Source organism: Bubalus bubalis, chromosome 9 (assembly GCF_019923935.1).
Source record: "Bubalus bubalis isolate 160015118507 breed Murrah chromosome 9, NDDB_SH_1, whole genome shotgun sequence".
Lineage (NCBI taxonomy): Eukaryota > Metazoa > Chordata > Mammalia > Artiodactyla > Bovidae > Bubalus > Bubalus bubalis.
Genome location: NC_059165.1, coordinates 48,869,088 through 48,939,676, shown reverse-complemented (window position 1 = coordinate 48,939,676; position 70,589 = coordinate 48,869,088). Strand labels below are relative to the sequence as shown.

Sequence of the window (70,589 nt, the reverse complement as noted above, 5' to 3'; positions counted from 1 at the left end):
TGAAGCTGAACATATAGAGGTGCTAAACTTAATTCCTCCAACAATCTAATAGGTATATATGATTACAACCCTAACTCCTTAGTGTGTGGTGGTAAGCATGTGGTGGGTGAGTGTTAAGACAAACTAGTTGAATGGGGGGCATAGAGTTTGGGGGGCTGGAGTGGAAGGGACTGGATGAGAGGATACCTTCTTAGGTGCTAGAGTGGGAGTTGGAGTTCAGCTGGAGGGAGTTCAATTTACCAAGTGCCTTTATAGCCATGATTTCATTTGGTGTCACCACAATGATCTAATGATGTGGATCATTAGGGAAAATAATGAGTCAAGCTTTAATTCCCTCAAAGTGGCAATCATTGGGTTGAAGGCTTTGGGGGCTTATTAACCCATCATGCTGCCTTGGGTGAGTCTGCAAGGGGGTGGACGCAGACCGAATGGGGGTTCTCCGTGGCTTCTTTTGGTACAGCTCTTCACTGATCATCAGGTTTCTAGCAGCCGCTCCTCCCAGTCTGGAAACATTTGGCCAGGCATCCTCTGCTCTCCAAGCCCTCCCATCCCAGGAGATAAGGCTAAGTGGCAGAAGAGCCAGTTTCCTGGGGTTAATAAATAGGCTGTTTATATCTAGAGGCAGTCACGGGGCAGGCACAGACAGGCTGGAAGGTCATGCTCCGGGTCAATGTGGAGGATTCTGATAAACATTCTCCCAGTGAGCCTTCTGAGATGCAAGAACAGCTCTGGGCTCATTGCCCTTGCAGAGCACCAAGGTCCCCATACCTCACTCCCTCCTCCTTTATCCCCTCTCTCTTCCTCTTTCCTGTCTTCTGTAATAGAGAGAACACACCCCATAACTTGGGGCAGGTAATCCATCCCTCTGAGTCCCAATTTCCTCCCTTATAATATGAGGGTAATGACAGGGCCTTCCATATAAGAGGTACGGGAAGGTCCCCAGCTCTGTGTCTGGCACACACAGTGGGTATTTTTCCCCCTGCACCCCATCCTTTCCCCTAATCCTGGCCCCTGCCCTTTTCCCTTTCTAATATATTTTCCTGATTCAGTCCTGCCCTCACCTCCACCGCAGGCACTTCCACCCCCTCTGACTGTGCTTCTGGGTGGATGGGAGAGGCAGCCAAGCTTAGCCCTGAGGAGGGCTGACCACTGTGGGGCCAGTCTGGCCAGGCCAGCCTTGGCACTTACCACAAGGCCACACCCTAGCTTCTCTACTTTTAGTAAATAGCTCACAGGATTCGGGGGTGGAAGGAGGATGTAGAAAAGGAGAGGCCAAGATATTTTCCTCTTCAGCTTATTATTTATTGCCCTCGGTAGACTCTTCCAGTGGCTTAATGGTCAGAGATCATTGAGTAGGCTGCTGTGTGACTTTGAAGTTCCCATTCACTCTCTGGAGTCAGTGCAGTTTTGGGATAAAAGAGGAGAGTATCAGGCCCTGCAGCCAGATTGTCTGAGCTGGACCCTCATCTCCATCACTTACTGGCTTGAGTTACTAACCTCTCTATCCCTCACTTTCCTCGATTTTAAAATGGAATTTATATTATATGTGTTGTATAGGGTTGTTATGAGGATTAAATAAGTTAGTCTGTTTAAAACACTTAGAGCCTAGCCCATAGAAGGCACTCAGTTAATCTTAGCTCAGCGATTCTGTGTAAATGGGGAAGTAAAACAGGGCTGTGTGCGCGTGGGAAGAGCAGGACACCCTCTCAGGGTGTTCCAAAGTCCTGAAACCCCAAAGTCCGCCTCCGTGTTGACCTGTGGATAAGAACATTTCAGGAGCTTGTACACAAAGTACTTAACTGTCCCAGAGAGACCCTAGGAAACTGGACAAAGAATTTCAAAGCCAGATGGAGCCCTTAGAGATCATGTGGTCCAGCTTCTAATGGTTCAGAAAGGGTAGGGAGGACCAGGGAGACTATAGGGACTGGTCTGAGATCACAGAGCCGTGCTGAGTTGTAGAATTGTGGATGGTGATTTGAGGGGGCAATGGGGTGGTCGGATGCTGAGGGTCAGAACCCCAGCCTCCATGCCCTCAAGGATGCTTGGTTCAGGCATGCACTGCATGGCTGGGATACTTGGGGTCATCACTGGCATCTTTAATAATGATGATAACCATGGGAATGGATCCCACACCCTGCACCAAATGTTTTCTCATGTATTCTCTCATCCACATAAAAATCTCCATTTTACAAATGAGGAAAGATGTCTTTCTCAAATAGCTAGAAAAGGGCAGATCTGGGGTTTGAATACGCATTTCTCTGATGCCCAAATCAGCAAGACTCTTCTATGCTTCCCAGTGCCTAATTGGGAGCTTGAACCCACAGCTCCCAAAGACAAGGATCTTTGATTAGTCTGACAGAACTGGCCAAGCAAATAACAGAAGTGGATGAGCCTGAACTACCAGCCATCTTTTCAGTCCCTGATCCACAAGCCACAAGAGAGCCCAAACCCTGTGTGAGAGAGGTGGATCCTTTCTTTCAGGGGCCCTGCCTTGATGCTGTCTGTTCCCACTAATTTTTTTTACAACTTTGAAAGATTATAATATAGTCTCTGGAAAACATTCAGCAGTACAAAAGCCCTCCCTGAGCCCTCCTACCCTGTCATAGGTCCATCACTGGTGGAATGATTCAGAAATTCTAGACCTCTGGAAAGGTCCCTGGTTGGTCCTTAGGGAACACAGGTAGCTATAGAGGAAAACCCTGCTCAATTAAGGTTCCTGATACCTGGAGAATTTTGAGGGCAGATCACTTCAAACTCACATTTCTTGGACATTTGGGGGAGAAAGAGCTCTTCTCCAGGAAGTTTCTGCTGCATGCCAGGCTTGACATCCTTGAACATGATGGGGAGAAGCAGTAGCTGGTTTTGGAAGAGGTGAGAAAATAGGGCTTAGAATGTGGAGTGAAGCATCAGGACCTGACTTGCCCAGGCTTCATCCAGGGCAGCATTGCAAACAGATGGAAAGTGGGAGGAGAAGCAGGCAGGGGGTAGCCTGAAAAAGAACTTCTACCTTTCAAAAACATAAAGTCTATACAGTAGCTGACATGAATTTGTCAATTTAACATTAAGAAGCACAAGAGCAGGGTAGGTGGCAGTGGGAATGTCTGTTAGTAGAGTCTAAGGACCTAAGACACTTGGAGTCCAAGGAACTAGGCGATCCCCAAGGATCCTTCTGGGCTGATAGTCTCATGAGGTTGAGAGATCAAAGCCTGGGAAGTAGGACAAGACCTGATTCTGACCCAGATGCCCTAAAATCTTTTGGAGTTCAATGTGAAGGCCAGGTTATTTCCCATGGATCACAGAGCCTTAAGGAAAAGGAACTTGGTGTCCAGACCTCAGTTAGGCTTTCAGTTTCTGGGTCAACTCACCCTGATCCTTCTCCCTAGCCCTTTTCTCACGCTCACCTGCACTTCACTTCCTGAAAAGACAAAACTTGTTGAGCTGCACCTCTCTCCTGTGGACGGTGGGGAGGGGAAGCTTTCCCCTAAATAAAGGCAAAGTACAAAGGACACTCCCAAATCTATGTCTCCCCTTTTCTTTTTCTCATTAGTTCATTCATTCACTCATTTGTTCATTCACTTTTAAACAATTATTAATTAAATACCCTCTGTGTGTGCCTGGTACTTTTCTAGGGCTGAAGTTATAGTAGAGAATAAGGCATAGTCTCTGATATCATGCTGTTTACATGCTAGGTGGAAGAAGAATGGGATAGACCATAAGTAGGTAGACAAATAAACCAGTGAGAGCATTTAAAATTGTGAAAAGGAATAAAAGAATAGCAAAACATGATGCAGCGGGGAGCTTTCTTCTGTCTACTGTCCTCAAAATAAAGTCCAAGGCCGGAAAGCCCCTGTTTACCTCTCTAGCCTTTTACCTCTTGTCTCTTTTCATCTTGAGCTCTCTGTTTCAGCCATGAAGAACCTGCGTATCAAAGTTGAAAGGGGCCAAGTAGCCCCTTGATCTGGTAGTTCTTTTAGCTTCAAACACTGTCTCTTTTCACTGCCTCTCTCATGTCTCTCACCCAGCTAACTCCTGCTCCTTCTCGGCTTACGAGCTACTTCCAGCTGGAAGCTGGTCCTACTCCCACAAATCCAGGTGCAGTGCCTCTCTCTGCTGCACTCTCTCCTTCAAGAGCATCCATCGTCCTCTGCAGCCAGTTTGCTGCTTTCTCCACACCAGACTGTGAGCTCCTAGAGGGCAGGAATCATATTTTGCTCTCCCTGAATCATAGAAGCCTCAACAGTTGGCACGGTGCACAGTACATAGCAGATGCTTAAGAAACACCTGGTGAATTAATTAACACTTCGCTGAGTACATTTTATTATTGTTGTTTAGTTGCTAAGTCGTGTGTGACTCTTTTGCGACCCCATGGACTATAGCTAACAGGCTCCTCTGTCCATGGGATTTCCCAGGCAAGAATACTGAAGTGGATTGCCATTTCCTTTGCCAGGGGATCTTTCTGACCCAGAGACTGAACCCAGATCTTCTGTATTGGCAGCAGGATTCTTTACCGCTGAGCCACCAGGGAAAACCTTAGAATGTTTAAAAGCTCAGCAATATGATGAAAAGGCATCCATGAAGTGTGGCTTTGGAGACAAAGAATTAATTGGGGAAAAATATAACAATTCCTCAGTCCTTTCTTGAGTTCATATTCCAGCCTCTTTCAGCTCAAAATACTTTACTAGAGCCTCCTAAAAGGCTGACCAAGCAGGCAGGACAGAAATTATTGACCCTACTTAACAGCCAGGGAAGGTCACGTCCAAGAAGGGTGAATGCACATCGGAAGTTACCCAGCCAGGTGGTGGTAGAGTATATCTGGATAAGGTTGGGGCCCCAGAGACATCATACCCGATCTCTGCATCATGGAGGGAATGTGGATGGAGGTGCTCATAGACAGACTCCGAACTAAGTGTCCTGGCTCATCTAAAACTCAAAATAACTGCTTCAGGGTGGCAATGACGGTTGCCACAAGGAGGAAACAATGAGATTGACTCACAGTCTACCCTCATTCTGTAATGCAACTCCAACTAGGCAGGTTCTCTGGGCCACCATTCCTTTTGTTCTTAGGGACTCCTCCCTGGGGTCCGTTCATGAGACACTGTACACTCATCGACTGACTAGGATGGAAATTCTAGTCAAAATTCTAACTTCCTCATTTCAGAGTTGGGAGAGTCAGGGTTCAGAGAGATATGATTAGTCTCTGGCATAGATAAATGTAGGATCAGGAGTCCAGATTATTGGTCCAAAACTTTCTCAAGTATCCCCTTGACATGACCCTCTGTGTTGGGAAAGGGGTGACGGTGCTGTGGACCTGACCTAGCCATTTGTTAGCTGTGGTCATGGTGGGGAAAGAGAGGCAGGAGGGGTGATGGGCTACCCACCCCATCCAGTTGTCCCACTCGAGAGTTTATTCATTCCCCAGTAGTCCTCATTGGTTTTATGCGTTGTCAGTTAACCAGAGGAAGTTGAATATGGGTTGTCCACTGTTTAGTGACTGTTTATGAAGATCATTATTCCTCCAGGAAATAGTCTCCCAGACAAACAATAACAGAGAGGATGGAGGGCAGGAGGAATGAGGCCAGCAGATAGCACAGGTAGGGCTCCCTGCTACTAAGAATCAGGGAAAAGGCTATATGTATTAGGTTCCACCAACATATATGAACTTCCCAGGGAAGGGAAGTGACATTTTGAAAGTTTTGGACTGTATCCAGCCCAGGTGTGACTCTTTATTTACTATGAGATCCTGGACAAATCATTCAGCCTTTCAGAACCTCAGCCTCTCAAATGAGAGGGTTGAATGAGATGGTTTTTAGGGACGCTTTTCCATAACTCTTCCCACAAATGAAGTGAGTTTTAAAGGAAGTGAGAGTCAGTAACTCCATTTCAGATAAACTCAATAAACCTAGTATTTGTCAGGCCAGGTCCTGTTGAAGTTTAATTGGGAGATCTGAGGAATAGAGTTAACACAGCAGGCCTGAGACTGCTATCCTTAGAAAGATCTGTTTGCACAATTGGCCCTGGGTTGACATTCTGGAACTTTGATGTCAAAGGATTTCCACAATTCCCAGAACTGATAACGGTGGCTCACTTAAGCCTAGACTATTTGGATAAACAATGTGGCTCGTGCTGAACACCTGTTTTTCTTCTGGGAGTCTGGCATTTTGGTACATGCTAGGCGGAGGATGCCTACAAGGCCAGCCCCCAATAAAAACTGAGCCCTGGACTTCCCTGGTGGTCTAGTGGTTGGGTATATGCCTGCTAATGCAGAGAACATGTGTTCAAGCCCTAGTCTAGGAGGATTGCCCGCGATGAGGGGAAACTAAGCCCACACGCCCCAACTATTGAGCCAGCACTCTAGAGCCCACGAGCTGCAACTACTGAAGCTCAGCACCTAGAGCGCATGCTCTGCAACAAGAAAGCCGCCACAGTGAGAAGCCCACGCACCGCAACTTGAGAGTAGCCCCTGCTCACCGCAACTAGAGAAAGCCTGTGCACAGCAGCCAAGACCCAGAGCCACCAAAGATAAATAAAACCGATCACTGAGTCTAATGGGGTTCCTCAGAAGACGCTTTACAGGTATTGTCATAGTCTGCTGCTAGAGAATTAAGTGCATCCTGTGTGATTCAACTGGGAGAGGCCTCTCAGAAGTTTGTGCCTGGTTTCCCTCAGTCTTTTTCCCATGCACCTTTTCCTTTTGCTGATTTATTCTGTAACCTTTTGCTGTAATAAATCAGAGTGTGAGTATGATTATATGCTGAGTTCTGTGAGTCCTGATAGCAACTCATTGAACTGGTAGGTGGTTCTTGGGAACCTCAGACAGGGGATAAGCCTAGATCTCACAGAAACAACCACAATCCTAGCAATCTTTTAGGAATATACAGCTTAAAACTAGCACTATCCAACAGAAATATAGTATCAGTTGCATGTGTAATTCAAATTTTCCTATCAGTCACATTTTACAAAGTAAAAAGAAACAAGTGAAATTAATTTCAATATAATTTCTTTAACCCAAATATAAAAATATTAAATGTTACCTTGTAATGATATAAAAATTTATTGAGATATTTTAATTCTTTTTTTTTCTTACTAAGTCTTCAAAAACCAGTGTGTACTTTATACTCACAGCACATCTCCGTTTGGACTAGCCACATTCCAAGTGCTCACTAGTTACACTCAGCTAATGGCTGACAAGTGGAATAGCACAGAGTTAGAGATTAATGACAAGGACTCCAGAGATCAAGATCTTGTCAGAATCTTAGTTTTGCCACCTACCAACTGGATGGCCTTAAGCAAAGCCATTTAATTAATATATTAGTTTCTTCTTCTCTAAAATGGGGATAATGTTAGCTACCTCATGAAGTTATAGGAATTCCAAAAATATGGGGTCGCAAAGAGCTGGACACGACTGAGCGACTGAACTGAACTTAACTGAGTGCCTAGTATGTATAGGATGTTGAGTGAATGCTGTTACTCTTATTATCCAAAAGGTTGGCCTTTGAGATTAATTTGCTCAACTCCTCATTCCACAGATAAAGAAACTGAGGCCCAGAGTTTGGAAGGCACTGATTTCAAAAGCAAAGGCTCCAGCCACCTCTTTTCCTGTCCCCTGGCTAGCTCTAAAGATTGCATCTGCCAATATTTAGGAATCCAACAGCTTCGGGGCCCTACCTGGATTCTGCCATCCCTTCTTGATTATAAAAAAGGGCCACCATTGGAGTTGGCACAAAGTGGTGGGGCCTGGGCCTCCCTTCTGCTACCCACCCCCATCTGGGTTGGGCTGGCTGACCTCATCACTGAGTCCAGCTATTGCTCAGCACTGATAGGGTTGGCTTCCATTGTTTTCACTTTTCACTGCCCTTCTTGTTTATTAATTCATGTTCTATCTCCTTCTAAGACACAGAGCATCAGCACTTTTTAAAACCTCTTTTTAATCATCTACAGCCCCTCTTCACCCACCAAGCAGGTCAGTAGTGAATGTGCCTAAAAAAGAGAAAGTGAAGAGGGACTTGGTGCTCACTTATCTGAGATGCAGCAGAGCGGCTCCTCAGGCTGGAAACAAAACTGGCTTATGATTCCTCTGCAACATCTGTCTCCACCCTTCCTTTCCTGAAACCCAAATGCAAATCATCTACTCTCCTCTGACAACCTCAGCATAACTCACGTGTCTCAAATCTTCCCAGCAGCTGGAATCAGACTAGTTTTGTGGGCTCAGAGCTAGACTAAAATTCTACTTATTCAATTTGCCAAATACTGTTATTTGGCATTCATTTATTTAATATTTACTGAGCATCTACTGTGTATTAAGCCCTCTGCAAAGTGGTGAGAATGAGACCTTCGTGGACCTTATGATTTAGTGTGAAAAGGTGACAAATAAATAATGGTAAAGTAAATGGTAAACAAAAGGTTAATGTATAAAATGTCAAATGCTCTAGGAGTTATAATAAATCAAAGGGACCTGAACAAAACTCTTTCCTTAAGAAATGACATCTGCACTGAGACCTGAAAATGGTAGGAGAGAACCAGTGAAAGAGAACACAGAGAGTTCTAGGTAGAGGCAACAACATAGCTGGAGGTGAGAGAGAATGGCCTGTTGGAACAACTGGAGAACAGCCCAGTACAGCTGGGTAGAGAGAGCAAGAGGAGTGTGGCAGAGGTGAGGAAGCGGCCAGATTTGGAGGATATTGTCCTAAGGGCTAAGGAATTTGGACTTTAACCTGAAGGCCAGGGGAAACAGCCTGGTGCAGAATAACATCTTTCAAAACAGAATTCCAGGGAACAAATCAACCAAATGTGCTAAAAAGGCTGATGGTGAAAAGTTAGCAAGTATGATATTCATCCTTGTCCTCCAGGTCTTTGTACTGAGGCTCGAACCATCTTTGAAAGTAGTACACAACAGGAAGGCCCAGTCCAATGGCAGGCTATGCTCCCTAACCTCCCACCCACTGTTCATGAAATCAGTACTTCTAAGTCTGGTTCAGCCCAGGTTTTCCTTAGACCCTTGGAGCTGCAGAGCCCACCATGGAGAGATTGTCAAGGACCCTTGTTTAACAGATGGGCCAGAGAAGGAAAGTCATTTGTCTGTGGCCCTACTGCAAGCCTAAGGCTCTGACTCCTTGTTTTCCCCAAAGAAATTGAACACAAGGGCTAGGATTAGGGTAAGGCAATTCAGGCACTCAGCGTGCACCATATAAGCAGGCACTCACTCACGGGTGCCATCTCTGCACTCGCCTCACCCTAGTCCTGGCTCTGTTGGACTCACTTTGAAGGCAGGGATTGTAACTTCCAGAAAACTCTCTGGCATCTTTCATGGTTTTTGTTTAACATTTTTTGTTTTGATGTGGACCATTTTTCAAGTCTTTATTGAACTTGTTACAGTACTGCTTCTGTTGTTTATGTTCTGGTTTGTGGCTGTGAGGCATGTGGGATCTTAGCTCCCTGACCAGGGATCGAACCCATGCCTTCTGCATTAGAAGGTGAAGTCTTAACCACTGGACCACCAGGGAAATCCCCTCTTTCATGGTGTTGACAAGGTGCTAGGCACATATTACGAGGAATTCTAGATGCCTACTGATGCAAATGAATAATGGATTTCTGACAAACTATGTATACAGATGTTTGTATCTTTGGGTAAATATGACCTTCAAGATACAACAGAACAAAGTCCAGAGGGCCCAAGAATGTACTCTAGGCTTGGATTCTGGTCCCCTCTCGGCCACCAATTTGCTGTGGGTGAATTCTTCCCCATCTCTAGGCTTCAGCAAAATGAGACAATTGGATAAATAATATTTGTTGACTACATACTCTGTGTCAGACACTGTTCAAATGCTTTTGTGCTTTAACTCATTTAAAGTTAAAGGCCTTCAAGACTCCCTTCACTTCAATAGGCTGTGGTTTGAGGTAAGGAAGGCTTCACAGAGAATGCGGGATCAAGACAGCCCTTCCAAATTCCCACAGGGATCATACCATCTTAAATCATGATAAAGGCATGGTATCTCAAGGCACTTGTCCATCAGAAGACACAGAATCACCTGCCTCAGAGTCAGCTCTGGAACATGGCTGAAGGTGGAGTCTCAGCCTTTGCCCCTAGAGATTGTAATGCAGTGATTCCGAAAGGGGACATAGGTATCTGTACGAAAAGCTTCTCAGATGACTTTTTTAGTCTGATTTGTGAAGCACTGACTCCAACACATATCTCTGTCTGTGGATAGAATCATGCATGGACCTTGAACTGCCTGACCTGGTCATCAGCATCTCAAAGCAGAGAAACAAATTCATTGATTTTTTTTTTTTTTTCATGTGGGATCTTAGTTCCCTGACCAGGGATTGAACCTGCGCCCCCTGCACTGGACACACAGAGTTTAAACCACTGAAAAAGAAACTGTAGTCACTTAGTCATGTCCAACTCTTTGTGACCCCATGCACTGTGACCTGCCAGGCTCCTCTGCCCATGGAATTTTCCATGTCAGAATACTGGATTGTTGCCATTTCCTTCTCCAGGGGATCTTCCCAACCCAGGATGGAACCTGAGTCTCTCGAATTGCAGGCAGATTCTTTACCATCTGAGCCACCAGGGAAGCCTTAAACCACTGAACTATCAGGGAAACCCCCAAATCCATTGACTGACTAATGCCACAAATACTAAGCACCTGATGTGTCCTAGACCCTGTGCCAGCTGGTGATTATGGTCCCTACTCTCAAGGGACTCCTGGTCTAGGTCCGTCACTTATTTTTAGAAGCAAGTCATCTAGCCTAAGAAGGGCCTTAGACAGCATCAACCAATCCCATCATGCCGTTCTGGGAAACTGAGACCCAGAGAGGGAAAGCAATTTGTTCAAGACTACAGAGGGAGTAAATGTATTTTCTGCTCTCAAACCAGCTGAGGAATCCCAATGTTCTTCTAGGGAACGGGGCTGCATTCAAAAATTCTAGAGCAGTCAACTCGTTGCTTTTTAAGCACTAAGCCTACATAGAGTGAATATTCCTGGTGGTCTCACTCCAGATCTTGCTGACATTTTAAGTCCTTGATATCCCTTCTACCAGATTGGAGACAGGAGGAAACAGGGATCACCAAGGGAAGTTCCATCAGTTCTTCGGTGCTTTTTAAAGCCCCTTCTCTAGCTGGGCTGAGGACACGGTGCTTGCCACTTTCAGCACTTTGGAGCCGAAAGAAGAGGGGGCTGCCTCACTTTCACAAGCACCTGGCTCCCATCTCTCGGCCCAGACTTGCTTATGTCACTGTCACCCAGCGGGGGAAGCGGAGGGGAAGTCATGCCCGCCCCTGAAATGCCAGGCGCCTTGCAATTGGCTACAAAGACTCAGGCCCGGCTGCGGATTGGTCATCGCTGAGGGCTTGAAAGGTGGATGAGAGCCGACGACACCTCAGACGGACCGTGGCCCGGGATCAGACAGCGTCTGCGGCGAGCCGAGACGCGCCCCCAGCCCATCATGGCCCGGCTCTTCCGGGCATCCTGTCTTCTCTCCCTGCTCCTGGCCGGCTTCATTCCCCCGAGCCAGGGACAGGAGAAGTCGAAGGTGAGTGAGCCTCGGGGGTGGGGGGCCAGGGGAAAGAACACAGCCCGCAGGCGTCACCATCTCTCAGTGAGGGCTTCCCTCTAGAAGGGTGATAACCTAGGTGCGAGAGACGCCCTTAACTCCCGTTGCCTCCGTCTTTGGCGCACTCAGACTGTCGTCAGACTCTTCGCAGTTTCATCTGCTGGAGACCTGGGTGCTCCTGGTGGGCGGAATGAATTAGGGAGGAAGGTTTGTCTCTCTCGAGTTCACACTTTCTTCCCCACCGCTACATCCAAACCACCGTCTGTTTCTGAGACCCTTCCTTTCCAGTGGACCCTGAAGGGGGTGGGGGGCCCAGAAAATGGCGTGGAGACTCGGGGTCTGGGTGGCTGCAGAGTTCCCAGGGAGACTGGCAGGCAATGTGTGGTGCCCAAATAGCCCAAGCATAAATGCAGGCAGGATTCTGGGATACTGGTAAAAGAGGCTGACAGAACGAGCTCTGGGTTGGCAGCAAAGAACGCCCAGGATGCTGACTAGACCTCTCATCCTTTGCGTACCTCAGTTTCTCCATCCCTGTGAGATCACAGGGCACAAAGAGGCTGAAGACTTCAGAGGGGATGCTTGGAGAAGCTGCAAAATCCACACACCATTCTCTGGAGGGTTTCCTGTTTGGGGGCAGCCTCAGTACCCACCAGCCACAGCCCTTATTGGCCTGCCAGCTCCATAGGAGAGGCAGAATTCTCTTGAGCCTGAGTCTACCCTCAGTACAGCGTGTGGTCCTTAGCTAGAGTGGGGATGCTGAGGTCAGCAGGGGTGACCTGACATGCTTAGACCTCTCCTCTTCCCCGGGGTGGGGAGTCAGGAGCCAGGTATAGACCCAAAGAGAGAGATTTTGTTTCCAGCCTCCCAATACATACACACACCGACACACACACACACACACCAGCACACACACACACACACACTGGCACACACACACACCGGCACACACCCCTCACCTGTATAAAATCAAGAAGCTTTGTGTGTCTGTGTTTCTCAAATCTTCCATTCTAAGATCTTATGACTCCACAATTCCATTTCCGTAATCCTATCTATTGTTCAGGAAGCCCATTAAAAATGCAAGGTTACTTCTGCTTGTTTCTATCCTGTCCTGTCAGCCTAAATTCTAATCAGTCTGCCTCTCCTGGGAGTCAGCCTAGAGACTGGATGGTTATGGGGCCACTTCCTCCTAGCCTCTGGCTTTGTATCCAGTGTTGTTCATAATCTCCAATTCAGATGGTATTTTCCAGGGCAGGGATGGGTCTGAGTTTCCATATTAGGGTGTGGAACTGAAGTGAGGGCAGGCCATGGGTAGGGCAGCATCATGGAGTCAGTCCTATAACCTCAGTTTGGGGAGAAGCAGAGACGGGGCCCTGTTTCAAGAAGGTGGAGGTAAGAACATGGATCCCATGAATAGCTCATCATAGCCATGTGTTCTCTGTAGAACTCTGGGGAGGAATAGATGGATTCAGAGAAAACAGGATGGGTATGGTCTAGAAAAGCCTTAGAGTGGGGTGTGATCATATCAGATGCCACCAGCTAGGATTTGCTAGCCCATGACAGTCTGGTCCTGCCCCATCTTTCCTCTCAGGTCTTGAGAGGGTTGAAATGTCATAGCCTTCGTTTCTAGGACTCAATCACTGCTTATCTTACCCCCAGCTCCAGGGCCAAGGCAGGGGGCCAGGGGCAAGTAGAGGAAAGGATGTGACAGCCCCAGAGGGATATTTGCCTCCACCCAATTCAAAGGGAGGGGCTGGGGAACAAAGCCTTTTCTCGCTGTCCCCTCTCCAGTCCATCTTAAGGCTGCCCAGGCTCCCTGTCCTTCCCCTACAAAAGGACTTCACAGAAGCTAGAGAGAATAACAGCTGCTGACGTGCATGGGCTCCTAGTAACCGCTGGTTTCTAGGTGACTAAATCAGGCAGATAGAATGAAGGAAGCACTGGCTGACAGTCAGAGCTGAAGAGCCCTCTAGACAGCCCTGAATCTGACCCCATCTCATAATCAAGGAGCCAGAGCCCCAGAGAAGAGACAGGAGTAGTCACATGTAGTCGCATGGGAGGCCTGGCCAGGCCTAGAACTCAGGTCTCCTGCCCCCAGTCCAGCTCTCCTCTCCTACCTTCACACTGTTGGGAGTGGTAAGATGAGTGAGGAGAGAGACACAGGACCAGCAATGCAAGCCAGCCGGGGTCCTGGCAGGGTCTCCTCTCCCACTCTCAAGCCGTCTGAACTCTCCTGTCTTGTGCAATTGTGGGAGGATTGAGGTAACTTCCCCACCCCCCACCCGCATCTCCTCTGACCTCCTGGTTAAGGTGCAGGGCTCTGGGACTCCAGGGACCCACAAGAGGAGGGGCGGGGCCTATAAGGAGGTGGGGCACATGCTCAGTGCTGAAAGCCGGCTGTGGCTCTTTCCCTACCATTGTCACTCTCCGGCCCCTCTCGGTCTGAACCCGCAGCACCAGTGTTGCAGGCCCAGTAGAAAGCAGGAGGTTTTGTCACAGGTCCCTCTTCCTGCAAATACTCTGCTCAGTGCATCAGCTTCCTCATACCGACTGGGGAACATCCCAGTCTTCTTCACAGTAACACAGCAATGTCAGGGCCCTTTACCCTACCACTTGATGAGGGGACGGGGGCTGGGTTTCTTTCCAAGGGGCTTTCAAGATGGTTTTAATCTACTAGCAAATTCCCACAGCCATTTTGGGAGACAGGTGGTTTTTCCTTCGCCCATCAACAGATGGAAACTCAGATTGAAAGTGACTTGCTCAGGGACACACAGCCAGCAAGACTCAAGTCTAATGAGAGGAGATCCCCTTGGCCCGCCCCACCCTGAAAATGGGCTTAAAAGCCGATCCTCCTGCTGTTTTCAGGCTTCCCTTATTTAGACAACTTCTTGGCTCTTTTTTTTTCCTCCCCATTTCACAGTTTGTTTTTGGGATAGGGTGGAGTGGAGAGGCAGGCAGGAGGCCTGGCTAGGGTGTGTTTGTTGTGTCCTGGCTGTTTGTACTTGGAGCTGGAGCTGACCCCAGCTGGGGCCCAAGAGACCCAGGGGCTGGAGGAATGTCAAGCTTAGGTCTCAGGCCTGCCTCTGGCACCCACCAGAAGTCACGGGGCATGGAATATTAGACTCACGTGAAGCAGGGAATTCGTACCAGAGCCAAGAATGCTTGCAGCAGTCAGGGAATGACCATGTGGAAGGAGTCCAGCTCCCCCAGCTCATAGGCCTACGGAGTCTCCAAGACAGAGTGGCTTTCTTACACCCACCCAGGGCTACGCCCTACCAGCCCAGACGGCTCTCTTCACTCGGCTGGGCCCAGGTGCACCTCACCTTAACAGCAAGTCATCCAGGACTGGCCAGAACAGAGTGCGTGAATTTGCTTCTCTTAACTCCAACCACCTGTCCCTGGTCTATAATGCTAGCTTGCATTCAGTTTGTTTATTGTCTTCCCGCCTCTCCTCAGATGTCCAGGCCAGGACTGCCAGCCCACCTGCTAATTGTGGTAGTGATGCCATGATGCTCTCTCAAGACTAAACCCAGATTTTTGTAGTCTGCATCAAAAAATGATAGAGATGAGATGAGGATAGAGTTGGGGGTGGGGTGGGTGTAAATTCCACATCCCACTTGCTGGCAGTAATCCATTCCCTCTTCTCCCACAGAAAGCAATGCTGTCAAGCCATCGTGGTTCAGAACAGCTGGTCCAGTTCAAGGTTCTCACTTTATAAATGAGGAAACTGAGGCCCAGAGAAGAGAAAGGACAAGTCCAAGACCACACAGGGAGTTAGAGGCAGAGCTGGTTCCCCAACTTACAGCCCATCGTTCACTGACTCTACTAGTCTGGAGGCAGACTGTGGAGCAACAGTTGGGCAAAGAGGAAGGCCTCAAGGTTGTTGTCACACTGCTCGATGCAGGGAACATCGGATCTATGCTAGGCACTGGGCTTTATCCTGACCATCCCATTTAATCCTCCCAGCAGGCCTGGCCCCATTTCTGGCCCCTATCCTACTTCCCTATTTTTGAACAACAGCCTCAGCTTTCCAGTTCTCCAGATTGGAAACATCTGAATCACCATTTTCTACACTGTCGTTTCCTCGTTTCTGTTCAGCTCTCCCTTCACGACGGTCTACTTCTGGCTCTCATCACCACTTGCCTGCATTATTCTAACAGCTTCCAGTCTCCACCATCCCATCCAATAACACCGGCATGCCGGTAGTCTCCCTCACAGCCTGCCTGGTGGCTGTCTAAACTGACAAGTGATGCAGAAGTAATGACCATAGTTATTTCTCCAAGTTTCCATAGCACTCACCAGCTTGTTCAATGCTTTTAATATTATTATCTTGTGCAATGAATTAGGAGACTTGAGTTCTAGTCCAGTTTGAATTCTTGGGCAAGTCAAGACCATGTGGGCAAATGTGTTTCGCCACTCCCTGGTATCTTGAAAATGGTGGAGTCCAAGTTCCCTTCAGGCTCTAACCGCTCCCTGGTGCTGGTCTTCTCTTGCAGACGGACTGCCACGCTGGTGTGGGTGGCACCATCTATGAGTACGGGGCCCTCACCATCGATGGGGAGGAGTACATCCCCTTTAAGCAGTACGCTGGCAAATACATCCTCTTCGTCAACGTGGCCAGCTACTGAGGCCTGACGGGCCAGTACGTTGGTAAGAGCCACCCGCTCTTCCCCTGATGTGTTTGGGGATGTTTCTGCCAGTTGGGCACATTCCAATCACAGGAGCTTTTCTGGTGCAAGGAGAATAGGGGTGATGGTCATCATGAGATTTCAAATCCTGTACCTGAATCCTACTGTGTTCCGTGGTTCTGTGAAAATAATTATATAACCTGAGGTCTGATCCCCTATAAACATGTTCTAGAAGATTCTCAGTTATCCTTCATCCCTGGGTATCTCAACTGCCCTAAAAGAAGAAGGATGGAGGAGACTGGGTTTGTGCCTGGAACTTCCTTTCATTGGAGTAAGAAACAGTAGCTTCCTCTTGCTGAGAAATTCTCCCCTGTCCTCAGCCCATTTGCCTCAGTGCTTCTCTTGGCCCCTGGCCTGAGTCCCCAGAGTTTGTGTGTTAGTGACAGAACCAGGTTTCATGATCCCTGGTACCCCCTACTTCTTTCTCCTTAGCTGGGTCAGAGTCAAAAGCCAGGGGACAGGCAAGCCAAAGGTATCTGACAGCACCCACCAGAAAATGCTTTGGGGGTGTGGGAGGGAGGCAAGGACAATCTAACTTAGAATGTTCTGCCTGAGAGTCATGGGCAGATTCCTGGAAGTGCAATGACAGTGAACTGGATGGCCAGTGGGTAGTGAGTGCTCTGTCTAGAAGGCTTCCATGTAGCCCTTGGAATAGAGCACAGTGCGTTTGGGCAAGAGGTGGGCTGACCATGGATGCTGCACAAGAGACCAGGAGGCACTGAGAGGAGTGAGAGCTGGGCCAGGCTTTCCCCTGGGCCCCTGAATACCCAAAGTATAGGAGGGGTGTGAGGGCTCCATCCCACCCCAGGGAAGTCACCTGCCTTCTGCCCAGGGATGGATGGTTCTCACTCCAGGAAACTCAGTCCTGGGAGTCCTGAAGGAGCCCACAGCCTACAGGCCCAGGTGGTGGGTTTAGGCAGTGGGTGTCTGATTACTAATTTGAGGAAGCACATTGCTCTCTTCTCCCCCAGACCTCCAACCCATCTAGGTTGGACTCCATAGGACGGGGCTTGAATGCCAGCAATGCCACACTCAATGGATTATCTTGGGCAAGTCCCTTCCCATCAGGCCTCAGTGATTTCAGCTATACAATGGGGTGGGCAGGTGGATGGTACACGGGAGGTGGGACTCCTCACCAGGGCTATCCCCATCTCTGCTCTCTCCCTGTTCCAGAACTGAATGCACTGCAGGAAGAGCTCGAACCATTTGGTCTGGTCATTCTGGGCTTCCCCTGCAACCAATTTGGAAAACAAGAACCAGGAGAGAACTCGGAGATCCTAGCCACCCTCAAGTGAGTGCTGACTCAGTGTCCTGAGAAAGCTCCTCTAGCACATCCCTCCCACCCTGCGCCCCAGCCCAGGCTCCAGGCATCTTTTATGCTGGCCCCTACTCACGATGGATATTTATCAGCCACCAAGAACTACTCTCTCCTTCCAGGAACTCTGTTTAGTGGAACAAGTGGAAGAGGTACCAGGAGAGAGACAGGGTCAGGGATGGTGGCTGTCAGCCATGTTGGGGTAAGGGAAGGACAGGTTGAGGGCAGGGGTTATTGAGCAGTTACCAAATTGAAGGAAGACTGCTGACCCACATTATACCTGTGCCCATTTAACAGTCACTGGCTCCCACTGCCCATTATAGCATAAAATCCAGATTCCCAACCCCCCTTCCCCAGTTCTGTCCCCTCGTCTTATTTCTGAGCCCATGTCTCTGGGACCCACACAAAAATATTCCTCTTAGGTATGTTCGACCAGGTGGGGGCTTCACCCCCAATTTCCAACTGTTTGAGAAAGGCGATGTGAATGGGGAGAAAGAGCAGAAGTTCTACACTTTCCTGAAGGTGAGTACACAGCCAAGCCACATTCCTGAAGAGCCTCTCTCCCTGGCTGATGCTGGCTCCCGACGGGGCTGCAGCCGCTCCTGGCCCCAGGCCACGTAGACTAGGCCCGTGCCACCCTCCTTTGTTCCTGGGCTCTTGCAGAGTTTCCTGGCATCTGATTATTATTCTAATTAGAGGGCTTTGTAGACCCTAGGGGCTCACCAACTCATTTTACAGATAGGCCCCAGAAAGGACAAGCTTAGGGTCTCACAATCTGCTAGAACCAAAGCTGGTGCTGGGATTCAGTTTTCTAACTCCCAACCTGGTGCTCTTTTCTCAATGCCTGGCTATTCTCCTTCCCCCGAGAAGTCCTGGGAAGGAGGAGGGATAAGAGGGTGGGAAGGGCCCCAGGCAGAGTTGACACTTCTCTCGTCTGTGTTCCAGAACTCCTGTCCTCCTACCTCGGAGCTCCTAGGCTCACCTGACCGCCTTTTCTGGGAACCCATGAAGGTCCATGACATCCGGTGGAACTTTGAGAAGTTCCTGGTGGGGCCAGACGGCATCCCCATCATGCGCTGGTACCACCGCACCACGGTCAACTCTGTCAAGATGGACATCCTGACCTACATGCGGCGGCGGGCGGTCTGGGAGGCCAAGGGGAAGTAACTGAGGCCCACCGCCCCTCCCCCCAAGTCCACCACACGGGCTAGGGAGGACTCTGTTCAGGAAGGAACCCATTTCTCCAACTATGCCACACTCCCATGCTAGACCCTTTACTATTGCACAAGGCCCCAGCCTGAGATGAACGTTTGTGTCCGTACTGCTCTGCACATGGGCGTTTGCACACATGCCTACAGACGTGTATACACACAAGTATAGGGCCACATGTGTCAACCTGCACAAGTGTATATGTAGCAACAGCTGTGTGCTGTGAAGAATGCCAGAGAGGAACCTCCCTTTCCTTCCAGTTCTCTGTTCCAGTGATAACCATCCACTTTCAGCTGAGTCCAAACTGAAAAACCAGCTCTAGATTCAATTGTTCTGCTTTAACCAGGACCTCACCCTACCGGGCTGGCATCTCTCACTGCCTCCAAACACCACCCAGAAGTGCCTGGAAGTTTCTGGGTCTGCCGCACTGCCTGACCCCCTCCTTCTCCACCACACAGCCTCGCTCCTTCCTGAGGGCCCTCCCCTGCCTCCCACCCCACCACCCCCACAGCGTTCCCTGAGAGTCGCCAAGGCAGACGTGAGAGCAGGGGCCACGTTCCCCGTGTCAGGGGGCGGCATCGCCATGAAGGAGGGGCCCGAAGCCCGCGTGGGCGGGCCTCCCTTGAGCCTGTCTGAGGGGCCAGCCTTTAGTGCATTCAGGCTGAGGCCCCCGGCCAGGGATGCCACCCCACTCCCTCGGGGGGTGTGTCCTCTCCCCTCACCCTGACCCGCTGGCATGACTCACCCCTGTCTGCCTAGTAAAGGCCTTTCTGCAGCAGCTGAGCCTACTGTCATGCTTCTTCCATGGGGCTGCCCTAGCACGGGGGCAGGAAAGCTGGAGGTGGGAGGAAGGAACGAATGGAGGGCTTCAGGTCCTTGCTTTTTGGTTTCCACCTAGGCCCACTCTGCTTCCTCACTCAGCATCTGGAGTCTATAAAACCAGCTCACATCTACGGTCACCCCACAGTTCTCTCTAAGGCAGCTAGCACTGAGATGAGCTGTTCCATTTGACAGATGAGGAAACTAAGGCTCACAGAAGGGCCAGGCCTTGCCCAGTGTCTCCTGACAAGTGAGGGGCAGGACTGGAGTGTAAACTCAGGTCGCCTGACCCCCAGCTCCTGGATGCTCCACCCTCATAGAAGCTCTGAGCAGGATCCCAGGGGATACCTGCCAAGAGTAATGGTGGTGCTCTTGTGGGGGTGGCTGGGGGGTGCGTCGGGGAGGAAAAGGGTACAGAGGGAAGGGGGGCCAGGAAAGCAGCACTCTGGTTGACAAGGAGGAGCACATTAGCCAGGGCATAAAAGAAATCCGGTCACAAAATGCTCATCTCTAGCTTGGATTTATGTCCAAGATTCGTGCAAACAGCTGTTCAGGGATCAAGAGCCACCCCAGTCCAGGCCTCCACACCACAAGGCTCCAGCTGAGGGCATGGTGGCTCCAGGCTGAGGCCCCTCGGCTGACAGGCATCTCTCGACTGGAGATTGGCATCTGCCAGCAGTGTCCGCAGAGGACGGCAGGTCCAGGCCGACGGCACCTCTCTCCACTTGAGGGCACAGTAGTAGGCTTTTCCCAGTCACTCCAAAGGAGAGGCCCAGATGGACGCCTTCTGGATGGAGCCTCTCCAGTTTGCAGACCGTCCAGGTTGGGGCCAGGGCTCAAGCTGGCCATCCATCTCAGCCTCCCGAGTGGCTGCAGCTCTGGCCACACAGAGCCTGTGGCCTCTAGCTTTCCAGTAATCTGAAGTCAGCTGGCTCTGTGAGACGAGGTGGAGCCAAGGGACTGGTTTCACTGAGGTCCTTCACGGTCATTTTTGGTGGACTCTAAATAAACAAATTTAGGACTTAAAGATGAGGTGGTACAGTAGGTTTCAAAGCCCTATGGAAACAAATACTGTAAGAGTGGGGGAAAACCAGGGTTGTTGGGTGTTAATGAGTGCCAGGCCATAGTTGAAGCACCTCAGGTACATTTGTCATTCAATCCTTGCCCAGACCTAGGAAGCAGGCAGATTATTACCCCTTTATGGGGGAGAGAAATGGGGCACAGGGGAGTTTTAAAACACTTGCTCAAGGTCCCAGGTCTAGGAAGTGTTGGCACCCAGTCAGTCTGGTTCCAGATCCCAGAAATGGAGTAGTTCTGGAAGAAGGGACAGTCCTGCCCATTTGGCCACCCTCTGCCCTCATCAAAACAGACTCCTATGGCTCCACAGAACCCCTAGGGCTCCACGGGGAAACATGAGAAAGTGACTGACCAGCTCAACGCACGGGGAAACATGAGAAAGTGACTGACCAGCTCAACGCCTCCTCCTCCCAACCACAAGATCCTTCAAACCACACCCCCTCCGAGTTGCCCTGCAGCCTCTGCCCACACTATTGCAGGGGGGCCCTCGACCACCAGGCATGGCAGGCTCCATTTCTGCACAGCTGCGACCTTTAGAAAACTCCCCTTTGTGCTGAGATGGACTTGGCCTCCCCATGGCTCCCACTAGTTGCGACTCTATTCCCAGAAGCCCCCACAGGCAAGACCCCAAGAAAGCCTCGCAGAAAGCAAGGGAGAGACTAAGGGCCCAGAGTCCTTTCGCAACCAGCAAACAGACCATTTTAAAATATCCAAGGCCTGCAGGCTATCCTTAGGATAAAGACCAGCCCTCCTGCTGGGGCTTACAAGGCCCTTGTGGTGGGATCTACCAACCTCGCTGACCTTGCCTTGCCTGCCTCCCTTTTCCATCTTGTTCCTGGCTCTAGCCAAGCCAGACTTCTGTCGATCCTCAAGTCAGCCACAGTTCTTCACTCCCTCCCACCAAGGCCTTTGCACTTGTCTTGGCCTCCCCAGCATCTTACACAGAGCATGGCACTTAGAACATTAAACTATAGTCAATGGAAGGAATGGTTTCAACTCCTTCATGATGCAATCACCACCCCTTTCTTCACAACACTATTTGAGAAACTTGGGCCTCTCCTCCACTGAGATCAGAAGGTAGCAAGACTGCCCCCAAATTGGGACAATCCTGGCAGGTTAAAAAATTATCTTTTTATAAATCAAGACCCATTACCAGGGGTCACACTCACCTGGTTCCGTAGGCCTGGCAGTAGGTAAGTCCATCACTTGGGAGCTCTGATTACGTACCCCTCCACAGGGCAGCCGCCAGGTGTATTCTGGCTGCAACAAAACTGGTGCTTAGTAATCAATAACCATAGTAGCAGCTACTGTGCCAGAATAGTACTAAGTTCATATTAATCAACTGTAACTGAATCCTTACAACAACCCAGGTTACCAATCCCATTTTACAGGTTGGCAAACTGAGGCTCAAAGGGGTGGAGTACCTTGTCAAAGGTCATCCATCTTGGCAAGTGGTCAAGCTTTGATTTGAATCCAAGGCTCTACAGTCCCACAGTACACTCCAGGGTTTAAAGATGCATGTAAGGAATGGTCATGGGGGAGAAGCGGATGGGATGGGGGGCAGCTGGCACTGACCAGGTTGAGGGAGGGATGCCTGAGGGGCTGTGGCAGGGGCACTGAAGAGAATGAGAAAGCGGTCAGAAACTCTGGAGACAGAACGATAAGGAAAAAAAAGGAGGAAAACAGAAAAGGTAAACTGAGAAGGAAAAGAGAAGAAAAAGCGAAGGGAGAGAAAGCATGGTGAAGACTTTATACCTGCTGACATGTGGAGGTCATGAAAAAGGTCAAACTTCTGGCCTGGCTGGCAGGAGAGAGCCCTCCTGCTGGCCCTGCTCCCTTACCCAGCCTTTTCTGTCCCATACCGGGGCCCTTGAGCAACCCTGAGCTGGAAGGTCCTGCCCCGGGGATGGTAGGCTGCACATCAGTCTGTTCTCAAGGGGCCAAGGATACAGCTTTTGACCCTCTCTGTTGACCTTGCCCTTGGCATGTGTCTGGCTGACCTGTGTGTGTGTCCTGGAGTGAGGGAGGGGGCACGGACTCACCAGACGGAAGAGGCGTGAGTTGGGAAGTGGGGGCGGGTGCTCCATGGCCGTGGGGGGTGGCGGGTAGCGGATCTGGGACCAGTCCTCAAAGCCAGGGGGTGGCCCAATGGGGGGCATGGGTGGGTAGGCGTAGGGGCAGGCCCCGCAGAGGTGCTCTGGGTGTGGCTCCAGGTGGTAGCGGTCTGCCGAGGTCTGCAAGAAAGGTGGCATCTGGCTCTGGTCTGTGACAGGCTGCATGGGCCACCTCAGTGACATTCATCCCATCTCCCATTCTCCACTTAGAGTCTCAGCTCTCTGAAGACTGGCACGTGGCCATGGAAGGCTACACGTGGGCCCAGAATATCACCTATGATGATAGCTGTTATGCCCTGAGCACTTGTTCTTTGCCATGTACTGTTCTAAATGCTCTAGCTGCGTTTTTTGTTCTGTTTGTAAAGCACTTAGCACCACGCTAAATAAAGGGACAGAGGACCTAACGTGTAGTCGAGCTCATAATTCATTCCGTCATTTGCTGGGGGTGTGTGTGTTCTGTCACTCAATCATGTCCGACTTTTTGTGACCCCATGGACTGTGGCCCAGGCTCCTCTGTCCACGGAATTTTCCAGGCAAGAATACTGGATCAGGTTGCCATTTCCTTCTCCAGGGGATCTTCCCGACCCAGGGATCGATCCCGAGTCTCTTGTGTCTCCTGCATTGGCAGACAGATTCTTCCCCACTGTGCCACCTGGGGCCTCGTTAGCTGGACACCTGAGCAACCAATGCCTCTCGCATCAGACTGCGGCTCCCTGAAGGAGTTAAAATGCATTAAGTACTGCCTCCTCCCTCAAGCCTCCTCACCTTTGCTTTCCTCTTCTGCTGTCTCAGGGCATCTTTCGCCTTTTCCTCATCTTTGAAGGCTTTTAGCTGAGAGAAAGAGGGAGGGAGAGAAGTCTGTCAGCAGAGGTGCTTCCTGGCCAGGCCTGGATCCAGGGCCTAAGCAGGGTGGACTGGCCAATGCACGAGGCCGCCACTCTGGGCCGTCCTGCCTGGCCCAGCAGTGGGAAAGGGCCCTAGTGGGCAGAGCGCGGCCCAGGATGGGGACCGCAGGTGAGGCCTGCTCACCATGGGCGGTCTGAACACAGGTCAGGACGGCAGCAGGAGCCTTACCGCTGCTGTGCTTCGGCATTCACACCTTTAAGCTTCAGTGTGGCAAAGAGTGCATGGCTCAGAGCTAATTCCTACTTATGCTCTTTACAGGCATCAAAACTGATTGTGGAAAATCAGGGCTAGGAGAAGCAGAGAAGGGAGAGGACTTTCTGAGGGCCACAGAAATGTATCAGCAGAGCTGGAAGGAGAATCAGTGAGTGTCCTGCCAGCCAGAGTCGCCAGGGCCCTCCAACCCATGCACCCTCCCCATGGGCACAGCCAGCTGCCCTCTCCTGGGTTCCGCTCTTCTCACCTGGGCGTGGGACAGGGTGACCTGGGCTTGCAGTTTCTCCACCTGTTTCTTCAGCTCTTCCTTCTCTTCATTCATGCGCTCCCGGTCGCTACGTTCCCTCTGGAAGTCCTCCTCAAAGATCTTCACCTAGAGGGGAGGTGGAGGGGAAGGGAGGAGGGGGTGAGGGAGGAGGGACAGCTCTGAGTGGGGGCTCAGACCTGCTCAGACCCAGAATCCTGGGCCTCTGATAGGAGTCAGACATCAGAGCTGGTTTTACCCTGTCTTGAAAATGCCTATGGGGAGAGGAAAAGGTGTACCTCTGGCCCCAACCCCAACTACAAACAAAGTATAGTTCTGGGTCCCTCAATCTTATATTTTGGGCTTCAACCTAGGGCTTTATTTGAAAAAAGGATCCATGGCTAAAAAACACAAAACTGGTCAACGGCCATCAAAACTAGTCCCATCCTTCCATTCTGCCAAGACCCACAGAGAGGTGGAGGCCACAGAAACAGTCTGAGTGGAGGAGTGGAGTTCAGGCCTCCTGGTGCCAAGAGCAGGGGGCCTACAAACCTCTCCCGAGGCTCTGGGGTGGGGGCTGGCGCCCTGGCAGGGCAGGGGCGCGCGGGGCCCTGTCTCTGCAGTGTCACATCCTCACTGCACATCAGTGAGAAGCTGACCAGGCTCGGGACGCTTTAGAAGGATCCGAAGCACGACAGCAAATAGCACAGAAGCACGTGTGAGAACCAAAGCCTTCTCAATGTTCTTCCTCTTTTGTGCCACTCAACGAGAAGGTCTGCATTTTATGCTACTGTTTAAGCACCTCTTTAGTATTAATTTCCCTTAAATAAAGGGACAGAGGACTCAGGCACAAAGCCATGATCAGGCAGAAGTATCTAGCTAAAGTTTAACAACACAGTTTTGCCTTTACCGTATTGATTGCTTATAGTTACTTTCTAGTTATGACAAATAAAAAATGGTTTACCCATTTGCAGGAGAAATCTAAAGTTCCCTTTTAAATATACTTATTGGGTTTATTTAAACATATGCTTTCATGACACACACACACTACTGTACATAAATAGATAACGAATAAGGATCTACTGTACAGCACAGGGAACTCTACTCAATACCACACAATGACCTATATGGGAAAAGAACCTAAAAAAGAGTGGATATATGTATATGTGTAACTGATTCACTTTTCTGAACAACAGAAATTAACAGAATATAGTAAATCAAATATACTCCAGTAACAGTTCATTTTTAAAACATAAATTTAAAAAATTTTGCTTTCAAAATATTAGGGAAATAATAGCAGAGCTGGGGCATAGAAATGTTTCAATCATGACAGTGGTAGAGGAATGACCTAGATAGGGATACACTGCTGGCAAGGATAAACCTATACCAGACAGGAGTCCTGGCCAACGGCCAGACAGTGGACTGCAGATCACAGCTTGCATGACTCAAGGTCTGTCCTAGGCCCTCAGGGATTCTCCAACTCCCACTGGGCACCACCTACCAAACCCGTTCTGCTCAAACTCACCTGCTGTTTCAGCAATTCGTTCTGCGTGAGCAGCTCCTGTTTCCTTAGCAGGCCTCCAGCTCCTTCTGGGCTCCCGAATGCTGTTGGAGAGGACGGGGAGGCCTGAATGCTCAGTGCTTCCTCCAGGGCCTGGAATCAGGAAGAAAGGAGATGGGCCCATCAGCAGAAGCCCTGGGAAGTCAGGTTCCATTGAAAGGGTCAGGCCCCACTGAAAGACCCCGATCATGATAAGGATAATAATAATAACCACCACTATTTAATAAATGCCATCTTATAGATGAACACTATACACACATCATTTTACTGAATCCTCTCCATAGTCCTATGAAGAAAAATTGTGACCTTCACCCTCATTTCATGGATGTGAAAACTGAGGTTCAGAGACTTGAAGGGATTTGTCCAAAGTCAGACAGCTAGTAAGTGGCAAAGCAGGTATTCAAAGCCAGTATGTGCTCTTAACCAGCAGCCTAAACTGTGGTCTTTATGTAGAAGGGAGAAATCTCCCTTTCCCTGAGGTTAAGGGGCTCAATTCTTAGCACCCAGACCTAGAAAGAACACAAAGTCCTTTAGAGGAAGAAGCTCAATCTCCTGGACCTGCCCAGAGATTCTCCAGCTTCCATAACCCATTCCCACCAAGCCAACTCCTCCATCCCCAGGTCTTCTGTAGTTAGATTAGCCTGGATTTTAATTTTGATGTAACTAATATTTTACCTTTCCAACCCTGAAAATGGGCTGAAACATCACCAAATAATATTTTGAGATTTTTTTGTAAAAGCCCTGTTTTACTACCTTCACAGAATATTTTTCCTTGCATAAACAGTGTGCTCACATCCTCTTGAAAGTTATGCATTACCTGGTTTTCTCCTTCCACCCTGTTAACATGTTGCTTGAGAACTTTGGAACACCTCTCCAGACTGGCCATCCTCATCACAAGCTAGACTTTAGCACCTGGACGCAGGGCCTCTGCCGGCCACGTGACAGCGCTGCTCGCAGCGCCCCGGGGCCCGGGGAAACCTGCCCAACCTGCGCTCAGGCCCCTCCTTGTGTCCTTGACTCCCCCCCCGAAACAAGAGGAAACTGCAGAGCCAGGAGTAAATTCAAGGCACCTTCCTGGTCCAGCAGCTAAGACTCCAAGCTCCCAACGCAGGGGGCCTGGGTTCGATCCCTAGTCAGGAAACTAGATCCCACATGCTGCAACTCAGAGTTCATATGCCACAACTAAAGATCCTGCATGCTGCAACTAAGACATGCAGGCAAAGAAAAGAAAATTTATGTACATATATTTAAAGCATAAATTCAGAATGCTCGAGGGAAGGCTATGACTGCACCTCCCCCTCCATCTGTCCCATTTTTCAGATGAGCAGACTGAGGTCCAGGGACAGGGAGAGCCTTGTGTTAGTCATCCTTACAAGTTTCTGTCCCCAGCTACAGCACAGAAACTTGGAGGGCAGTGATCCTGCCTGGGTCATCTCTACAACCATAAACAGTGTAACATATAACATATATATATATAACATATATATATATATATAACATATATATATATATATATGATATATATATAACACATATAACATCCTGCCTGGATTTAGAGCCCCAAGACCCCCAGCTTGGGATAGATCATTCTTTTTAATGACAACAAGTCCCAAAGCCCCATACTTGGCATCATCAATGCTTATCCAACACCAAAACCAAGCAGAGTCACCCCAGCAGGGCTGGGACCCAGTGAATACAAACTCACAACAGAGTCTGCTGTGAGCAGAAAGAGCAGGCAGACAGAACAGGGGGAAAATCTGAGCCTTCGAGAAAGTTTCCTTTCAAAGCCTCTCCATCAGCTCACTCCTTTAACTCCTGCACTAGAAGGTGGGCAGGGCTAGCATGATGCCAGCCAGGGTTCAGATGGCAAAACTGAGACTCGGATAGGTTACAGGGGCTATAACTGGGACTAGAACCATCCCCCAGCCCAGGCCACTGCCCCTCACTTTGGCTCAGAGCAGAGGGATCCCTTTACCTGGGCTCCCCTAGCCCTAGCCCCACCCCTGCTCCAGGCCGCATCTCCCTGGATCCCCCTTCTCAAGGGTAGGAACTCAGGCCAGAGCTCACTCCCTTCAGTGAGTTTTTCCTGAACACATGTTTGGTGCCAGGCGCTGGGGGTATGTGCCCTGGTGAAGACGCACACCTCCCAACACTGGATGGGAGAGTGGCTGTCAGTAAGTAATCACAAGAAAATGCCAGAAGGGTTTGAAAGAAGCTGCTGGTGCTTTAGCTATAGAACAGAGAAACTCTGAAGGCTTTAGCTATAGAACAGGGAAACTCGAAGGAGACTCGGGAAGGCCTTCCTGGGAAGCGGTGTTAGAGCTAAACCTGAACGATGAGTGGGTGCACTGTGTGAGCAGTCAGCACATCCCAGGGCCTGCCCAGCTCATCCAGCCGGGCACTCAGCATGCGGGGAGCAGGGCAGAGGCAGTAGAAACCCTGGGGCAGCGCCTAGGCCCTCAGCACCCTTACCCTGACCCAGGAGTCACCCCTCCTGAGCTGAGGATTGAGGGTACCGGCCATGGGGTGGGCTCTGCAGCAGGGCTCCGGGAAGCCCTGCCCACCCCCGGACCTTGGCTGCACCCACCTTGTTGAGCCGCTGGATCTCCTTTTCCTGGTACTCCCGCTGCCGGGTGAGTGGGCTCAGCTGGTCCTGCAGGTACTTGACCTTCTGGCGCAGCTCCTTGGCCTCTGCTGTCAGATGCTCCCTGTCGGTCTGCAGGGGACACAGGGCTGGTGAGCAGGGAGCCTCTGCAGGAGGCCCGGACCCCCTGACTGCCTGCCTCGTCCCTGGGTGACCGCACCTCCCTCCCTCGCTCTCACTCCACAGCCCCACGATGCTCATGCACAAGCCCTGTGCAAGACACCCCCGTGAGAGTAGTAATGTCCACATGGTCCTGTCCTCAAGGATAGGGCAGCCCAGTTGAGTGGAAGGCCCCGGGTTCCGTCACCACCTCCTCCAACAGCGAGGTGAACCCTTGGGCATTGTCACAGGCTTCTCTGGTCTAAGCTCATCTATCCACCATGGATGAGGGGTTCCTAACAGGAGTCACAGACGGGCTTCAGGAGGTCCGTGAGTCCCCACACTGAGTGCAAAATTTTGACTTCAATTTATAGAGAGAAAAGCCACAGTTTCTACCAGGCTCACACAGGGGTCTTCCACAACGCACAGAAAGTGATGTGACTGAGAGTCTCCAAAGGACCTCTCAGCTCTTACAGTCTCTAAGTCTAGTGGAGAAAAGACCCTCAAAGAGATAAACACAGCATGAGGCGGAAAGGCGTCCTCCACAGAGAAATAAAGTTCTGTGAGGTTAAAGAAAGAACACTCCTGCCAAAAAGAAACCAGGGAAGGCTTTAAGGTATAAGCCCTGCTTCCATACATACTATGAAGCAATCCAGGTTCTTTACCACACAACAGTCACAGCTGGAAAGGCCCTCAGAGAGCAAGTCCTAGCCCCTTTATAGGACTATCCAGAGGTGACTTATCCAAGACTACACAGTGAGCTAGAGCTAGACAAGAATCCAGGTCTCCTAATTCTGGTGTTCTTTGTCCCCTTGCAAGCCAAGGGGAGGGTTTAAAATAGAAGAGGGCAGTATGGTGCAAAGGCCAGGCATACCCACATGAAACTATTTCTGTGTGTTTATGTGTGCTAAGAGGCCTGGAAAAATACACCCAAATGGAAACAGTGATGACCACTGGGGAGGGCCTGGAACTGGGGGATGGGGTGGTAAGGAGAGATGGTCTGGGGAAATGCCCAACTGTAACTGCTGTGTGAACATGTCAATATTCTACAAACTTGCTGGTGAGATGCTTTCAGCCGGCGATGACAGAGAGCACCCTTGGCTGGATCTTGTGGGAACTGTTACAGGCTCCCGTGTAAGAGGCTCTGGGTCCACATGGCCTCTATGGCCCCGTGTCCCTATCCACAGGGCCACAGAAGCTTTGTTCTGAAAATTCCACCTTTCCCCCAGCTGACCGGGAAGAGAGTCAGATGCCAGGAACCTAGCCCACCCACTGACGGGAGCCAGGGCCAGGCCGACTGCCCCAGCTGTGACTGTGCTCTCACGAGAAAAGACTGGCAGTGTCCCCCATAACACACATCCCCAGGGACAGGGTGGTCACCAGGGCAGGCTGACTGCTCGGAGAAGGCCCCTGCTGATGGAAGGGAACTCTGAAATGCAAACCATGTTGGAAATGGCCATTTCTAAGTCAGGCAAAAGCAGCCTCTGCCTAGTTCTCATGAAGGTGAAAACATGGTGATACAAAATCTCCAAGGAGCCTGGGGGTCAAATGGCCTTTCCTCTTGAAGATGCCCCAGGATCAAGGCCTTGGCTGGTGTCAGTCACACACACACGGGTCGGATGCTCCTTCTTCAGGGGACTGTTCCTGCTCCCCAACACACACCCCCCGAATGAACCTGATCTCCCTTCATGCTCTCTCCTTGTACCTTCTGTGTTGTACTTAACACACGTCTACTCATTTACTTCTGGAATTAGACGTTCTACGTCTCTTCCCCCAGGGGCGGGGTTGGCCGTTCACTGCTGACTCCATTTACCCAGCTGTGCCTGGTGCATCGCTGTTGAATAGTGACCGGATGAAGGACTAAAGGAAGCTCTAATGCTGGAGCCCCTCCCCGACAACAGCCATCACCACTGTGCAGGTTCCACAGCACCCACCCCCATCAAGTGTACTAGCAGGCCTGGGGAATCTTTTCACGTTTTGTGCTTCCCTGTACAGTTCCCTTGGAGAAGGCAATGGCACCCCACTCCAGTACTCTTGCCTGGAAAATCCCACAGATGGAGGAGCCTGGTAGGCTGCAGTCCATGGGGTCGCTAAGAGTCGGACACGACTGAGTGACTTCACTTTCACTTTCATGCATTGGAGAAGGAAATGGCAACCCACTCCAATGTTCTTGCCTGGAGAATCCCAGGGACAGGGAAGCCTGGTGGGCTGCCGTCTATGGGGTCGCACTTGCCTGGAGAATCCCAGGGACGGGGAAGCCTGGTGGGCTGCCGTCTATGGGGTCGCACAGAGTCGGACACGACTGAAGCGACTTAGCAGCAGCAGCAGCAGTACAGTTCCCTAGACCATGAGACTTTAACAAAAAGTTCTCCGTATGAAAAAAGAAAAAAATGAAAAACATACCTAATCCAATCTCGATTTTCAAACGGGAAACTGAGGCAGAGCTCAGGAAAGTGCTTTCACCTCAGGCCACACAGTCCTTGAGTACCGGAGTCAGAGAGGGAACTGGGTCTCCCAACCCCCACCCCCAACTCCTGGCTGATGGGGAGGAGAGCAGGCCTCTGGAGCTGAGTTTGCGAGACCCACAGTCATACTTGCCTCCTCCATTTCTATCTTGGACTTGGCCAGGAGCAGCTTGCGGTCAAAGTCACGCTGCTTCTGCTCCCGCTCAGCCTCCAGGTCGGTCACCTGCTTCTGCAGGTCCGCCAGCTTCTGTCGCAACTCCGTGATCTGGGAGCAGAGGCAGAGAGAGGGGGGCGTGTGAGGGCCAGGGTGGACACATACAGACCAAGGCTGCGGCGAGGCAGCAGCATGCGTGGCGCTGAGGATGCCCTGAGAGACCAGCAGGGGTGCGGCCTGGAGTTCCCACCACCCTCACAATACCTTCTGCTCGTACTGCTGCTTCATGGACCGGAAATGCTGGTCCCATTGCTTATTCACTTCCAGCAGCTGCGGGGGAGAGACTGGGGTTACCAGGAGATAAGCAGAGGAGGACCAAAGAGAGCCAACGCCACCACCACCAGCTTTGCAGGCACATCGTGCAGCATGTGTGGGTGGTGGGTCCACACGCTGCCTTGATCCCGTGCTTCTTACAACCTTTCCTCAAAGTGAGTCAGCTTTATCAACTGCCACATTTTACCCTCACCATGAAAGCAAGACTAACAGCAAGACACAGAAACAGTACATAATTCTGGTATAGAATTATGGGACCCACACCCATGCCGAGGGCAATTCGGGACTATGTATTAACTTCAAGTTCTCTTTAACCAAATAATTCCACTCTGAAAGATGTAGCCAAGAGATGCACTTGCACAAGTGTGTAAAAAATATGTGTATTTGTGATCATCTCAACAGCATTTATATTGCAAAAAAAAAAGATCGAGGCAAACCTGAGCATCGGAAGTAGGCTAAGGAAATGGTAGAATTAAACAGAAAATGGAGCACAGCACAGCTACTCAGAAAGCTGGGTGCCTGATACATTGTCTATGTTCTGAGATGACACTAATTACTTGCCATAATTTTGATATATCAACAATTCTTCAGTGAAGGAAAACAATCCAACATCATTAAATTAATAAAACAATGGAAAGGGCATCCTTTCCAATTCCAAAAACATTAAAATATGATAAAACATACTCAGAATTAGAGAATCACAGAGTATGCTTTTATATATAAATATAATAAATACCCTCAAAGATACAGCTAATTTTAAAAAAGGAAAAAAGCAATCTGCAATGTGGTATTTTGATATCATTTTTAAAAACATCAAACATTAGTAAGTACACAGACAAAATTCAGGGATATGCAAAGAACTGTTATCAACCGTGGTCATTTCCAGGAGGTGAGACGCTCCATCTTTTCATAATGAGTATTTTTTATATTATCTTTGTAATAAAAAATATATATATCTTACAGCAATACAGAAAGAAAACTAAAATGAATATGCACCTAAACAAAAGACCGGTGGAGCCTAACTTTCAAATGTGCTGGAGGACAAGGGAGGGCAGAGAGGCCCAGGGATTGAGACAAGGGCCTGAACTGCGTGGAGAGGAGAGGCTCAGTCAACGGAGAAGATCAGGCTCCCACCTCTGGTCCAGAAACATCAGGGACGGAATACACATGAGACACAAGGGAAGAGCCTCAATTTCTGGAGACTCTCGGCTGATTGGGAGCAGTGCTACAAGCAGGTAAGGGGTCTCTCCTTCTGTGACAGATCCTTCCTGAATCAGCTGCGTGGTGGCAGGTGACAGGCTCCCCATTCCTGATGCTGCACTTGCCTCCTATCACAACCTCTCGCCACCACTCAAGGTTCACCATGGAAGCCTTTCTAAACTAAGCCCCCTTCAACAATGATAGGCCATGCCCTGAATGCCATGTCCTCAGAGCGACTCCTATGGGCAGGGGGACTGATCAGGAGACAAGAGCCCAGGGCAAGGCAGCATGTCTCATCCTTGGGCAGATGGTTCAGTGGTCACCATGACAGCTCATCACAGAGACCAGTCAGAGCCAGGGGCCAGGAAGGGCCTTTGTCCTGCTGGCCCCAGAAGCGGGGAAGGATCTTCCCTGACCCCACCACCCCCTCCAGCCACCTACCTCTGTGCGCTGCTGCTCCAGCATCCTCACCTTCTTCTCAGCCGCACCCAGGGCCCCCACCTCTGGGATTTTACTTGTCGTCACACCAGCCTGAGGAGGAACACAGAGGGGCCTGCAGCAGAGCCTCACATAGCAAGTCTCTCGCCCACTCAGTGCTCCTCCAAGGCTACTCACCCCTGAGACCCAGCCTCCTGTCTCCTGCCCCTCTACCCTCTCACCCACCAGCCCCAGCCATAACTGAGCCTCTTACGTCCACACAGACCATTATTCCCCTTCCCCGATCCTCAGTGGCTCCGAGGCCCTTCTTACCCCCACCCCCCCCCCCCATAGACACTTCTTTCCCTGTTCAGGCTCTATCTCTATGGCACTGCCAGCTGCCCTCCCCTCCTCCACGCATCAGCCAAAAGTCCTCTGAAGGCAAGAGTTAACTATTTTTAAAAATACTTTATAAAGTGTTTATTTTTAAAATGTTTTATTAAAAAATATACAAATAAAGATACGTGTGCATGTGTGATCAGTACTGTATTTCCTTGCTCTGGCCTCTGAGAGGGCCTAAAGCAGTGTCACTCAGCTAACAATGAGCACAGATCTTGGTTTCTAAATAGCATTCTCCAACAAAAAGAAACAGGGCTCCTTGGAGAAGTGGTTAATTTCATGGCTGGGGCAGAGAAAATATAAGGTGAGTATGGAGCAACTTGTGACATATAGAAAGTAAGGAAGTGTTCAATCATCATCAGAAGAAGAAAGGCATGTCAAATGGGCATGGGAGACAACTTGGAAGAACTTCCTATGACCAAAGCAGGAAGAATTTGAACAAGAAAATAAATCACGATGGTGTTGGGTTATAAGCCAAAGGATAAAATATCCTTGAGTCCACATTAATAGAAACAGATGAATAAAAAAATAAATGGGGGAGAAGGGACAAGAAGAATTCCAATTAGTAAACAGAGAAGGAATGAGGGAAATCCAAAATCACCATAAGAAGGCTGTAGTGATAATCACGGCAGTCAAGATCTGCCAGTGTTTACTAAAGTAAGTATAAAGAGAAACAGCGCATCTGCAGTCTCAAGTATATCCTGGAAAATAAATATTAATTACAAAAGAAAAATTAGTCCCTTTATTACAGAGAAACCTGACAGAGAGACCCTTAGCCAAATGGTCAAGATTGGGTGTAAATGGACATACTGACGTCACGTACCCTTGACGTGTTACAAGATGTCACTCCTGTGGTCTTCTTGTCCAAATCCACAACATCAGTCTAATTATAAGAAAACACCAGAGGAGCCCAAATTGAGGGACACTCTACAAAACAGCTGAAAGCCTCAAGCTCGTGGAAGACAAGAACCACTGAAGCTGCCACAGGCAGAGGAGACTAAAGAGTCGGTACAACTAAATGCAATGTGAGATCCTGGATTTGATCCTGGCACAGAAAAAGGGCACGAATGAGAAACAGGTGAAATCTGAACCAAGTCTGTAGTTTAGTTAATAGTATCGTGGCAATGGTCATTTCCTGGTGTTGATCACTGAACCATGGGTACGTAAGATGTCAAGGCAATCGGGAGATGGGTACTCTCGGCACTATTCTGCTACTCTTCTGCACATCTACAGTTACAACAAAATAAAAAGTTAAAAAAAAAACTTTTTTAAAATATGAAGCGTTGAGGTGAAACAGCAGGAGGATTTCATCAATTCAGAAATTGAACACCAAAAAAAAGAAAAGAAACTGAACAGCAGGTCTACCTCTAAGGCCCTGCATGATGTAGGCCGAGGTCCACACTCTCGGTACAAGATCAAACAGGACAGGCCCCAACCTCTGACATCCTGTAGGCCTGACAGCATTTGTCCTGGCGTCACTGTCCACATTCTCTCCACTCCTCGTCCTCCCACTCCCCCCATCACACACACACACACACACACACACACACACACACACACACACTCACTCCCCTGCGACTTGGCAGGGTTGGCCCGAATGAACTTGTGAGGCTCAAGTGTTCCTGCAGGCTAAGGTCTGTAAGTACACCACAGAACCCAGAAGGAAGGGGAGAGGGCTAGGGGAGTCCTCCAGGGACGCCACATCCTTTAAGAAAAGTGAGAGATGGGCCTGCCCCTAGAAGCCTGATGCCTCCTGGAGGGGAGCTGTGCTTAACATTACTGGGGAAGGAAGAAGAGCGGGGTGCTCCTGGAGGTGCACCCTTAAGCTACACAGAGATTGAGTGAGTGTGAATGAAAGTCACTCTGTCGTGTCCGACTCTTTGTGACCCCATGGACTGGACTCCAGGCCAGAATACTGTGTGGGTCCCCTTCTCCAGGGGATCTCCCCAACCCAGGGATCAAACCCAGGTCTCCGGCATTTCAGGTGGATTCTTCACTAGCTGAGCCACCAGGGAAGCCCCTGTCCACAGAGAAGAGAGACCACATCTGTCACTAAAAGTGACCGTCAGTGTTCAGTTTACCACTTGCCAAGTGCTAAATCTACTTCACAGGCATCACATCACTGAACTCTCCAATCATCCTCTGAGGTAGGTGTTATTATCTCCATCTCACAGAGGAGGAAACTGAGGTCAGAAAGTTCATGTAACCTGTCCAAGGTGGCAGCGCTGACAAGAGGTGGGTTGAACCTGCATTTAACCCACATGTAACTGCAAGGCACAGGCTTCACCAACACCTGCTATGCAAGCCTCTTATGAGACCTTCCTCCCTGGCAAGGCACAAGAGCATCTGGCCTTTCTAGACACCAGTGATGTCAAGGGCTTTGGAAAAGTGAAGAGGGCTGCCTATACACCACTGTGAATCCAGAGGAGATCAGGAGAATCCATAAGGCACTCCCACAAGAGGGCAGACAAGGCAGGCCCTGATGTGAGGCATAAACAGAAGAAGAGAGGGGCTTCATGAGCTGTGAATCAGAAGGCCATTCATCGGCATGTCGTCCTGTCGCCCCACGTCTGCCTGATAGCAGCAGGTGGATACAGGAATCTGGACCGTGTGATGTCACATGGCCTCTCCAAACCTCCTGCCATAAACAGCCATGGCAGTCTCATGGATTAAGAGTCCCCGCCCTGCCTCCCTGACATGTAGAGAGGAAGTCCAAATCAGATAATGAATTTATAAATCCTGGGTAAATTCTACCTTGTCACATAGTAATAAGGAATTAAGTTATTAGGATAATTATTGCTATTACACAAGTGTGGGGATTGTTAAAGACACTGATGGCAGTGCAGCCATTAAACCTCATTAGAGGAGAAAAATATGTCAGTAAAAAGCTGCTCCTCAGCTCTGCAGGAAGACACAGACCAGGCGAGGGGCCAGCCAGCTCCCATGCAGGAACTGGATGTGAGCCAGCACTGCGAGCAGCAGTGGGGAGGAGGCAAGTGGGCCCAGGGCATTCGCAGGCCTTGCTGAGTCAGCCCACACCCTCTTCTCTGCATGTCAGAGGCTCCCGGAGCACGACCACAGGAGCTTAACACAGTCCCCTCAGGGGCTCTCTCAACCTAACCTCCTAATTTCACTAGGAGTATCTGAGACATTAAACTGATTCTGGGAGCCACGCTATAAGAGAGACTGACAAACTGGAATGAGTTTAGGGGAGATGCCCGGACAGCACAAATGACTCGACACCGCCTTTATGAGCAATGACTGAAGGAGTTGCAGCTATTCAGCCTGGAGAAGGTATGGGGACCCCGCAGAAACACAGTCACAGCCCACAGGCTAAGCATATGTTCCAGGGAATGGGACGCTCCCTGTGGCTGGCAGCAGAATATGGGCTGAGAAGTGGAAGCTCCAGGGAGGTGGACTGTCAGAACAAGCCAAGGAAATGCTGTCTAACAACTAGAACCTTCCAGCAGTGGGACTGGCTCACTGCCCCGGAGGCTGGGCACTGGCCATCGGGCTCTGGGGAAGGAGTTTCTGACCACATACCTGCTGCAGCGCCGCCGCCCCCTTCTTGCCTGCGCCTTCCATCTTTGGTGAGCCTGGCCGCCCGGAGGCACCGTCTTTACTGCTGCTCATCAACAACTTCCTAAGTTCCAGGTTTTCCTCCCTGGGTTGGAGGCAAACAGAGAGGTCATACTGCCGGCCCCGGGTAGGTAGAGACAGGGCGTCTCAGACATCTTACTTGTCTGAATTGAAGCTGAGTCCTGGGGAGTAAGGAGAGTACCTGAGACCTGCCCTCAGGTGGAACTACAAATGGCATCCTCACGCCACTCTGCACGACCTCTCTGGAATTCTCTGATCTTCACCAACAATCCATCCCCAACTATGGGACGTCTGTATACGTGAGATCTTCAGGATACATCCACACTGCATTAAATAACCCTGGACTGGGACATCCTGGTGGTCCAACGGTTAAGACTCCAGGCTTCCACTGCGGGGTGTGGGCTTGATCCCTGGTCAGGGAACTTAAGATCCCGCATGCTGCATGGTGCGGCCAAATAAAGAAATAACCCTGGATCACGCTCTCTGAGAAACTTCCACCCTTTCCAATTATCCTCAGACATCCTGCACAGGGTAAGTCTCAGTTTGGTGCTCATAGGTCCTGAGCGCCTCTCCAGCACTTGCAAATGTCCTGTGTTGACTGAGAAAGAGCAGCCTTCGAGGTTCAGAGCCTTCAGTGGGCAATTCGCCAGAATTAATCATCTTTCCATTTTTGTTGTATTTATTGTTGGAGGCATCTTCTATTTATTCCAAGTAATGTTGTTTTCCAGTTACTCTAGTGTAAGTTTTCTTTATAATAATCTTCAGTAAAAACATGATGCAAATTAAATTCTTAAGTAAATAATAAAGTAGGTGATAAAAGATACAAGACAAATGGTGATGTGGATTCACACATGACTGAAATATGGATTTCTTCGTATTCTGTTTGCCAGCTGGGTTCCATGTGAAAATAGCCTCAGTTTCCCTCTGCAGGGTGAGGGGTTTGGCCCACATGATCTCAAAAGGGCTGAGCTCTGATGGTCAAGACCAGTGTTTCTCTGGGGTGATCCTTGACCCACTTATATACTCTAACTACAGAAAACATGCTTATGGGCCCACTGGAAAATGCAGACACCTAGGTCTCGCCCCAGACCCACTGAATCAGAATCTCAGCACAGGAGAGAGGGTGGAGAGTGCAAACTTGCAATGCCTTTCCTGACCCTTGGTGATTCTGATGTACAACTAAGTCTGAGACCAGGAGCCAGCCCAGAAGAGCATTCCATGACGGTTCTCAGGAAACAGAGCAGGACAAGATGGTGACCAGCAGAGGGCAGCAGAGTCCAGAGCTCCATCTCCAACAGCCAGCAAGCTGTTGCTAACAGGCAGGTTCCCAAGGTAGGAGTGTACTTTCGTCCAGACCTTCTGAAGCTCTGAAGGCACTTTATACACAAACACTCCTCACGGTATTAAATGGACCAGAGGAAATACTTGACGAGGAGGACCAAGAGACCTGACATCCAAAGCAGAGCTGGGCACAGGATTCAATGCTCTCAACCCAGAAATCAGTTCCATACACCACTGCCCGCCTCTTCCCCACCTGGCTCGTCACGCCTTCTCTGAGGAGCCTGGACTTACCGCAGCCTCTCAGCAGCCTGATCCCGCTGTTCCAGGCCCTTATCCAGCTTGGACTTCAGGGCCTCGTTCTCTTTCCGAAGCTGCTCACAAAGCGTCTGCAAGGCAGACAGAGGGAGATGGGGGCAAAGTAAGGGAAGGAGTGCACCCAAAATGCAGAATGATGCTGGAGGTCGGGGGAGGCACTATAACCACGCCATGTCCCAACACAATATCCCCACTGCATGCCCCAATTCCTCTTGGGACAGCAGGGGTCAAGCCAAAGTCCCACCCCGGCTCCTCTTGGCATCAGCTCCCTCAGAAGCCAGCCATGAGGAGGCCTGACCAAGAGTCAGCCACAGGCCTTCTGGTCCTCCAAGGTCATCCCTCCTCCTCTGTTCCCACAGCCTAAAATGCTCTTCCACACCAGCTGTCCCCTGGCTGACTTCTACTCCTGCTTCCGGTCTTGGCCTAAATGTCAAACCTCCTCCGAGAAGTCCTCCTTGACTCCCACATCTCAGGTAAGCCAGGTCACCTCCTTTATCCTTGCCCACAGTCCTCTGCCCTCACCCTCCTGGTACCTGTGACAATTATAGCCACAGAATCATCAGGGTCATTACTTTCTTTGTGTCCACCCACCCCACCCCTACTAGTCCACAAGCTTCCAGAAGGCTGGGATCCCCTCGCCACTCTCTTGTCCCCTGCAGGACCCCCACCTAGCCCAGGGTCCAGCACAGCTCAACACTCAATCCCACTGAAGGAACATACAACCGAATGACTGAACTGCCAAATTAATGAAGGACCGTGAAGACCTGAGTCCTAAGAGGCCTAGAGCTTAGGCGATTTGGAGAATGAATGAGGCATCAGAGGGGGGCCGGTTGTGAGGTTGTCAGCTGGCAAGTGGGAAAACAGGGTATTGGGTCAAGACCTCACCAATTTCCAGTGTGGCTCAGGATTCCCTCACTTTTGAGGCACATTTCCTTCCCTTACAAAATGGAGAAACTGCACCTCTCCTGCCTCCCTTACAGGGCTGCTATGAGGACCTACAAGACCGGGAGAATACAACAGCCTCGTCAGCTGCCAGGCCCTCGATAACCTTTGAGGATGCGTGTTTGAAGTGCTGTGAGGTGGGGGACGTGGAAGACGGGCAGCCAGATTCAGGGCCTCACAGATGGAAGGAAGGGAGTGGCTAACTAGTAACGGTGATGCACCAGGTCAGGACGAAACGACTCAATCTTTCAACAGATATCTAGTGAGCACCTAACCTGTGATCCATACACAGTGGGGTGCTCTGCCACTCACCGCCTCAGTGGAGCCTCACAGCTTTCCCAAAGCTACACAATTCAGCTTACAAAGCAGAAACAAGCCCCTGCCACACAGAACAGGAGGGAAAATGTTTATAGTATGCAGGGAGATTTCAGAGCTGCTTGTTTCCACAGCCAAATCCAGCCCCTGTGACAGCCTGGAACTCGAGGGTGATCAGATGTGAAGGAGCAGAAAACCATTATGCCTGACTGCAATGCCCAGCAGAGGCCTCATGCCATGCCTGGCCTTGGAAATGCTGAGGGAACCAAGAAACAAATCAATGAAAGAATGGGGAGGGACCTGATTAATCTACCTCCACCCACAGCCTGGGAAAATACACAGGATGCCACGGCCCTGGGTGGGGCCTCCAGAGAACAGAACATCCTGCTTTGGGCACTAAGAGAAGGTCAGGATGAGGCCTCACGTGCTATCCTTCTGGGCAAGAGGCAAATACCCTGGGCACAAAGCAGATCCAGAGAGGTCATCATAAAGGTCACTATCTTCCCTCAAAGTGGCTCACGTGTGAGTCCATTTGTTCATTCATTCATTCATTTACCAAATGCACATTCCGCACCTATGAAGTGCCAGACACTGGCAGTGGTGGACATCCCCTTTTGTGAGGCCTACATTCTAGCAGGGAGCATAAGGAAAAAAACAAATACAAAGAAACCACTTAATAAAATTATTACAAACTATGGTAAGAGCTAAGAAGAAAACAAACAGGAACCTGATAGGAAAATAAGGGATGGGACTTCCTGGAGGCCCAGTGAGTAAGACTCTGTGCTTCCAACACAGGGGCATGGGTTCAATAACTGGTCGGGGAACTAAGATCCTGCATGCCGCACAGCATGGCCAAAAAAAAAATCTGAAAAAGAATGTATGTGTGTGTCTGTGTGTGTGACAATCACTCTGCTGTACGCCTGGCCTAGGAAGGAAATCTAACTTCATTCTCATAGCATAGGGAGGGTTATGAAGGGGAAGCCTCCTCCACTGGGGAGGCAGGCTGAGACGGTAGTTAAGAGCATGGACTTTGGAATAAGACATAGAGGTTCAAATTCTAGGAGCACCATCTACTAACTAGGGGATCTTAGGCAAAAAAAAAAAAAAAAATCACCTCTCGAGGGCTACAGCCCCCCCTGTAAAGTGGGGATAATGATGCTCCTGCTTCAGGGGGCAGGGCAGTAACATACAAGGGGCTTGTCCCCTCCCTGTCCACACCTGTATGTGAAGAACAAAGGCAAGGATGCTGCCAACCTGCCGCATCCACTGCCTCCACAGTCACCCCAACCATGAAATTTGCATCACCCACCCCACCATTTCCCAATTTCCTTCCTCGTCCCCTCACACAAGTTCCTTACCCTGCTCACCACCTTGAACAAGAAGCCCGAGACGGGTCCCCAACCATGCCCTCAGAAGTCCCTGTGGTCCCCTGGATGCCCCAGAAGAGCTGGAGGAAGCAGAGGGGGAACCACACGGCCAATCCCGGGCCACCCGCCCCGGGCCCGGCCTCACCTGTAGGATGGAGGTACGCTGCTCGTTCTTGTGCACCTTGGAGGCCAGCCGGTTGAACTCGAGGGCCATGCGGCCCAGGTGCGTGAAGAGCTGGCTGTGGTCGGGCTCCTCGGCGCACACGCTCAGGGTGGTCTCCAGGCGCTGCAGGTGCAGCATCAGGGTGCTGTCCTCCTGGGGCAGGGGGCCCAGCTCCTGGGGGTGGCGGGTGGGGGCGGACCGCTCTTCACCACGGTCTGAGCAGGCCTCTCCAGCCTTTCTCCCTCTGCTTCCCCATTCCTCATGACTCAGTTTCCCCCTCTGATCCCAGCTCAGCCTGGGGAAATTCTCCAGTTACCCAGGTTCCCTGTCTGGGGCTGACTCACAGGGCAGGCCCCAGGACTCCCGGGCCACTGGCTGTCTCACCAGTAATGGAGCCGCCTTCCTCCCACACTCTGGCCTCGCCAAGGGCCTCTGGGTCAGTCACGTGTTTATGGGGCCTCGGAATCCTCATCTCCTGCACGCACACACCCCTTTTCTTCCCTTCCGCCCCACAGGGTCCCCTGGAGGTGAACTGACTGACACATGAAAGCAGCAAGCCCAGGGAACAATATCCCTCTGTCTAAGCACTGCTGCTTCCACTCAGCAAGGCTCGGCCAGCAGACATCGAGACTGTCCGTCATGTCTGTACCAGTGTCTTCTGGGCAATGGTCCAAGCACTCACCAACTTCTCAAAGGACCCGAGACTCAAAACACACTAAGAAGCATAGCTCTAGAACTTCCCTGGTGGTCCAGTGGTTAAGAGCCCATCTGCCAATACAGAGGACTCAGGTCTGGTCCCTGGTCCGGGAAGATCCCACATGTTGCAGGGCAACTAAATCCATCTGAGCCCACACTCTAGAACCCATGAGCCGCGTCTATTGAAGACTGCATGCTGAGAGCCCATGCTCTGCAACGAGAAGCTACAGCAGTAAGAAGTCTGTGCACCACAACAAGCGCTTAGTTCCTGCTAACCACAACTAGAGAAAGCCCGTGCGCAGCGATGAAGACCCAGCACGGCCAAAAATAATTAATTAATTTAAAAGAGAGAGAATCATAGCTCTGTATAGTTCAAAGATACCCAGTCTAGTAGAGAATTAAGATAGGAAGCAAACCATGGGCAAGATAGTCCAGTCTCAGAACCTGTCACTCTCTCTCTCTCCTCTGTCTAGAACACAGACTGCCTTAGCTATGCCAACACCATGTCCAAGGATCCACAGGGGTACCTGACAGCTGACTGTCTTAAGCCCCCAGCTCCCCAGCCAGGCACCTGAGTGCCCACCTTCCCCTGCTTGAGCCCCCAGGCCCCACGTCTCCTTAGCCTTCATTCCCCTGGTGTTCCCTCTGTTTATCCTTCCTGGCCCTGCCCGCCTGTGAGCGGCTCTAGCAGGCCCTCCATCACACTGATGCGAGTCACAGGACGTCAGAGCTACATGAAGCCTCAAGGTTCGGGTCTAAAAACCAAAGTGTGGGGAGAAGAAGGCTGAGCAAAGTTGCCCCATGAGTCAGTGGCAGAGCCAGGGCCAGACCGTGGGCTTCCCGATGCTCCATCTGCAGCGACTTCCCTCGTCTGAACTCTGCAGCAGTGGAAATGCCCTGAGGGCCACAGCACGGTGTCCAGTGAATGGCTCCCTCATACCGTCAGCACCTCACTCTAACAGGTGCTGCTGCTGCTTCAATTCTGCCTTCATTCCCGCACTGCCTCTTTCCACACAGGGTCTGAGGCGGCCAATGGTACTCTTTTTAAAGCTGGTGACCTGTGTCATCTCTCAGACCTCTCCGACTAGCCTGCAAGCTCCCGGAGGACAGGGAGGCTGTCTTGTCTTTGCTCAGCACAGACTAAGCTCACGATGGGGCGAAGGACGAACCTACTGAGGAGATGAAGTTCAGGGTCATAGAGTGAAATGCTTCCAGAGCAGGCGGTGGGGAGCAGGGTGGGGACGGGGGAATCGTGCCTCCTTGGCCAGCTTCTCAGAACCCTCAGGGACACAACAGGACCGGGGGCTGACATTCCCCGAGGATGAAACACAGAACCTTCCCGATACCCAGAGCTGCCCTGTGTCCCCAGAGCCTCGCTAGTGTAAGCTGTGTGGGCCTGATGGAGACCTCACCCCGGGGACTGACACATACAAGAGACAATCAGTGAACCAAAGAGCAACCTTTTTGTATCTTGCCTTGCTAACGCAATATTTTTAATTTTTATGTTAATGTATTTTCCGGCATTTAACTTGAAATTTTAACATTTTAATCAACTGTTCACAGCTTAAAGAGTCACATTGTTCTCCAAGGTTTGTAATGGGAACCGTAGTTTCTGCCTCACTTCCCTCTGCTCCCCAGTTCCCACTTCCCAAAGCCTTTCACTTTAAAGAGCAACATTCGTGCCCAAAATAAGGCAGCGGAAACCGAGGCATCAGCGAAGGGTTAGATGACCTGCTGCCTGTATAACAATCAAAATATCTCCAAGGGAGGAGGGAGGGAGAAGGAGGAGAGGGTAAGAAGTGGAAGATTTCTGAAGAATGTTCCATGCCTTTCTCAATGGTTCTCCAGTAAGTCTGCCATTTTAAGAGAGAGCAGGGCGACATAGTTGGAATAAAGGCAGCAAAGTAGGGTAAAGTGGGGACCAGGTAGACACCTCAGAGCTGGTAGACTGTGTATGTTTGTGCGCGTGTGAGCGCAAGGTTTAACCTCCTACCTACATGCCCCAAAGGGAAGCCTGGGGGGACCCAAGAGCCTGCACAAAATGCCAGTCACCTGCCTCAAGCTGCTCTGGGTTTCTCTGACCCTTTCTACTCTACCTGGGCTACAAGCCCACAGGACCAAAGGCTGAGTCATAGTGTGCAGAGGTGCTGGGCGCTTGGCGGAGGCAGCAGGGCTGGCAACGTGCCTGGACTTTCACAATGGTTGGTACTCGTGTGGCCCACGGGGAAGTCACCAGTCACGTATTTGCATATGTGAGCGAGAAACACCCCCCAGCGCTGGCCTCTCGAGCCTATCCCAAGTGACTCCGAGTTGCCCAGGGGATGTGAGCGTGTCCTGTGCCTCTCACCCGGGGCCAGGTGACTGAAACAGAGAGGAGATGCGGGATGTTCCCAGGGACCTGCCGTCCACTCACCATCGTATTTCTGGTGTGGCCGCTGCTCTCCGGTGAAGAAGGCCCCTCGGCGGGCACCACTTCAAATTCAGAGGAGGTGCTCTGTATAGAAAAAGGGAGTCAGGGGACGCCTGGGAGAAAACCCCTCGGCCCTCCTCTATGGACCCTATAGCTGAGACTACGGAGGGGGCAGAGAATGGAGGGACAAAAATCCCTTCTCACATCCAAGTCCTCCGGGCAGCCCCTCCATGTGGGAGGAGCCAGCCCAGGCTGAGCTCACAAACCACGAAGCAGGAATAAATCCCAACAAGTCTGCTGGGCAGCCCACTGTGTGACTTGAGGTCACATCCTCCATGGCCAGTTTCCTCATCTGTAAAACAGGGATACTGGGCTAGCTGACCTTCAAAGTACTTAGCATTTTAGGATCTTATCTTTTTTAAATGGCCGTGCACTTATAAAGTGTTTTCATGAGGACTTCCCTGGTGGTCCAGTGGTCAGGACTCTGTGCAGGGGGCACAGGTTCTTGGGAACTAACATCCCACATCTGTGCAGCACAGCCAAAAAAAGAATAAAAATAAAATGTTTTCATGAACTCCATTTTTTCTCCAAGCAACCTGCGGGAGTGGTCAGAAGGTTATATCCCCATTGGACAGAGGAGAAAACTGAGGGCCTCTCACCAATAAATGCAAAAGTAGGACTGCATTTCAAGGACCACAAATCCAACATCCCTGTGATGGCACCTGAGCCATGTCCCAGACCCAGGAGTCTCCGACTGGTCATCTGGGAAACACAGGCAGCAGTCAGTGTGGCCACGGCCACAGCAGTCCTGTGCCCACCTTGCCAACCCAGTTCCAGAGATCCCAGGGGAGGTAAGTCTTATGAGGAACTGGCAAACTTAGAGAGACTTTTTCAGGACACATGCAAATCTAGGGTGAACCAGGAGTCCAGACTTTGCCATGTCTCCCAGCCACTCCAAGTAGCAGATGCTGGTTGTACAACCAACCGATGGGCCGCTGGACCAACAACTGGCTCTGGGACTGCTGCTAAACCGGGTTGAACAAAGGTTAATTCAGCCTTCCCTTATCCCAGGAAAGGGCAGGGATCGAGGGATCTCTGTGCTCAGCTTCTGCTGAGCCCCCGGCCGCCAACTATCTGGGCCTCAGCACTGCCCCAGAAAGTTTCCCTTTCCCCTCTACTCTTCCTCAGCTGTCCTATAGGACCTCGGAAAACATTCTTCTCTCTTTGAATCTCATCTGTGGGATGGAGACTCTAAATGATATGACCACCTGAGTGCCTTCCAGTCCTAGGATACCAAGTAGACCTTCTCAAGGCAAATCTGCAGAAGACAGTTTTGGAGCCCCTGTTGAGAAGGTGAGCTGCCTGTCACATCTGCCTACTTTCCAAGCACTGTGCAGTCGATACGTGCTTAACATTACACAACCTGGCAGATGGGAGGAACTCCTTGTGCATATCAGGGTTTTCCTGGTCAGACTGAACTCTGACCTTCATTTGCAAATGAGGAAACCAAGGCCCCAGAGAGACTGAAATCAACTCGTCAATATCAGCCAGCAAGTCAGAGGTATCCTGACTCCAAACATCTCTCTTCCTATTCTGCCAATGGGAACTTGAGATCTAGGCAACTTTCTGTCATGATTCCAAATGCAACTTACACTAGATGGAGGTTTGGGGACTGGCTCTGGCTTGTCGCTTGGGTGTGCCGGGTCAGCAGGAGTTGCTGGGACAGCTGTGTCTTTTCCTGGAGAAATGAGAAAACGTGTGTGAGAAGCAGAGAAAGAGGAAAAGCCCAGATGCCACCCCCTTAAGAATGGCCTTGGCACGGAGAGTTCTCAGAGTTCCTTCCACGAGTCTGGGGAGACGGGAGGTGGTCCCAGGATGATGGCCCTGGAACAACAGGGCAGAACCTGGGCAGAGACCATCTTGCCTGCTCTCACTGGGAAAATCCCAAGGTGATCATTGCTCCTTGCTACTTTGGACCTACCTCAATAATGACACGGATGACAATTTACAATTAACAAAGTGTTTTTATATTTACTATCCTGGCCAATTCTCAAGACAGCTTTGTATCCCCATTTTAAAGGTAAGAAAACAGGCACAGAAAGGTCACCCATTGACCCGCTGGCAATTGCAGAACTGAGCTCTCCCTCCCTGAATTCCTGGGGCTCTTGCCCCAGGGAGCCCCTTGAGAGTAGCTGCATGGTTCCTTCCTGAGGTGAGCCTGGCATCCATCCAGGACTCAGAAACTACTACTGAATACAGTAGTAGTTATATAAAATCTTGTTTTATATTTTCCTAGTCTCCTGTAAATATGTTATCATACTTTCATAATTTTTTAAAAAAAGAAAATACTATTGAATGGACAAGTGGAAGCTGGCAATGCCCGCTGCCTGCAGCACAGCAGACTCTGAGATCATCATCTCCTCCATGTGTCCATTCAGTAAATGTCACCAGCAGCCGAATGGAAGGTTGGCATACTGGCCTGGGCTGAGGCCGCAGGTTGGGCTGCAGCAGGAACCATCTGAGTCCTTTTCTTCCCTAGTTTCAGACCTTGCCCTGGATGTAGAGACATCCCAGAGGAATGCACGTGATCACACACAGGACTTTAACCCTAAGTCACAGTCGGCGCTTTCCCTTAGTAGGTGGTCTGTGGACCTGACATCTGAAAGGTGCTGCGGCAGGCCGAGAGGCAAACCCGGTTCTGCCTCAGCCTCCCCACCTGTAAAATGGAAGCGGGGCAAGGCAGACCAGAAAGCCTCTGACTCAGATGCCAACTCTAGCGACCTGAAGGTGTTGCCTGGAGCACGATGCCTGGCATATAGGAACTGCTCATCAAATATGCGCTAAGTAAGTTATATTGATAAAGATCCTGAGCCCACATCCTAGAAGGAGCTGATTGTTGCTATCCATTTCTAATGTCTGCCAGGGTCTCAGGACTGCTGAGTCACCAGCCATTTTTGGACAAGATTATTTTGAGGTCCTTTCCAAATCTGACCTTCTGGTGGATGCTGTAGCCAGAACATGATTGGGAGGACAGCCTGCAGCCTAAGGATAAACGAAGGAGCGGCGGATTTCTGACTCAGAAGGGAGTCCTCGGTTAAGGGCCTAGAGAGTGAGGTTATGGGCAGAGGACTGCCTGGGCTCCCCTCGTACCTGCGAGCTCAGCCAGGTCATTGAAGGAGGCCAAAGAGGGAGATGACGGGGGCAGTGGCTCACTGTCCTTGACCAGCTCCTCTGCCTTCTGCCGCAGCCTGGATGCTTCCATCTGGGACTCTTCCAAAAGTTCCCCTGGGGAGACAACGGGGGACGGAGGAGCAATATTACTCAGTTAAGCATGCCGGCTCTCCCACCCTGATCCCCTATGCCTGCTTCTGTCTGGGTTTGGTGCTTCAGGTCCTGGGCTTCACTCCCTGCATCACCTCGTGGGCTCAGTGGGACACATATCATTCCAGCTCATGGCCAGAAATAGCCTGATAAAGAAGAGGCCCTGCAACCAGGGGGAAAGGAGCAGAGGGGAATCTGGAACAAACTTCTGGCCTCCAGCACCCTCTTCCTGCCCCATTCCTGCCACACCTGACTGAAGACTCCACAAAGCCAGGGGCTCTTTCAGGCCCACCATCATGGTCCCAAGGGGGGCTACCCACAGCCTACAGACTGCAGCCAGGGGCTCCCTGAAGAGAGGAGACCTTCCATAACATCAACCACCCACCACCCCTCTGGGCCTTGTTTGCCTTCTTGTATAAGTGGAGACAGGGAAACACCATCCCTCCTTCGACAATCTGCCATTCCAAGGAGAGATCTGCCATTCCTAGGAGAGATCTGCCAAGCAGGGAGAAAGCATTTGGGAAATTGGGAGCTATACTAAACTCCCAAAGCCCAAGGCCAGAGAAGGGGACAGTGAGGTGAAGGAAGAGCTTTAGGAATCTGGAGGAAAGGGCCCCTCTGCATGGGGAAATCAGTGAACACCTCGCATGGAGGAAGAGTCAGCATCTGAGCTGGGTGCTGACAGACAGGGACCGGTCAGCCATGTGGAGGGAAGCGGGCTGGTCCTGGGCAGTGGCGACAGCTTGGGTGAGAGCCAGGAAGCAAGGGGTCTCCTCCTGCCCTGCTTCAAGCCAAGCTGGACTCCCTGCTCTAACACTTGGGGACTGGCCCGTGGTTGCCCTGGTGATGCCAGTTCTCCCCAGTTTTGGTACTTCTGGTAGATGGCCTATTCATGGCTATTCCCCTTGTCTGCCAACTGAGCCTGCCGGCTCCCTCTCCACCACCCCACACGCCTCCTTCTCAGTCCCTCACAGTGTTCTGAATCTGGTCATCAGGGTCCTGAGGTGCTGGGAATGCAGGGCTGGGAAGACTGCCACCTTGCTAGAGGAGTGCACAGAGACACAGCTGTAAGGCAGGAGCCAATGCTGGGCCGGGAGGGAGAGAGGGGGCCTGAGCAGAAGCATGCGCCAGTCAGCACTGCAGGCTGAGGGAGGAGCTCTGCAGGGAGAGGGCAGGGTCTGCTTTACCTAACATCTTTATCCCTTGCATTTTTTCCTTCAGTCGGGAATTCTCCTCCACTAGGCGCTCAAAAGCTGAGGACGCCTCTCCCAGAGGCACGCCGCCCCCAGGGTCGTAGATCCGGTATGGTCCTCGCCCTTCCATGAGGGTGGCTCAGCCCCTGCCGTGGTACCCGCCTGGCTGGAAGGACAACAGCAGTAGGTCAGGGGGCTGGCCGAGCCGCTGAAGCATCCTAGACAATCAAAGCCCTGGAAGGCAGTCCCCAGAACCCAGAAGAGGACACAGCACCACAGGCTGGTCTGCCCATGGTACAGCAGGCCAGGACAGTCACTTCCTTTGATCTGGACACTCTGCCTCTATGCATGTGACCTAAGAACACCGTCAGTTTCTTTCAGCAGCCTCGCTGCACCGCCAGTTCATCTGGAACAGCAGTCAACTGTGAGGTGCAATGTGGAGTATAAGAAAAAGCATTGGCCTGGGAGTCAAAACACATGAGCTTCATGTCCTACTGATGGGGTCCAGAAGAAGCGGGACCCTGAATCACTGCATCCCCAGCGCCCAGCAGGGTATTAGCTCTGATGGGAATGTCCAGTAAACACTTATCGAATGAATAAATAGTCTAACTATTAACTCACTGTGGGATCGTGGGCAGTCCCTTCCCCTCTCTGCGGAGGGGAAATGAAAGTCTTACACTAAATCAGTGATCTTTAAAGTGAAATGTTGTGCCCAAAGGGATAAGCAAGTCATCCAATCCGAAGTTCCATTTATATGTACGCTAACTTTTCTAAAAGAAAGAAGAAAAAGAAAACCCCCTGACTAATATTTAATATACAAACTGACACTGTCACCTTCCTCCTTCCAGTTCTAATGAACAGATGTACTTTCCATCAAAGCACCATCTGCTTGCGCAGCAAGTGCTCTGCATTACTCTGTTCGATTTCACTGGCTTTATTTCATCTGAAACCCCTGTGCAAAATGATTTCAGGAATCTGACTTTTGTGACTTAGTACAGAAGCTTCTTTCCTGCATTCATTCATTCAATAACTATTGATTGAGCATCTGTTCTGTGCTGGATGCTAGTCTAGGTGCTAGGTAATTATCAGCAAACAAAACAGACCCAAAAAAAAAAAAATCTTTTTGGAGCTTACATGGTAGTGGTGGAAGAAGACAGACAATGAGAGAGATGAGCACAATATTAGGGGTAATGGAAATATCTACAGACAGAAATTAAGCAGGAGGTTATGAGGTAGGGCCTTAATTTTAAATGAAGGTGTCAGGAAAGGGCTCACAGGGAAGGAGGGCTCGCCTTCAGGGCTCACCTGAAGGAGGTAAGGGAACTAGCCATGCAGATATCTGGGGGAATATCATTTCAGGCAGAGAGAACATTAAGTGCAAAGGCCCTGAGGCTGAAAACCTGATTCAGCCTCCAGCCCTACAAAGAGCTTACCAACCACAGAAGAGCTCCAAAGGTTTCCACCACCAGGGGCTCCAGAAGGACTTGGAGCCCCGATACCTCCCTCCCAAGATCACCACCCCCAGGGCCAAAATGATTCCAGTCACAAGTCCTCAAAGATCCTTTGAGCACCCACAAGTGCTTTGCTAAAAGAGTATAAAAAAAAAAAAAGAGACTAATAATAACAGCTCATTCATTAACCTACTTGCCAGGCACTGCATTAAATCCTTCAGCTGCATTATCTCAGTTAAGCTGTACAACAGCCCGAAAATACATAGTATTATCCTCACTTTATAATGGAGGCTCAGTGAGGTTAGGAAACTCAGCCAGGATTACACAGCCAGCAAGTGAGGCGAGATGCAGATCCAGTTCCACCTAAGAAAGCTGAGTCGATCGCCTGCTATTCTCACACAGCTCCCTCCAACAAGACTCAGGCCAGAGGGGCAACAGGCAAGTTCAAGCCTGTTTGCAAGATAACATGGAGCTATCTATCCAGTCACTCTGGGCTGTTTCCCTTGCCCTACAGCACAAGACATAACAAGGATTTTGGCCACAGGGTCCCCATTACCCTGGGATGCCATAAGCCAGAAAGAAAAACAAAGTTCTGGTGAGTGAGACCCCCGTCCCCCAAAGACTGACAAGAGAAACAAACACTAGCGAGCCACCCACACCCACTGAGCCTAGAGGCACAGGACAGCTGCTCACACACCCAACATAGAAGTCACCAGCTTACGGGGGACTTATTTTTAACTCAAAAGATCAACATTACACAGCAGAGCAAAGAAAGCTCTGAAGTGTTCACTGAATTAGAAGACAGTGTGGGTGAGGCACCTGGCAGTGACTGGCATGGAGCAAGGAGCTCCAAACATTGGCAGATGTTGGGGGGTTCCTACTTCTGCACTCCCCTTTCTCCTGTGTGCCTCTCCAGCAGGCCTTAACGCTCAGAATGGGATACGTATGACTGGGGTAAGTCTTTATGTATCTGACTGAAAATCTCCTGGAGGCGGGAGCATGCTCTCCTCATCTGTGGTGCCAGTGCAGGCCTGGCACTTGGAAAGCGAGAGGTGCATGGACTGACAGCTGCATGGAGTCCACAGATGGGAAGACCGAGACCTGAAAGGAACCCTAAGCACCTCTGGTGATAAGTGACAGCAGGTGTCTGGATTCCTGCTCACCACTCCACACTCACCCTACATGGAACTCACAGTTGACAATAGGTGATAATTTGGGAATATTTTTACTCCACATCTGGCTTGCCCAATAGATTAGAAGCTTCAGGAGAGCAGGCGCTGAGTCCATCTGGTCTACCAAGGTATTGTCAGAGTGGTCCAAAACAGAGCCCCAGTAAATCTCTAATCAGAGCAGAGAGACAGAAAGGACCAGAGGAGCCCTTAATCCTACACCTGCCTCCTGAGAAGCCATGTGCAAACATCCTGAGAACCTAACTGTGATCCACTGACCAGAGACACCGGGACAGCCATACACATCTAGAAGTGAGCCTGGCACAACTAAGCTCCCTTGGAGATGCCCAGATGTAACACCAAGCAACAGAGCAGGATGCAGGACCAAGGAACTGAAATCCCACCTTCACATTCTCCAAACCATGCACGCTCTCCCTCAGCACTAGGGAGCCTCCAGGGAAGGGGGCTCAGAGGAAGCAGCTGAGGGGCAAGCAGGCTTATTCTCTCGACTCCAGCCTGGGTCGGCAGAGCTGGGTGCAGGGGGAGAGTACAGGCTGCGGGCAGAGGGAGCCCAGACCAAATAGCCTACTGTGAGAAAGTCCTCTCTGGAGACCAGAAGAGCTACCCAAAGGATGGCTTGGACTTCTGGAGGCAAGAAACACAAAGAGGGGAACAGGGAATTTCCATATCCCACTGACCTCATGCCCAGATGGTCAGTGGCAGTTTCAGGATGACTTTCGGGCAGATGGGAACTCTCCTCCTGGTCTGTGTGGTTCTGAGATCTTGCCTAGAGAGGGGACTCATTCCCCGGATGACAGAGCTGGACAGGAATTTCCAAGGACAACGAGGCCAAGTCCATTACCAGGCGCCCCAAGGCTCCTGGAATGAGGGCCTGCGTCACCATCCTGTCTCCCATGCTGACGGTACATTTTCCTGCATCACAGACGGAGGGATGGGTGTGGACAGGGGAAAGGAGGCGCTGACCCCACCCCCACGACTCGCTTCGGGCAGTACTGGAGCTCAGCGCCTAGGCATCCCGGGACACGAGCTCATTTGACCCTCACTCAATGGGTGTGAGGGCAGCAGGCAGGCCCCGGAGCATGAAGACCAAGGTCACACACGATGTCAGGATGGAGCTGGAAGGGCCCCTGCTCTCTCTCCAGTCTGCCACTGCCTCATCTCCATTTCTGCTCCTGCACTTACTCACTGCACTGCAGACCCCCCTCTCCGGGTTCTTGCCAAGTCCAGCATGGACTCTGTGTCCACATGGGCCTGGGTCTAGCAGCTACAGATCAGGTGACCCACCAGCAGGAGTTACCAACCCACTGTGCAAAAACAGAAACAGCTGGGGGTGAAGACACAGGCAGCTCAGATCTTCTTCCAAAACAAGATCCTGGTTTAGGTTGAGGGGGGTCCCCACAGCCCACCCTGAAAAACCTGGGGGCACCCACTGGAACCAGAAAGGCCTGGTTTGGGGGCAGAAAAGGGCCCAGACAGATGGCAGGTCAGGCAGTGACCACAGAGTGTAAAGATGGAGATGATGCTATTGAAACTGAAGGAGCCAGAAGAGAAGGAGGAGACAGCACCGAGGGGATGGAGGTGAGGTGAGGAGGGAGGGGTGGGTAGGGGTTGAAGGGTGGGGATGGGAGGATGGGAAGGAGTCGGGGTGGGGAGGGTGGGTGAGGAGAGGTGAGGGGGCATGGGCCCAGATCACAACCTCCACCCAAGACGAAGGTTGAAAAAGGCTAGATTGAAAATGAAGCCTCTGCACTGAGACACTTCAGCCCATTAGAGGCTGTCTTTCAATTAGCTGTGTGCTGCTGCTAGGAGTAGGGGCTCCCAGGGTCCCCAAATGATATGAATTTGCTTAATTGGTAACATTTGCAAAATCGCTATGATTTCTCAAGCATGTTTTTCCACTGGATTGTCACGAGAGCCTGGGAAGGAGGCAGGGCTGACATCTGTTCCACAGGTGAGGAAACTAAGGCCCACTTGGGAGCTTCGCCTGATCTAATGCCACTGGGCACCGGCTGCATCCTGAGGCCAGCCAGACCCCGCGGCTCTGGGGGAAGTGAAGTTCTCGCTGACCCAGGGAAGACAGCCTGAGTAGATCTCTGGCACTGGGAATTGGGAGGACACAGTGGCCACAAGCGACCTCCCCAGGGAACAGCAGGGGCTGCCAGGGATGCTGGTGGGTGCAGGGGACAGTGTGGCAAAGGGAAGGGTCTCCAGAAAGAAGGCCAGGACAGAAAGCCAGGAGTCCTGGCACCTACTCCACTGCACACTCTGAGGCCATGGGCAAGCTGTCCATTCTGTGGACCTCAACTCCCTCATGGGCACAGAAGAGGAGCCTGGACTAGAGAGAAACTGCGTGGTGTCTTCATGCTGGCCTAAGGATCCATGGAGACCCAAACTTTGGGAGCCAGCCAAAAGGCAAGAAAGAGGAGGGGACCCAGCACACACACAGAAGATAGTACAGCCCTGGATCAGGAAGAAAGGGTCCCAACAGGGCAGGATCAGAGACGGAAGCAGCTGGGACAGGCAGGGTGCAACAAAGAAGGGGGAGCCCAAGTGCAGGATGAGACCCTGAGCCGGAAGCCTTCTCACACATTGCCCTAGGGCCTTGCCCTGGTCCCAGCTTTGCCCACCCCTGCAGGCTGGGTGACACTGACCATCCCCTCACCTTTTCTGAGCCTCATCTGCAAAACAGAAAAAAAAAAATAGAAGCCATGGACGTCAGATTAAAGAAACTAAATGAAACAATATGTGTACAATTGGAAGGGAGTTCTCACTTATTTCCTGATTATTTGATTTATTTAATAAAGAAATGTATTCATTTTGTAATAAGATTTCCTAAATGATAATAATTATAATACCTCACGAAGTACCTGGCACTTAGTAAGTTCTTACTAGAAGGCTGAGGCAGCCCCTAAGAGCCCAGCTGATGGGTTGTAGCATCCACTTAGTTCTTGTGAATTGCAAATAACTGTAAGCAGGAACACTGGGACAACACCATAGCTGGTGAAACTGAAGCTATGAGAAGCCCTTGGACCAAGGCCACTTTCACGAAAGATCAGGAATCATCTGAGCCTCAATTTCCTCAACAGTAAATGGGAATATCCTGCAAGTCCCCCAAGGGCTGACAGGAAGTGAGGCATTATGAAACATCTCGCAAACTAAAACAAAAATCTTCCCACTTCCACACTTCACGATGACCTCCAGACCACTCCACCCATTTCACAATCAGGGAAACTGTGGCTTCAGGTCCATCCATCAAAGAGCGGGCCGAGTCCTCCTGATGACTGTCAGCAGAGACACTGCACCTACTTTAGACGGGGTGTACCCAAGGAGCCCACCCCGGCATCTCACCAGTGAGAAGCCAAGGATTTAATCAGTCTTTCCAAACAATTCAGTAAGAAAGAGGCTACAGGCACACAGTGTAGTATGAGGAATGGGCGGGGCTCAGGAATCACGGGATCTAGTAGAGGATGTTGTTGTAGTCGCTAAGTCATGTCTGACTCTTTGTGAACCCATGGACCATAGCCCTCCAGGCTCCTCTGTCCATGGGATTTCCCAGGCAAGAATCCTGGAGTGGGTTGTCATTTCCTCCAAGGGATCTTCCCAACCCAGGGATCGAACCCACGTCTCCTGCATTGGCAGGCAGATTCTTTTCCACTGACCCACCAGGGAAGCCTTCTAGTCTAGATACACCATGGCAAACATTTTCCATCACCTGGCCTCAGTTTTCTAAAAGGAGGGGTTGTTGACAATAGCAATAATACAATATAAGGGGGCAGACTAGACAATTTTTAAGGCCTCTTCTAGTTCTAACATTCCAGAACTTGCAATATATTGCCATCTGTTTCTAAAATCTTCTGATCTTAAAAAGGCTACTCTCCCCAGCTCAGAAGCTTCCCAGGTGGTTCTGTGGTAAAGAATCCACCTGTCAATGCAGGAGATGCAGGAGACAGGGATTCGATCGCTGGAGTAGGAAATGGCAACCCATTTCAGTATTCTTGCCTGGAAAATCCCATACACAGAGGAGCCTGATGGGTTACAGTCCATGGGGTTGCAAAGAGTAGGGCATGACTGAGCACGCACACACACGCACCCTAGCTCCCATCTCTCCCAACGCCCAAGTGGATGTCCTGCCTCACGAACCCTCCTGCAGTGCTCTCAGGGGTGTGTCGCCTTCCCAAGAGCAGTTGGAAACCCCCGGACGATGTCTGCGGCCCTTCCCCGGGTCCTGCCCTCCCCCCTGGTCTGCATCCAGGCTCCAGGTCAGCCTGATGTCATGTCTCTCAAGCACAGCTGGCATCTCCCATGTCCCTCCCCCTCCCATCCACTGACTCACCCACAGAGAGAGCCCCACTGTCCCTACTTAGCCTCCAAGATCCAAGCTGTACACTACCAGCCTAGGCACAGTGGGGAGGACCGGGCCCTTAGTTGGCTGAAAACTGCATAAGAGGACCAAGGAGCTCTAACTAAAGCTGGGATAGGCCCTGACAGCTCTGTGCTCCCATATGCCAGGCACTGCGCTGTGTCATTATGCACAGGATTCCCTCATGTTCTTCTTACCACACAGAGATGAACATTCTTATCCCTATTTTCCAGCAAGGAAACCAATCCTCTTGGCTGGATGGCATCATCTCTATTTTTCAGATGAGGAGGCAGACTCAGGTAAGTCACTTGCCTGAGGAAACACAGCTGGTTAGTGGCAGAACAAAGAACCCAGCCTCATTCTATCAGACTCCACACCAGTGCCTTTCCACTGGCCTGCGCTGACGGAGAGGCACAGGCTGAAGCTCAGGGGGAGGACACCAGTCCTGTCGATCCACTACCTGAAACACGCTCCAGGTTCCCAGCCGCTGCCTCTGTGTGTCACTAACTTTGCATGAGATCAGGTGTCAGTCTGCCCTTGACTGCCAGCAGTCACCAGGGCTTAGCGTCCCCAGGAGAGCCAGGGGACTCTGGTTGACCATCTTTAGTGACCCAGACCAACTTCCTCCCCAAGGAGCACCCCCGGGCAGCCAGCACTAACTGCAGTGAAGCTACTCCCAGTTCTGCTTCCACTGCCCCTGCTCTGCCCTCTGGGGTCCCTGAGAATAAGGAACAAGATGCCCCTCTTCTCCATCTCAGCCCTGAGCAGATTCGGAACCTGCAGCACTCAAGAAGCAGACTAGCCCTTGTTCCCTGCACTGTTCTCCGCAGGGACAGGCTTCTGGACCCCTCCCCACCCCGTCCCCTCCACTCCCACCCTATCTGTATCTGACCTTGAAAATGGACAACACTCCAGATGTGGCTTGCCTGACCAAACAGAGGAACTTTCACCTCCACCCTTTTAGGTATTATGTTTCTACTGATGTAGTAAACATTTGCTTTTCTTATACCTGGGTCACCCATGGTAAGGAATGTCCTTTCTCAATTATGTCAACAATCAGGCTCGGTAAAGCAACTATACTTCAATAAAAATTAATTTAAAAAAAATCAGGTTTGTATGGCTGAGATGAAAGTTATCTTGTAAAAAAGTATGCTTAAGGAAGTTTCAATTATTTAAAGGGCCAGAGGTAACTCATTCAGTGACCACCTATTTAAGAAGCTAGAAATCTCTGTATCACTGTACAGAGACTGGACAAAGATGTGCACTGACACATGGTTTCTAATAGCAAAAATGTCCTGAACGTTCGTCAAGAGGGGACTAGTTTAATAAACTGTGGTGCATTCATTCAATGGAATAGTACACAGGCATCAAAAAGAATGGGCAGACTGCTTTGCAATGACAGAAAGGTGCCCATAAAATACTGTTAAGGAAAAAAGCAAAGTATTGATGTATAATAAGGTATTATTTATCCTGTTACACACATTCGTACACACACAACTATGTGTGTGCGTGTATGAGTGTATGTGTGTGTGTGTGTGTGTGTTAGTTGCTCAGTCCAGTCCAACTCTTTGCAAACCCATGGACTGTAGCCCGCCAGGCTCCTCTGTCTATGGGATTTCCCAGGCAAGAATAATGGAGTGGGTAGCTATTCCCTTCTCCGGGGGATCTTCCCGACCCAGGGATCAAAACCGGGTCTCCTGCATTGCAGCCAGAGAGCTTCACCATTTCAGCCACCAAGGGAAGCCCTGTATGTGTGCATAAACATATACATATACTATAAAATCTTACATATGCATAAGAAAAGGTCTGGAAAGATACACACCAAACCGCTGCTAGTAGTCAGCTCTAGAGAAGGACTTGGGCTAGGGGATTGGAATCAAAGGAAACCTTTATTTTAAAACAGATTTTTTAACTCTTTACAAGAGAAATCTAGCCTGTTCTATTTTTAAAATTGATTTTAAAAAACAGGTGGAAGAGAAGAAGGAGAAAAAAAGACAACTTTCATTTTCTACTTTATACCTTTGGCATCCCTTGAGTTTTTGGAGTTTTTTTTCTCCAATGAGCACATGTTATTTTGTAACTCTTTTAAAGGGAGAGTTGACTTTGTTTTTAAGTTGCTTGACAAAGTCAGAACAATAAGGAAGGGCGATTGTTCTCCCACCAAATGAGGCTGGTTGGCAGAGGGCAGGGATGAGAGCCTCCTTATTATGAATTTGCTTCCTATGCACAGACAGGCTATAGGGACTAGTTCACAAATCAGGAGGGACTTCATCACCTGAACCAAAGAACTTATTCATTAGTAAAATCAATATTTCTATGGTCTTTCTCAATTCTAACAGTCTGTGATGTATATTGTTTCATGATAAATAATTTACATATATGCAGGAAATTCCTGTCCTCTAATTTAATTCTGGGAAATATTTGACCCAAGTGAAATTAATAGAGAAAAAAATGTAAATGACTAGTTATATAAAGACTTAAAAAGCAGTGAACAGAATGTTTAAAAAAAAAAATCAAGAGGTAAACTCCAGGGTCGAGTCTTCTAGTCAAGGAATTTTGCAGATGAAGAGTTGGCAACTGTAGATTGTTTCAACCTGGAACCTTCCAGAAAGGATCTAGCTTCAGGAAGGTCAAGGCTGGGTCTGAGGCAACAAAGGTGGGAGGAAAAGCACCAGACTTTGGTGTGGGAACAAAGGTGAAGCTTCCCGTCCACTGCCCGTGGGCCCTCACATGGGGCCTTATACCTGCTTTGCTGGCTTCTGCAGAGGAAGCCAGACAGGTGCAGAGCTGGGCTCAAGGTGGCCCAGTTCCCAAGGACCAAGCAGAATGCCCCTTCTTGATCATCAGTCCCCAGCCTGTATTCACCACTGCCAATGCTCCCTAAGAAGGGCTGAGAAGGCAGCCCAGGCACCTCCAGCCTGCTAGCCTTCGCCTCCTCACAGCTCCTGGGATCCACTGGTGCACCTGCGCCATGCCTAGAAGCCTGGCTTCCCCACCCACCCACCCCCCAACCCAGCAGCTGGCACCATTGACCCAGGAGGAGCCCCTCGCCTATCAGCTATAGGGTCAAAGGGCACTAGGCCAACCCTGGGCCTAAAGGGAAGGGAGACTCAACTGTCCTCCTGTGTACTGGTGCCCCAAATGCCCAAAGCTGGTTCCAACAAAGGCTTTCTCCAACCCTGTAACTTTTCTCCATGGGGGAAGATGACAACTTTTGAGAATTCCCCTCATACCAAATATGGTGAAAAGAGGGTTTCTGTGAAACCAGGGTTCAGATCCTGGTTCTGCTCCCTCACCAAGTGACCCTGAGCAGACCTCACTTTCCTGGTTTCTTCTCCCCAAGGAAATGCTGTGAGGACCAACGAGGATCCCCAGATCTCCCTGAAGACCTTGAAGGGCTAACCCAACAGGAGCCACAATGGCTAGGAAGGGAATAGCTTCCAGGGACCACCAACCAGATAAAAGCCATAGATGTCCCATTTCAACAGTGAAGACTGGAAATAAGCTAACGAAGAAGAAAATGAATAAAGACATCGGGGCCACTTCAAACCAGCGAATGTTAGTACTATGCTGTTTAGGCACTAAGTCGTGTCTGACTCTTTGTGACCCCATGGACTCTAGTCTTCCAGGCTCCTCTGTCCATGAGACTTTTCAGGCAAGAATGTTGGAGTGGGGTGCCATTTCCTTCTCCTGGGTATCTTCCCCACCCAGGGATTAAATCCACATCTCCTGTTTGACAGGCAGATTCTTTCCCACTGAGCCACTAGGGAAGCCCCTATTAATACTATACAGTTGTGAAAAACACATAGGCCAGAGCTAGAGATTCAAACAGGAATGAATCTCTCAGACATAATAAGAAGCAAAACAAGCAAGCTGCAGAGGAACACAGTTGGAAACATTTAAGTAACATCTTAAAACATACAAAACAATATTACATATTGTTTACGGATGTATATATTTATAATATCAATAAAACTGTAGAGAAATACAAGAGAATAAACTCTAAATTTAGAACCCTTGTTACTTCTGGAAGAGTGGGGAAGGAGATGATCAGGGAGAAATTTCAAATGAACAGAATATGTTATTTCTTAAGCTGAATGGTGGCTCTCCCAAGTGTCTGCATGTTACTCTCTGTGTCTGAAAGATTCCTTTGCATTTTCTAAAAGTTAATGCTGCCATCTTCAGACCCCTGTTCCTCTTCCCAGAGATTGGGATCGGGTTAGGGGGCTGCACCCCAGAGGCAGAAGTGGGGCTGTGGCAAGACCAGCGTTCCTCAGACCACAGAGATGAAGCTGACCAGGATCATGGTCTGCTGGCCAGCCAAGAGTGGTGTAAGCCTCCTCCACTGTGGGTGGAGACCAAACCAAGGGCCCCTGACTCATGGGACACCCCCACGCCCGCCCTAAAAATACCAGCTCTGACCGCTGAGTAGGACGCCTTGGTGACATGACTCCTATAGCATCCCCAGCCCTCCCCCACTACCCCCTCCCCCCCCCACACACTCCTGCCTGGGCCACCGGCCTGTCCACCAGCAGGTGCTCAGGGACACAAGGAACAGCCTCAGGGTGAGGTCCCTGGGGAGACAAGAGTTCAGCCCTGCCTGGGGACAGTCCTTGGACAAAGGGCCACCGTTCCTCAGCCCAGTCATCCGTTCCTATCAGAAGAGTGACTGACTGTCCTGGGCTGATCATGGGGGGAGCGCAGATAAAAACTTCCTGCCAGCGGCCAGGCCGTGGTGGCTGTACCTTCCTTCTGGCAACACTTCACAGAGCTGCTGACACTCTCCAAAGAGGAGTAGGATAAAAGAGGGAAGGGCAGGGGGGCAGCAGCAAGAAGCCAGGAGGTGGGGCACAGAAAGGCCTGGCCCAGCAGCAGAACTCAGAAATCGCCGGGGAAGAGAAGGCAGCCCGGTCACTGGGCTACGGCCCTGAGACACCTGTCCGTGCAAGTCCCTCGTTCTCCAGCTGGGACACCAAAGCCGGCCAAGGGAGGGAGACTCGCCCACGGCTGCAGGGAACAGTGGAGACAGAGAGGCGAGGAAACCCGGATCCTCTGTTGGCCAGCTGTCCACTCTTTTTGCCATACATCCTACTCCTCCCTCTCCCCTGCTCCCTCCCCTCCCTCCAAGGGGTCAAGTGAGCCAAGAGCAGAGAGGAAAACAAGGGGGCAAGAGAGGAGGTGGGCCTGCCGAAGTGAGCCACCTGTAACAGCGCTGGAAGGGGCCGCCCACAGAGCGCTCCCTGATGCTTGCTAGGGTCCAGGGGAGGCTGGCTCATCCCTGTGGCCTGCCCACGTATACAGTTCCACTGTTCCAAACAGGGATGGAAGGACGTCTGAGATACCACAAAGGACGATCCATCCAGAGAGGACACAGAATGGTCCAGAGGTGGCAGAGGATGAAGGGCAAGTTATGCCCAAGCCTGGAACATCTGACCTTCCTTATCATCTCCTCATGAAATCCCTTCAACATCCTCAAGATCAGCATTGTTAATAAGACTGAATGATGCTCAGCAGCCGGCAGCGACGGGTCACTTACACCACACCAGCCCCACGCCAGCCCTGCGCTGAGTGCTTGACAGGCACTGTCTCATTCATGTGCACCCCTCTGGAGGCAGCACTTACGTCACAGAATCTTACAGATGAGGATGCAGGCACAGCCCCCGTCCAGGTGTGCTAACTCTAAATCAGGCACGCCACACCATGGGTTCTCAAAGAGCAGCTGGTCTGGCGGCCCCAGCACCGCTGCCACCAGCTGGCTGGGCCACTGTGGGGACGCAGCCCTGCAGTCTGTCTAACAAGCCACCCAGGGGATTCTGATGCACGCTCAGGCTTACCAACCAGCTGCTCTGATCACTTCCCAGTGCTGCCAACGGAGCAGGGAAAAACTGACACTTCTCTGCCTGGCAGTCAAGACTTTAGGGTTTTTCCTAGCCCAGCTGGTCAGCTCCCCCAACCCAGGAGAGCCTTACCCCAAATCCTCTGCTCAGGCCTAGCTCTGTACCTTCTCATCTTGGCTGGGCCTGGCCTTGAAGTCACTTCCCTACAGAAGCCCCCTGACCACCTGGCACCCCCAAAATTGCATCACACCACACCCAGACTCAGTGCCAGGCAACTGCTGGCACACTATGCCTTCCAGCTAGCACTCAGGGCACATTTCTGCCCAGTCTACAACATGTTCCTGGAGGACAGAGAACCATGAGCACCATGCCGCTCCACACAGCACCACGCCAGAGGACTGGCAGGATCCGTTTCCTGACTATCAGGAGGGAAAAATAATGTCGTGGGAAGCAACTTCTGGCTCTCACCCCAACTCTGCCACTAATTCTCTGGGACATGGGCCTTCCTTCCCATCTCTAGGTCTCAATTTTCTTATCTGTGAAATGCACCATCATTCTAGTTTCTTCTACTCTACTCATCCTTTGAACAAACCCAGCAGTCTTACCCCAGACACTCTTATCTAGTAACAGAAATGCACATGTGGACACTAAAGAGGTTGTTGCTCTCACCCTTTCACTCCAGGAAAAGAGAAAGACAACAAACAAGCAAACACTAAAAATTATTGTTTCCCAGACATATACAGTGTCTCTACACACACTTTCTCATTTGCAGATAAGCACGGTCATTTCAAGGCATGATGAATGTATCAAAAATATATATAATAGTAATATGACAGAAAGTGAAAAAATGAGTTACTTTGCATAGAAAGGTCAGGGAAGGCCCCTCTGAGGAGGTGACATTTGAGCCGAGACTTGACAGATAAGGAAGAACCAGCGTGGAAAGAGCTGGGTAAAGGTGTTCCAGGCAGAAGCAACAACATCCACAAAGGCCTCAAGCAAGAATAAACTTGCTATGTTGAACGCGGAGAAAAAAGCAGGCTGCTGTGGTTAAATCACAGTGAGTGTGAGAGTAAAACAGTACCCAGGAGCACCCAGAGAGGGAGGCCAATAGCCAACCTCTTACAATTCTGAGGTGTTCAAATCAGGTCGGCCAACCCAACCCAGGACATCCGGGCCCAAGTCACAGGCAGGACTTGGGGGTAAAGGTATGAGTCAGACCCCATGGCTTCCTGGGGCCCCAAAGGCCCTGGTGTGGGAATAAGGGCAGGCAGCAACCCTCAGCAGGAGTCCCATGCCATACCCACGGATGCCCATGTGTGGGGGAAAACAGATTCACCTAAGTATGTAGAACACAAGACACTCAGGGCTGCTGTCTCCAGAGGGACATGATCAGGTCCGTGAAGTGCCAGACCCTGATCATATTATTTTTCCAGGACACAGCCAGGATAGTGGAAAGGAAATAGTGCTCAGGGTTCAAGGCTTACTAGTATTGGGCAAGTCTTAACCTTTTGGGGACTCCGTTTCCTCATCTGAAAATTAAGGCTACTAAGAGTGACTCTCTCCAAGGGTTGTTGAAAGCTTAAAAGAGATACTAAACGTAAAGCACTGTGCCTGGCACATGATAAGTGCTGATAAATGTAAGCTGTTACTATCACCATTATTGGTTTTTCACTACTTCAGTTCTCTCTGCTGTAAAACAAGGATATTAATACATCATAGGATTGCTATGAGCCTGTGCTAATAAATATTCCAGCCTCCTAATGCAGTATCCATTGTCAGGAATGGAAAAAAAAAAAAAGAGAGACAGTTCTCTTTCCGGATCTCTCATCAGGTGCTGAATTCCCCTCTACCATACCACATTGTTTGGAAAATGAGTAAGAGCTGATTAAATTACATTTTGACAATACTGTGAAATAAAAATGATGCATTAGGAATCCACAGATTTCTCTGTACTGTCATTCTGCAAGGGGGTGGGGATAAACATTGCTGATTTTTCTGCATCACCCATAAAAGTCCCCCCTCAACCAAAACAGTCTCACGCAGTCGCACAAAATTCCCACCCACAAAATTCCCATACAATTAATGAATGTATAATACAATCACTTTCATGTACACACAACCTCGCACTCTCCTGCAGATAAATATTCTACAGCGCAAAACTCACACATGTAGAAACTCCACACCCAAAAATCCCTCCCCCAAACTCACTACAGCTGCCCTGCAAATGCACCCAAATGTTGCCTCCAACAGAGGGCAAAATATTTTCAACAGAAACAGTTAAGTACAGAACGAAATCTGGAATCAAACGCTAGAGTTCAAATCCTAATTGTGCAACTCTCTAACTGTATGACCCCAATCTCCAAATGCCTGTTTCCTAAACTGTAAAATACGGATAATAATAATCAAATTCACTTTGAGGGTGACAGTGACAAATGAGTTTAATACATGTAACGAGTTAAAATCAGCACTTGGAAAGCGCCCAATGAGCTATTTTCCTCTTCATTACGTGTGCACACTGCTTCCAAAACTGGTCTCCCATACTGTAAACAGATCCACGCCCGCACACACACACACACACACACACACACACCCCGACGGTCTGCACGCCTTGCACACGGACTACACGCTGGTCCCAGACGCGGTCGCCCACTCAGTGCGCACGCGCGCCCACCACCCTCCGCGCGGGTCAGGGATTCCCCACTCGGCCGGACCTCGCCACCCTCGGAGGCGCCGCGTGCCTCGAGGCTAGCCCTTGAGCCAAGAAGCCAGGCCACCGGGCCGGGCCTGACCTCCCCGCGCCACGCCCGGTCACTGCCGAGACTCGGAACGGCCGGGTCTCGGGTTCCCTTCCGTTCCATTCCCGCTCCGCCCAACCGGCTTACCTGAGGGTGGGGACCCTGAGAGACAGCGCCCCGTTCTCGGCGTCCAGTCCCAAGTCCAGGGACAGGGTAGAGGCCCGCGCCAGGCTCTGGCCTCTCAGCACTCAGCAGGATCCCAGCTCCTGGCTGGGGGACCTGGCCAGGGACTAGGAAGTGCTGGGGGCCGGGCCGCCCCACCCCTGGGAAAGTCCCCAGCGATTGACAGGCCGCTTGCCCAATCACGCGGCGCCGTCTGGGCTGGCCAGCAGCCGCCGGGGTGGGACGCAGCGAAGTAAACAGCAGCCACCGGAGGTCAGGGGGCCGGAGAGAGTCTGCAGATTGGCCGCAAGAGTCCCGTCCCGCAGGCCGGCCCCTAGGTAGCCTCCGGGCCACCCCTCGCGGCACTCCCAGCTGCGGAAACTCCGGGCGCCAGAAAGGGGCCACCCCGAAAGCCGGAATTTCAGAGCAGAGAGGAGCCGCAGAGACCACCCACCCCTTCCTTGGGCCGAGGGGCGCGCGGACCAGAGCGCGGGGAGGGGATTTGCCAAAAGGCAGTAAGCATTTGTAGCTGAGCCAAAGCTAGAGCTCCGGGTCCTAGAGTGCGGTCCAGGGCGATCCCGAGACTTCTTACAGAGCTCACGGAAATTCTGAGCTGAAAGTACCCTTAAAGAATCTTATTGTCACAGTTGACGTTTTTTGCGCCCTTACTGCTCCAGACTTGGTAAGCTTTATTTAATTTGCTCAGCCACCCTAGTGAGATGGTTTTCTATCCCCAGCCCCCACTTTTATTTTTAACCATAAATTAAGATACAAGGGACAGGGAGATTAGAAGACCTCAGTAAGTGGCTGAACCAAAATTCAAACCCAAGTGGGCAAATCCGGAGCCCACCTCCTACCGTCTACCTATACCTGGGTCAGATCATGCAGACAGGTTGTGAGAGTCCCCAGACCTGGCAGGAGAAGTAACATGGTGAAGGTTGGGAACACTTGTTTTTTTGAGCCCATCATTTTATTTAAAAGAGGGTAAATTTTAATTTCAAAAAGTGGAAGGGCCTGGACTTCCCCGGCAGTCCAATGGTTAAGACTCGGAGCTTCCATTGCAGGGGGCACAGGTTCCATCCCTGGTAGGGGAATTGAGATCTCACACAGTGACTGGCCAAAAAAAAATTTTTTTAAGTAAAATTAAAAAAAAAAAGTGGAAAGGCCTTGTAATAAAGAACAGCTTGGATAAAGAACAGCTTCATAACAGGAATAAAGAACAGCTCTTTAAATTGAGGTAATATAGCTTTATGAAAAACTTATTCTAAAAGATTCATTTCACTGGAACTATAGAAAATTTAGTGATTGACAGGCCCTCATCCTTGGAAAGGATCTGGGGACCTATTCCATATAGGCCCTCATTTTACAGGAAAGCTCTGTAAATTAACTGTGACTGTACGTGAACACACACACACACACACACCCCTACCCAAGTACTCTCAGGCTTTGTGACATCCTGTGATGCTTTTAGTTACTTCAAAGGGGTTATCAAATTCTCAAAACAATATTAATTCTAGTTCATCTTAGTTGCAAACATAAATTGAAGACAGGGAGGGAGAGAGAGATGTGAACACCAAACAAAGCACCATTGAGTGAGACCAATTCGGAAGGGTACTTGGAGATTACAGTCTTGGGCTGATTCATACTTCAGCTCTCAGGCATCCCCTCACCCATTATGATCCCCCAGTCTAGTTTTTGTTCTGCTCTTGTCTGTAATTCCCAATTTGCCTTTTCCTAAAAGGCAACTTGTGTTGGGCAACCCAAGTCTTCTCATGAACACTGAAATTTACTTTAAAAAAATGGAGCATCTCCAATTATTTGCGTCTTGTTTCCAAACTACTTCAGCTGTTTTTCTAAATGTCTGACCTTAGAGAATTAGGTGAATTGTTTCATTCCACAAAGTTCAGGATGACTCCTAGAGGTGGGCTTGTTAGACAGTGCTCTAGAATGGCATAAAAAGGTCACACAGTCATCTTTTTGCCTGATTCCCTACTTTTGGATAATTGTTCTTAACATTTACAATGTGTGAGAAGAGTCATCTCTTCAAAGTGATGACTACATGCCGGGAGCCAGCATGGGAGTCCCCACCCCATGACAAGGTCATGTGGGAGAGATCTGGTGGGCAAGGTGAGCCAGAACTCAAGGCGAGCCCCTCTGGGCCTGCCTGAGCGTCTACCCCAAAAACCTGAGCCTGTCTGTTTTACTGCTTCATGACTTCCACCAACTCCTCTGACAGTCATGAGGGGCTATCCCCAACCACTCTTATCTATAAGAAAGCAATTTAGAGCTCTAGTTTATAAGTCTCCAGGGTATAATAAAGTGTGTTCCAATTGTGATCCCCTCAGAAAGCCTTCTAACCAACCTAACAGGTTTCCGGACTCCTACAGCTATGGATGTGATTGTTTACGGCCTCCCAGCCATATGAGGCACAAGGAGACTTAGTTATTCTAACAATGCAGAGTCTCTCAGGGAGTTAGAAATTGTTAAAATAGAACTAATAGAAGAATTCTTTGTCAAGTTAATGCCTGCTGCCAAGTTTCCATATTTCTCACCCACTGTGTTCCTGGGAGTGTATTGATTAATATAGTTGATATATAAGAAATATAAGTAAAAGCTTTAATGTTAATAATAACCTTAGACCCCTAAGCTAATAAATTCTTCCCTTAATTACCCCCACGGCACCCTTACCCTATAGGAATGCAACTCTGTTTAGTGCTTTCGGGGAGTAGTTCTAAACTCTAAGAAAAGTCACCTTTGGAGAAAATAAGTTTTTCTGGTTGACTAATTTTTATCAGAAGAAAAATGTTAGCAGGTCTCCTGACCAGAAGATGATGTAAATCACCCAAAGCCTTTGTATTTGCGATAATGATTAAGGTCTGCTGACCTTACATTACTTTGCATCCCCCATTATCTTCTATGTACAACTTGAGGTATAAAAGTCCCTGCTAAAAATAAAGCTACGGGCTTTGCTCACCGAAGCTTTGTCTCCCCATGTCGTTCTTTCTCTTTCCTTTTCCTTTTCAGGCTGATTTCCCTGGAGCACAGGGGCCCTCTGTGTTCACTTTCCTGCCTGGACTTCTAAGACCCACTCGAGAAGGTGCCTAAGGTGGGGCACCTTTCGAGATTCGAGAGGGTGCCTGCAGCCTACGTGAACAGAGCAAGTCCCATGCTGGGGCTTTATTGGCTTTCTGCATAAGCCAAGGAATATCAGCCTCTTTTCTCTCCTCTGTTTTCTTAACTGAAAAATTCTTTCCTTATCTCTTTCTCTATTTCTTTAAATCGCCAATGCCATCCTCCTGAGGGAATCCCTGGATCCAACCGGGGCTGGACCCCGGTAACTACACTCACCCCTTTCGTCCTTTCCAGTCTGTTTGACTTTCAAACATTCCACCATGTTAAAGGCCATAGGAATATTGATCACAATCCCCTCTTTGGCAGATCAGTAAACTGAGTCTTCCATGTAATAAAAGCAGGGGTCCCACACCTTCAGAATCTAATGCCTAATGATCTGAAGTGCAGCTGATGTAATAATAATAGAAATAAATGTAACACTCTTGAATCATCCCAAAACCATGCCTTCTACCCCAGTCCATGGAAAAACTGTTTTCCACGAATCCCGTTCTTGGTGCCAAAGAGGTTGGGGACTGATGTAGTAAGGATTTACTTAAGGCCACACACATTGAGTGATATAACCAGGGTTGAAACCCAGGACCTTGGCTCCAAGTCATATATACTCTTTCCACTGCATTATGTGCCCTAATTTTTTTTACTTTCTTACAGAAACTCAACACTCATGATGATCACAGACTATGGACCTAACTAATGGGCTTGTAACCACTCAAACACTGATTTCCTGGGTGGCCTCTCTAAGCCTCTGTTCCTCTCTAAAAAGTGGAGATATGATTACCTACCCCTTAGGTGATCATGATAAATGAGATCATATAAGTCAAGCCCAGAGCTTGGCACACAGTAGGCATTCAAGAAAAGATAGTGGTTTATAGATGTGAATCACATGCATTGAGTAGAACTTCAGTGTTAAACCCACGAATGCAGCCTCACTAGGTTCCATCCCACTATCCACAAACTCTATGGGACCCTCAACTCTGGGGGCTCGATGGGATGAGAGACAGGCCCCCTAGATTGGCACCCTCTGCTCCCTCCAGACCTGAAAGGAACTTGCCAAACTGGGAAGCTGAGTCTGACACTGAGAACCGAGTGACTCAGGCCACTGGGAACCTCTTGCTCTTCCAGAGTGAGGACAGGCACCTACGCAAAACCCCACCTGGGAGGAGAATCAAAAGACCTGTGTGTGGTTTCATTTTGTTTTGTTTCAAGGCATGCAGTGACCCAGTCTCCTTTCTACCACCAGCCCCTTTCTATCACCTCCACCAAGGCTGCTCCAAAGTCACACCCAAACCCACGTTTGAGAGAAATAAAATACATACCCAAAACTATCAACCTGTGAGTGGTTAAGCTCTAAATCAAGTGCCTAAAGAGGAGTGAAGGCTGCGTATTAAAGACATGAGGTAACATCAATGGAATATTTGCTGTGTGCTAGGTCTGCACTTTCACATAATGTTTCTCCCAACCAGACTCTGAGGTCAGAACCATTATAACCCCCACTTCACAGATGAAACTGGGGCTCTGAGGTGTTAGGTGGCTTCCACTGCCACAAGTCACTGGAACATGAAGATCCTGGCTCTTAAAGTCTTAACACTCTTGAGCATTAGGCTGTAGAGTCTTGCCAGCTTGCAGGGCACAGCACTCAACATGCCAGTCCTTAAAGGGTCCTGGGAAAGGGCCCTTTTCTATAGGGATGAAACCAGTGCCTGAGGGCCAGCATGGGCCAGGGACTTGTCAGAAGTCTTACAGCAAGTTTGGAATAGTACTTAAGTCTCCTGCTGCCAGAGCGATGCTATTTCCACACCTCAGTGATGGGAACAGAGCTGCTAAAGCAAGCAGCACCTGCCTCACTCCTGGAGGCTAATTAATGAGTCAGAGCCTTGGATAGGAGTGATGAGCAACCAATGAACTAAAAAAACATCAGTCCTGGGTCCGGGTACCTCCTTAGATCCAGTCCCACGTCTCCATAGCTTGGGGACAATCTCAGGAATGGAAAACCCTGTGATAGATTCTAGGTGCTTTTTGGTGTTGGGTGTGTGCGTATGAGAGGGAGATTTCAGTGATAAGTGAGAAATGCATGTCAAGCGCATGGTGTCAGCTGTAGTCATACGAGGTGATCATATTTGGGAGTAAAGACTAAATCACCATTTATGATAAAAACTCTCCAGAAAGCAGGAATAGAAGGAACATACCTCAACATAATCAAAGCTATATATGACAAACCCACAGCAAACATTATCCTCCATGGTGAAAAATTGAAAGCATTTCCTCTAAAGTCAGGAACAAGACAAGGGTGCCCACTTTCACCATTACTATTCAACATAGTTTTGGAAGTTTTGGCCACAGCAATCAGAGCAGAAAAAGAAATAAAAGGAATCCAAATTGGAAAAGAAGAAGTAAAACTCTCACTGTTTGCAGATGACATGATCCTCTACATAGAAAACCCTAAAGACTCCACCAGAAAATTACTAGAACTAATCAATGACTATAGTAAAGTTGCAGGATATAAAATCAACACACAGAAATCCCTTGCATTCCTATACACTAATAATGAGAAAACAGAAAGAGAAATTAAGGAAACAATTCCATTCACCATTGCAACGGAAAGAATAAAATACTTAGGAATATATCTACCTAAAGAGTCTAAAGACCTATATATAGAAAACTATAAAACACTGGTGAAAGAAATCAAAGAGGACACTAACAGATGGAGAAATATACCAT

The 70,589-nt window shown here is 50.0% G+C and overlaps 2 protein-coding genes and 1 long non-coding RNA gene across 10 annotated transcripts; 2 read left to right on the top strand and 1 right to left on the bottom strand.

Annotated features, from left to right (window-relative positions):
- Positions 1–11,355: 11,355 nt before the first annotated feature.
- Positions 11,356–19,537, top strand: GPX3 (glutathione peroxidase 3). Its single transcript, XM_025292396.2, has 5 exons — positions 11,356–11,529; positions 16,044–16,197; positions 17,409–17,526; positions 17,973–18,072; positions 18,496–19,537. Exons 1-5 carry the CDS (start codon positions 11,359–11,361, stop codon positions 18,715–18,717), a joined length of 765 nt encoding a protein of 254 aa, XP_025148181.2. The 5' UTR covers positions 11,356–11,358; the 3' UTR covers positions 18,718–19,537.
- On the top strand, positions 14,329–15,967 carry LOC123335035. The gene is made up of 2 exons (XR_006553291.1): positions 14,329–14,906; positions 15,200–15,967. It is a non-coding gene; the product is annotated as an uncharacterized LOC123335035 (long non-coding RNA).
- A 545-nt stretch (positions 19,538–20,082) lies between the features above and the next one.
- Positions 20,083–64,903, bottom strand: TNIP1 (TNFAIP3 interacting protein 1). Of its 8 annotated transcripts, none has more exons than XM_025292387.2 (19): positions 64,728–64,902; positions 49,002–49,173; positions 47,644–47,778; positions 46,146–46,231; positions 44,497–44,577; positions 41,370–41,561; positions 38,577–38,671; positions 36,948–37,068; positions 34,228–34,287; positions 33,030–33,119; positions 31,320–31,385; positions 31,035–31,166; positions 28,281–28,409; positions 25,658–25,786; positions 24,136–24,261; positions 23,535–23,600; positions 22,698–22,889; positions 21,825–21,915; positions 20,083–20,579 (listed from the first exon to the last, which is right to left on the bottom strand). In XM_025292387.2, the coding sequence occupies exons 2-19, from the start codon at positions 49,135–49,137 to the stop codon at positions 20,545–20,547; spliced, it is 1,962 nt and encodes a 653-aa protein (XP_025148172.1). In that variant the 5' UTR covers positions 49,138–49,173; positions 64,728–64,902; the 3' UTR covers positions 20,083–20,544. The 8 variants fall into 8 exon arrangements, with proteins under 8 accessions (XP_025148172.1, XP_025148176.1, XP_025148173.1 ...); XM_025292391.2 differs by having other exon boundaries at positions 21,825–21,911; XM_025292388.2 differs by having other exon boundaries at positions 49,002–49,169.
- Between the last annotated feature and the right edge of the window lie 5,686 nt (positions 64,904–70,589).

Excerpts from the sequence above, each read along its gene's own strand:
- TNIP1 (XM_025292387.2), bottom strand. The coding sequence starts at position 49,137 with ATGGAAGGGCGAGGACCATACCGGATCTACGACCCTGGGGGCGGCGTG. Across the intron at positions 28,410-31,034 it reads CCAAGATAGAAATGGAGGAG|ACCGACAGGGAGCATCTGAC; the intron begins GCAAGTATGACT and ends TGTCCCCTGCAG. Across the intron at positions 24,262-25,657 it reads ACGAATTGCTGAAACAGCAG|GTGAAGATCTTTGAGGAGGA; the intron begins GTGAGTTTGAGC and ends CCTCCCCTCTAG.